The 71584-nt window shown below is 44.0% G+C and overlaps 3 protein-coding genes across 4 annotated transcripts; all 3 read right to left on the bottom strand.

Annotated features, from left to right (window-relative positions):
• Positions 1-2600: 2600 nt before the first annotated feature.
• Positions 2601-7676, bottom strand: LOC127336275 (probable protein phosphatase 2C 44). The gene is made up of 5 exons (XM_051363067.2): positions 7414-7676; positions 4099-4350; positions 3690-3972; positions 3403-3557; positions 2601-3063 (listed from the first exon to the last, which is right to left on the bottom strand). Exons 1-5 carry the CDS (start codon positions 7540-7542, stop codon positions 2923-2925), a joined length of 960 nt encoding a protein of 319 aa, XP_051219027.1. The 5' UTR covers positions 7543-7676; the 3' UTR covers positions 2601-2922.
• Positions 7677-18199: 10523 nt separating this feature from the next.
• Positions 18200-21840, bottom strand: LOC127336274 (organic cation/carnitine transporter 7). Of its 2 annotated transcripts, XM_051363065.2 has the most exons (6): positions 21460-21840; positions 20674-20949; positions 20022-20255; positions 19088-19643; positions 18787-18989; positions 18200-18647 (listed from the first exon to the last, which is right to left on the bottom strand). In XM_051363065.2, the coding sequence occupies exons 1-6, from the start codon at positions 21505-21507 to the stop codon at positions 18423-18425; spliced, it is 1542 nt and encodes a 513-aa protein (XP_051219025.1). In that variant the 5' UTR covers positions 21508-21840; the 3' UTR covers positions 18200-18422. The 2 variants fall into 2 exon arrangements, with proteins under 2 accessions (XP_051219025.1, XP_051219026.1); XM_051363066.2 differs by lacking the exon at positions 21460-21840 and having other exon boundaries at positions 20022-20259; positions 20674-20825.
• Positions 21841-22747: 907 nt separating this feature from the next.
• LOC127336273 (protein FORGETTER 1) lies at positions 22748-40896 on the bottom strand. The gene is made up of 32 exons (XM_051363063.2): positions 40243-40896; positions 39892-39957; positions 39588-39761; positions 39368-39498; positions 39117-39193; positions 37287-37468; positions 37057-37134; positions 36178-36310; positions 35411-35471; positions 35132-35213; positions 34703-34831; positions 34332-34475; positions 34143-34245; positions 33465-33593; positions 31596-31669; positions 30955-31124; positions 30776-30869; positions 29919-30016; positions 29706-29841; positions 29509-29615; positions 28438-28533; positions 28273-28360; positions 28064-28181; positions 27520-27631; positions 27326-27449; positions 27174-27251; positions 26902-27020; positions 25391-25444; positions 25142-25244; positions 24379-24507; positions 23549-23660; positions 22748-23354 (listed from the first exon to the last, which is right to left on the bottom strand). The coding sequence occupies exons 1-32, from the start codon at positions 40738-40740 to the stop codon at positions 23323-23325; spliced, it is 3831 nt and encodes a 1276-aa protein (XP_051219023.1). The 5' UTR covers positions 40741-40896; the 3' UTR covers positions 22748-23322.
• Between the last annotated feature and the right edge of the window lie 30688 nt (positions 40897-71584).

Here is a 71584-nt window from a genome sequence, read left to right on the forward strand (position 1 = left end):
TCCTTGAGTTTCAGAGGACACGAGTTCTACTACCGCTTCCACATGCTGTTGATGCACAGGTCAGCAGCCAGATAGCTTCTAAATAATGTCGTCTCGAGAAAACATGTTGGCAGAGTGGATGAGTTAATCAGCTCTAGCTGTCTGTAGCGAAAACTAACGCATCGCGATATCCCGGTAGACAAACCGCACACACGAACACAGATCACCATGGTTTCGATGTGTTCTTTGAAATTTATTAGGCCTAAAAAGTGATAACTGGATAATTCTAGCTCTGCTTTTCACATCATATTTGAGCAAACACAAAGCAATCGTGCAAGTCTAACACGCGGCGTGATTATATTGTGGGTCAGTTTCCAAGCATCGCAGCTATACAGGCACACGCACCAGTTTCTTCATGTAATTGCAAAGATCAGCCAACTAGATGCCAATACTCCTCTTTAGATCAGTAAATGCCCTGTCTATGCCACTATCATAGATACTACAGATTGTAGTTGTGGGTATAAGGGAAATACAAAGGAGCTCTCCGGTGCCACACACCCCATACTTGGAAAAATAAAAAAATATTAAAAAAAGTTTTAAAAAAATCAATTTTTTTTTGAAAATCAAAGATGATCAGGTATTGTACTTGAAACAAAATATTTTCCTACGAAATTACTTTTTATTGTATCCTAGGTAAAAAAACAAACTCGAAATGCTCCATGACCAGGTACTATTCACTTTATATTGGTCATAATTTTGTCTTTTTTGCTCTGGAGTCCATGGGAATCATTTCGTGTCCAAACATATTTTTACGAGTACAAACTTGATCATCCTTTGTTTTCAGGAAGATTCAAAAAAATTAACTTTTTTAAATTACTACATTTTTTTGATCTATGGGGTGCTTGCACCCGAGAGCCACAAGTCCATTTCATGAGTATAATGTCTACTGCTCATACTTGAATAAATTAACATTGTATCATTGTTGTATCTTTTAACTAGCAGAAATGAATAACGTTTACGATAGATGCAGATATTTTTACAATTTGTCAACTTCACCATCTGTTAAGAAATCCAGTCTTATAAATTTTTTTAGCATGAATTATACATGATGTCAAGTTGTCCGCACAAAGAGTGTTAGCTATGTACCTATGATAATCATTACAGCAAGGAGGGGTTGTCCAGTGGCCTGCTACTGTTCCACCACCTACATATCCGATGAAGAAAAATCATTACAGCAAGGAGGGGTTGTCCAGTAGCCCGCGACAATTCCACCACCGACATATCCGATGAAGACGACATGTTTCCATCCATCATCGAAATGCTCTAGCTAGGGATATTTAGTTTCTTATTCGTTTTTGTTCCACTGAATTGTTTGCGATGGTATAAATTTGGAGAGGAGAAAAAATACGAGCAGACTATGTGTGTTGGTGGAGCGAGATGATATGCAAAAGGAGGAAGATAGAAGAAAATCCTGATTTGTGCTATATTATTCAGCTGATTTAACCTATTGCAATGCACGAGCGGGAAGACGACCTGAAAGGTGTGGACGATGGGCTGCGCGTAGCGGGGTCAACTATCACAAAATTTTGCGCCAAGAATTTGCAGGAAGAACCAATATTGTTTATTAAGCTGCTCATCATATGCTCGAATCTAGGATGTTGACAAGGTTGAAGCATATGAACCTTGGAAGTATACCAGAAGTTCCATGTCTATGAATTGAATTAAAATGTTAAGCTAATCGTTAATTCTGGAGTTGTACCCATTGCACTCACATGGTCTGTTTATTTTGTAGCTTTGCTACTTTAGTACGAGATGAATGATTTGTTATACTATTTGTAATTTTGCCGGTTCAACCACTACCAATATCTGACATTTTGGTATGATAAATGAGTTTATATACTTTTGATAGAAATGCATGTTTTTTATTGGAAAACTAAATTACATGTTTTATAATTAGATGTACTACTTTTCCGACGTTGTTTATATTGGTACAATTATTTAGAACACTACACAGTAGCTTGTGTAACATGAGATATATTACAAACTAATAAGAATAGGAATAGTTAGTTTTGAATCGTATCCCAAAAGTTGATGTTTTTTTATCCCGATGCAACGCACGGGCATTTTTACTAGTTATTCCTAGATAAATAAACGCGTGTGTATCCAACTATTCTTACGTGCCATAAAATTACTTTTGTACACGTGCAATATTATACGTAACACTTTTCGTTTTTTAATCTTAGACGTTCAGATTAATATCATTGGCTTATATTTTTTAAGCATATGTGGATTAACGTAGTGCCTCGAAAAATACCCTTATTTTGCTTTTAATATATAATAGATAGTGATCCTTTTGCAGGCATCCAACCAATTGAGTAGTAGCTTAAGCGAACTACTTCCTTTCTTATCTGATTAGTATGTCTTATGTTAACTGGGTGGAAATTGAGGACACCGCAACGCATCATTCAGTCCAAGCGTGCCCAAACGGATCTGACAACCTGGAAATTGGCCAACATGCAGACCTTTTGGTTTTTTAGACAATATTTTTTACAAAAAATAAATGCACAGCCTTATGATCACTTGTCCATTACCAATCGCAACCGGTCAAATACACGACGAGATGTTCCACAGATTGGCGGGGATCTTATGCCGGTGTATTTATGCACAGATGAATGAACCACCCTGCACATACTACTAGCCACTAACTACTAGCCCCAAGCCCCATCTCTACAATCGTCCCTTGCAAAGTTCTAATTAATCTTTTCGAGCTTGTTCGATGAAGCCTACAATAAGTACAAACAACAACAGCCACTACAGAAACTCAGTCGGAACAGCAAGAAACATATCACAGACGCGGAATACTCGATTTAAGACATCATTGATCGAGAAATTGAAATGATCGGAGATCTATGCATGCGGTGCGTCTTGGAGAATGGAATCGATTCAGCAGCGGAAACGGATGACGATGCAGGAGATGTCATCCTTGCTCTTCCTCGCGAGCGCTTCGGTCGTCAGCCTCTTCGCTGCTGCCTGGGGGTCCTTTGTTGACTTCACGAGATCCACGGCTTCCTGGTTCTTCATCACCTGAATTAATTCAGCAAAAGGTAAAGGCTTAGAGACTGTTTGTGAACATAACAAGTCAATAGAAGCAGATCATGCACTTGTTACTATAAGATAGATGGTGAACAAGAAACTAGAAGATGCAGAACTCAAACAAATGATGATTTTTTTTTTTTTTTGAGAAACAGGGTGAAAAGAAAGAATACAAGGACTGGCAGAACAAACTGAAAATGGGAGGTAACATTCATGAGGTAGATGTGCAGATTAACATCTTTCAGGATTCTTATCAACTGCGATTTGAAGCATGATGAAGAGGAACGAGATTAATGCAGGAAAAGGTTGATAAACAGTTGCAGTACAAACCTTCCATAATCCATCGCTGGCAAGTATGACAAACTCTATACTTGAGTTTATAGGTACATGCCTAACATCAGGTTCAGAACTCAAGTGCGTCTTGAGGCTATGGTCACCGAAGGCTCTTGCGACAGCGAGTTGACCATTTACCCGAGGGACATCACCTGTTAGCAAGCCATGGAAGACAATTATGCAATGGCGCACATAAAAATTATACGTTTTTTTTTTGCGAATGAAAAATTATGCGTTGTTTGACTAAGAACAATGAGGAGACAGTTGCAGAATAAGAATCATACCAGGAAATGTCGTCACAAAGCCACCCTGCTGTTCAATCCTCTGCCTTTCATTAGTTGTGTGGGGTTCATGGTCCACGGTGATCTGATTAGCAGCACCTCGTTCACACAAAACAGCCCTCGAGTCACCTACATTTGCTATCCACATATCTTTGCCATCAACTACAATAGCAGTAACTGCCGTTGAACCGCCTGGTCCAAGTTGTTTGGCATTCTCTAGAATATATTTGTTTGTAGAGTCATATGCATTTTTAATTGCTTCATGAGGGTTACTCCAGAAGAGAGGCTGCACCAATCACAAAAGTGGAGATGGTAAGGAAAAAATGCATTCATAAGGTGGAACGAGAAGGATTGAACATTGGTATGAAAGCAATGTTCATGCATAACAGATACACAAAGTTAAGAGCATTACCTCTTTCAGTATGTTGCAGAAAAGGTTAGCTCTCAAGTAACTCGGCACACGATCACCCAAATGGCCATCGAAAATGGCGAAGAGGCCAAGCTCGTGGTTCTTTTCACACTTGTACTCTGCTACATGGTAATCCTCCATATCATGGCCAGATTTCCCTTCAACCAAGTGGAATCCATGTGTCACTTTGTTGCTCGACAGCTTACTCCGCCCCTTGCCAGTATCAGTAGATGATGAATGAAGACATGTTGCACTCTGTGAAGTCATACAAACATCAGAAAAATGATAACACAACATAGCGTGCAGAAATCGAGAAAGGGCATGAGAAAAATTCTGCCATATAGACAAGGTTGTACTGGTAGTAGCATAGCAGGTCAGAGTATCTCATATAGACAACTTTCGTTTTCCGAATAGCATCAAGAAACTGTATGTATAGATTTGATCAGTCAATATTAGGCTGAACTCTGAAGTGGTCTTGACATAAGAACATCTCCACCGGCGGCCCCGATAGCTTTTGGGGGGCCGGGGGCGAAAATGGGCTCGCACCGGCGCGCCCCAAACGGCGCCGGCCAATTTTTGAGCCCAATAGAATCGCCGGCAACCCCGTGCCGGTCCCTTGCCCAAGGGCGCGAATCGGGCGCCCCGGCGCCTCGCGGAACGGCGGTTTCCGCGGGTGGGGGCGCCTTGTCAGCGACAGGATGCGGCGGTTCGCATCAGCCGCGACGCGGGAAGGTTGGTCGTCGGCGTTTAACGGTCCGTCGCGCGCAAACCGAAGCGGCCACGAGGGCAGCGACTGGCCACGCGGCGTCCAGTCGCGTACGTCACCGTTAATGCGGGCAGCTGTGGCCGCTATATAGTACGCACGCTGTCCATCACCGCGGTGCTATCCTCTCATCTCCACCACCGCCGCCGGCGCCATTCTCTCCACCTCAAAATGTCGCGCCGTCTGAAGAGGACGTACTCAATGCTGGGCCTCAACGGCCGTGCGCTGCCACCACCACCACCACCGCAGCCGGAGCCCGACACGGACAACAGCTCCGACGACGACGTAGACCCAAGGTTCGCGGTGTGGCGTGAGGCCTTCTACGCCGACGCGGAAGCTAAGGCACCCCCGACCCGGAGGAGGCTGCGATCCTGACATCGTTGAACGCGGAGCGGTTCCGGAGGTTGAAGGAGGAGCAGAGGGAGTTCATCAACGACGCTAATCTCGAGCACGCCCTCGAGATCTCGTGCCAGCGAGCGGCCACGGAGGAGGCGGGACGCCTACTGATGGAGGCGGAGCGATAGAAGCTCGCCTCCCTCAACGCCCATCGCCAGTACGACGCGTTCGCCCGCGAGCAAGCGAGGCGCGCCGACAACGAGCAAAGGCGGGAAGCACGGGGACGGCACCGCCGGCAAGCTCCTGCGACGCCAGCCGCCATGCTCCACCGCCAGATGCACGAAGGAAGGGCTAAGAGGCGGGCACGGATGCAGGCGGCAAAGGCGAAGAACGACGACGAGGCAGACCCGTCGCGCGCCCCGTAGTAGATTGATTAAGTTTACGTTTTTTAATTCGGTTTTAAATGTCGTTTGAATTTCGTTTTGTATCAATTCGACGTACTTTTGTATAAATTTCGTATGAATTTCGTTTAAATTCGGTGTTTAAATTTCAATTTAAATTTAAAATTCTATCGGGGCCGCCTGTTTGGGGGCACCGGTGTGGGAGCAGCGTCTCCAAATAGAGTATGCAGCGCCGGCGCCCCCAAACGGAGGTGCCGGCGCCCCTGCCGGCGCTTATTTGGGGGCTACCGGTGGAGATGCTCTAACAGAGCAGTGACAAGAATGCTGCAGGCTTCTTGGTGAAGAGAAAGCTTCACAGACCCCACACCGTAAGCAACCAGAGAACAATCTCACGCTGAAAATTTTGAAATGCTTAACTAGTTGAGAACCGCACTAATCTAACAAATTCACCATTTTCAGAGTTCAGAAGTTACACCTCGTTCTGCAGTAACATTTAACAATTTTGAAATTGAAGAAGAAAAGACTAATACCTCTGTCCATAAAATAGTGTCTAGATACATCCAATTTTGGACAAATATAAGACATTTTTTTATGGACAGAGGAAGTAGATTACCGAGACTTCCTAGGTCCAGAACAAAACCAAAAGTATTATTACTGAACTCTCAAGTGGTCTTGACAGAACAGAGCAGTGAGAAGAATGCTGCAGGCTTCTTGGTGAACAGAACGCTTCACAGACCCAAACCGTAAGCAACCAGAGATCTGGCCCTTGGCTAACTCACACTGAAAATTTTGAAATGCTTAACCAAGCTCCATGTTCAGGATGTAAATGGCAATAGCTGAGAACCGCAGTAATCTAACAAATTCACCATTTTCAGAGTTCAGAAGTTACACCTTGTTCAGATACAAATTTGAAATTGAAGAAGAAACATTTAACACAAATGGACGAAACAAATTAACACAAATCGACGAAACAAATTTGAAATTGAAGAAGAAAAGACTACTACCTCTGTCCACAAAATAGTGTTTAGATAGATCCAATTTTAGATAAATCTAAGACATTCTTTTATGGACGGAGTAAGTAGATTACCGAGACTTCCTAGGTCCAGAATAAAACCAAAAGTATTATTACTGCTTGATTGCTTATGGCTGGTGCAGGTTGCTTACAGCTACTGGGTACCACTACTAGACTACTAGCAGTAGACGCAGCAGTGCAAGGGTCCAAAAGGCAGAGGTTGCTTACGGCTGGCATGACTTGCTTGCCGCCGGATGCGTGCCAAGTCAAAAAAGAGGAAGTGATGCTGCCAAAGTCCAACTTCCCTTGGAAAGTTGCGAACCCAAACAAAGCTTTGAAGTCCTGTGACTTGAAGCTGCAAGTTGCACCCATAGCCTTTATCCATTTATTATTCTTTGTTTCGAATCTACTACTCCACAGAATTGCTTCTTTTTATCAAATCTAGTTTAAGAAATTAATGCTTTTTATAGTGGCAGTAATAAATACGTAGTAAAAATATAACAAAATTCCCTTTTTTGTGTGTGTATATGTTTCACTAATCAATCGATCGAACTCTCGTCGCACCACTTGAGAATGATTTTTGGATAGTGAAATCAGACGAATTTTTATCCACGCGCAGAATAACACAAGCGCTCCTTCTAACCAACCAACCAAACCGTATGTATTCAATCAAAACGGTGACGATGTATATATGCGCATAAAAGAAGAAACTTTAGCTTGTCAATAATCGGAAAATAGAGAGAGGGGAGAAGCTCTCCGTGCACAGCCACGGAGGCGATTAAGCGCGGGAGAAGTGGGTTAATTACCCGGATCATGTTGAGTATGTCGGGCCGCTTCCTGCCGCCGCATGCGGAGGAGGACGAAGAGGAGGCGGCGGAGGGGGAGCATGACGCCGAGGACGTGGACACGGTCTGCCGCTCCATCCGGCCGACCATGCCACGGAGCGCAACCGCCGAGAGAGAGAGAGAGAGAAGAGGCTTGCTGGAGAAGACGGGACAGCGGGTAGGCACACGGGGATGTGAGTGGGAGAGATCCTTTTGGGTTTTATCGTGGACTCGGCCGGGCTGGTGATCCGGACACTTGTGGTGAGAGAAGGAGAAGACCCAGGAAAAAGTTGGGGCAGACAGCGGAGTCGTTGGTTGCTGTTTCCATCGATGATTGTGGTCCGTGGTGGAAGTGGCTACCTGCGGGTCCCGCTACAAGAGGACTAGAGCAGGAGAAAATGAAAATTGGGAGAGCCGATGCGAATGCAATGCAAACCCGGCGTGTGCATTGTGAGTGTTACATGTACACCCCGGTTGTATGATTTTCAATTTTCAATTTCGGGAGTTATGATTGAATTTCTCTGATAAATAGGATGTAGTTGTAGGCATTACACCACAAATATAGAATGCAACATTAAAGTCTACAAACATCGACGAGAACATCACCTCCCTACTGAAGAATAATCCTGCTCGGCCAGACTGAGATATGATGTTTTGCTAACTAGTGGTTTATCGGTGCAACCATCCTCATTAGCCATACGACATATAATTGATACATCCGTGTCATTGCTTTTACTTATGATTTTTTCTATAATTTTTTTTTGCATGGAAGGTGGATAAAGTGGTGCACTTTGGTGCACTCTCCCGACAAGATATCAAATCTCGCGATCTGGTTGGCTACATCTATCGACCGTGAAGATTATGACCGAACTCAATGTCATACAAGTTTCTTAGATATTTAATTTCCATTTAGTACACATATTTATGTATATCCATTCCAAATGTCGTTACGGCTCTCTTTATGAAGAATCGACAAATGATACAAGGATATCTGAATGGCAGTATCCGGCGTTGACAATATTTGATATATCTGATCTCGTATGTGTTTGTACGTATTCAATGTGTGTGCGATACATTTGGTTTGTTTCTATTCGATAACGAGTATGTATATTTATGAGTTGTCGTGTGGTTTTGTCGGTTATTTTATTGCGACATGATGGCATATTGGCTCTAAAAAGAATCTATTTATTTAGTTGGTTGGGCTTCTTATGCTTGGAAAATGAAATGAGAAGTGAGTAATTAAATTTACTGCAGTGACAATATTTATGCCACTCTGAACATACTCTCTTCATACAAACAAATAATGCTATTAAAGTGGTAGCTATTGCAAATTAACCTGGAAAATAATTTTTACGTGGAAAATAGTAGCTAGAACTCAAGAAATTTACGCTTGAGTTACTTCAAAGTGATGAAAACGATAAGTTAGGCAGCTAAAATTACGGATTGGCCTGCTACATTTTTTCATTTCATTTTCGTCTTATTTTCACACTCTTGTGCTGATTCTCCAGCCATTTATTGCAGGGAGGTTTCCGGGAAGTTTCCTCCCTCACCCCCCTAGTTGCCACAATGCTATGTGCACACAGCTGTCACATCAAAGTAGTGTTCTGCTCTAACTTTTCATTTGTTTTTATACGTTGTTTTCGACCGAATTGAGAAGGCTAGCTAGCATGATTTCCATATGTCTTTTCTTAGCCGTGTTATCACGTTGCTTCTAAAAACAATACAAAAGGGCTTTCTGTTAGATAAGCATGTTGGACTCTTCTCTAAAAGACCCAGTAGGTGTGCAAAGTCATCTGTTTCCCAACAAATACAATAAAGAACTATGCTCTGTTTTCTCTCTAGGGCATACCTTCTCCAATCATCAAATCAACAAAGTGTCTTTTTTTCACTTGAAGAATATGTCATGACTCATGACATACTACTGTTCAACGTGTATGCTACACGATAGCCGTTTAACTTCTTAGACCCTAGCTATTGAAAAGAAGAAATTAATCAGGCTGAAGAAGTCAATTTTTTAAACTACTTCCTAATAGCGACAATTGTTTCTGTTCATTGCAATGTTATAGCTTTTTCTAGCAAACACAAGGAAAGAATAGTTTTTTCATTATCTTTCAAACACACTTTGTTACACTTGTTAGGCCTGCCGCACGAGCGTCTCAGCCCATCAATATAGCTCAACCAACATCAACACGAACTTACATCTCATGGGTGGAGCCATCATTTGTAATTTGTATGTACAAACCTTCAATTTTTTTCAACAACCTTGTCGCAAAAAAGGAAAAAATCCAACGATCAACATTTTAATGCCTCCCGGTCGTTGGTTGTGGCCTCTGCCATCTCTCACTTGGAGCCACGATGTGACAATTGTCGAGCTGTTGTGCCCACCGCCTGTCGGCCCGCTAGCGTCTCACCTCGCTTGGAACGACCACATTATCTAGGTCACCTCGCTTGGAACGACCAATCGATTGGAAAACTACTAATTGATGATGAGCAGACGAAAGGGTTTTATAGGCTTTACCTTATTGGACCGAATGGCAGCTCTTCTAGCCTTCTTGAATAAAAGAAAACCTCAATTTTATAATAGTTTTAGCTACCGACGTACAACTTTTACCAGGTACATGTATTTGGCAAAAATAATGGGTGTACATATGTACACCCATGTACTCATCTAGCTCCACCTATGTTACATCTGGCCTGAAGCCCTATCTTCCTAAAAGACTAGCCTAATAGTGGGAAACCGTTGGTCTTATAAGTCGCTCCAAGTCTCCTCCCACAACTAATGTAGGACTAAATCCAAAAAAAAAAGTATTCCTAGACCTACGAAGGGTGGGTTATGGAAATGCCTACGGACGTACGTGTGACATGCTGGTTGGTTGAATTTTTGTTGATTGCTTAAAATGCGGGAACGGTTGTGGGTTCACTCCTGCCTGATAAGGCTCCGCGTGAGTCCGTAAGCAAATTTTTGTAAGATCTATCCGTAGGTGTAGCATTACTGTTCAACAAATCACGTCCTCGTGCAAAAAAAGAGCACCTATTAATCAACAGTCAACTTCTTGGTACCATCGATATACAAATTTTGTTTTTCTTATATAGTGCACAAACAAATATACTTATAAGTGATTGTTTAGGTAGTGTAAAATTCGTGCTAATGTATATGTAGAATATTTTGTCTAAAAGGATCCATGATGCATAGGGCGTGTTTTGTAGCCTGGGTCAGATTCCTGCATGACTGCGCCAGGGAGAAGAACCCCCTGCGCGTTGCAGACGGACCACCAGCTAGATTTGGCATGTTGTTTGGTCACCTAGGTCGACCATTTCTGCACCGGTGGGGAAGCGAGACCCCATTGTTTGGTTGCCTGCTAGCCTAACTTGGACGCACGAAAACACGAATCCGCTGTTTGGTTGCACAAATCACAGTTCCATATCCTTACCACATTTAAAATAGGTTGAGTATACCATGCCATAGCATGTTACATACGATCACACACCATTCAGAAGAACAAGATCCTCACGATCACGACGATGAGGAAGACGATGATGTAATATGTGACCCGACTCTAACATACCTCAGGTGCTCCTTGTAGAGCATGCACTGCCTCCGGCGGTAGATGTGCTAATGGCACAGACTGATCGATGGCCTCAACTGCCATGGCCTCATGATCCAGGAAACTGTGGTACTCTTGTTGTGCATCCTCCAATGTTTCATACCCTCTGTAGCTATTGTTGGAGTAGCCACCAAAATGGTCTTGACAGATCCTCCATGATCTGTAGATTCCTGGAACCCGTCCGCGGAACACCACATACCACTAGCACGGCATAAGAAGAACAAATAATCGATCACAACCATGAACCAATTCATAACAAAGCAATAGAACTACACAAATATTGACAGAAACTCATAAACTAGAAGAGGCATGCATGATCATTCTAAAAGTGGATCACAAGTTCATCCCACACTACTATGGTGTCATCCTACCACCACAACAAAAGTGGGTGTCATCCTAACACTGCATGTTCACCATCACCTGAGGGGTTAGTATATACCACCTCATTATAGTTACAAAAGGGGGGCCATCAAATGTCTTTCAACCCTAGCTACTGCCAAAATGTACATCATCATCAAGTTCATCACCTCCATGCATGCATCCCCTACACCCCCTCAAGGGCACCACTACAGCTTGTAGTGGTACTTGGCAAGGTAGTTCCTTAGCCAGAGGACGCGGTGTGGCTCGATCATGCCCAAAAAGCTGCAACCATGGGCCTTGCGGTCGACGATGTCGCTCAGCGCACCGCCATGAGATCCTCCTCGGTGAAGCCAAGCATGTCCATGAACGCATTGTACAGGTCAGGGTGCATATATGTGGGCTTGTTGTCCCAGATGGCCTGTGCGATGTCCTTCATAACAACAGCCATATTTGTGAAGGCCGACAGCTCGTCATCGGTGAAGGAACCTCTCTTCCTCTTGCCGGTGGTCGCCTTTTCAGGCGCGTCGGCAGCCTTCTTAGGCGCCCCATCGAGGATGACCGTGTCGGAGTCCTGGGTTTCAGCATCCTCAGGTGAAGGAGTAGCTGCAGCCGTGCACAGGGGCTCACTAGATTCCATGGCGTACTTGTCGGTGGTGAGGCCAAAAGATAAGATAGCATGCATCTCGTCGTAATTCGCAATGGGCACATTTAGGAACTCTGCGTCCTTTGGGTGATCCTACGATATGAAGGGACAATGATTTTAGTTATGCACGTCGGTGATGAAAACAGTTAGTGAGGTGGACAGAGCGTTCTCACCGCGACGTGCCCGCAGTAGTGCTCACCCTCAAGGATGATGCATTTGGTATCGTTGCACCACTGAGCCCCTCTTAGATCGCGGAGCCTGGTAATGGTGGGCCACCTGATGTGGGCATTACCCTTCGGGTACCCGACATTGGTCTACCTCCTTTGGCCCAACAAGGGGTCCATGATGGTTGTCATGACCTAAGGTGGGCCCATATATGCGTCGGTTGCAATGACGAAGACTTACAAGAAGACATATTCTTGATGAACAAGTCAAGGAGACGTCGATAAAGGAAAGGATAGATTAGATCTTGATATAACCTAGTCGAGTTTGGACAGGACTCTCGGGACCTGGCCTCCTATATAAAGGCCAGGAGGGGGCCTGCCGAACAACACACTTACGTAACCAACACAACCTAGGAAACCAACCCTAGAAACCTTGCCTCCCGGCGAGTTCACCACAACGCAGTCTATCGGCTGTCCCATTGTAACCTCTTTTATTCGATAAATCAAGATTAGACAAGCGGGAGTAAGGGTTTTACCTCATCGAGGGCCCCGAACCTGGGTAAATCTCACTCCCTGTTCGTTTGGTATCCGATGTCTCGTGTTAAACTGCAGGATTCTGTCAACCCTAAGCCCCTCATGGTGGGTATTGCCGAGGAGCTCCCTCGTCACCACCTCTGCCGACACTTCCTCAGGTGGTTGTACACCTGAGTGGAGCTAACGTCTATACCACAGTGTTCAAACAGGGCCTTCGCCATAGCAATCAGATGGACTTCCTTCGGTCTCGATCAAGGCGCACATCTTCTCCAACATGAAGCTGGACATGAACGGAAGCCATTTCATTGTCTCATTCCCCTTCTGTGAGGCCTTCAAGGCCTTGGCCGCGTTACTGTGGTTCTTGTTCTTCTTTGTGGAGGCCAACCTTGCTGCCACCTCTGCCGCTACCTGAGCCACCAGGTCAGTCACAGGCCCATTGACGGCTGTCACAGGGGTGGCCGCCACCTTGGACTCATAGAGGGGCTGTGAATCGACAACTTGCGAAGAGATCTGAGAGTCCCCAACGCAGACAAGCGTCTAGCTAAAGTCATCACAGAAGGAGTCCTACACACATCGTAGTAGATATAACGTGAATCTACTTGGGAACAAAGACATGGCTAAAGTAGACAACACAAACCATACCAACATCATGCTAAATCAGACAAGCAATACATTGCAACAGTGGACATCACAAACCCTAGCAAGATCATGGTAGCTCAACACATTTGGGACAAACAAGGAACCGGAAATGTGGCACCCTAGCAAGATCTTGATAACCTAGCACAATCGGGACTAACCCCTGCAATAAGATCAAACCCTAGCCAAGATCTGACAACTCCTAACCTAGATCTAAACATAACCGAGGAATCGGGTGAGGGAATTGTTGTGGGTATACTTCATGGGTGTACCATCGACAGTGCCTAGATCCGGCAAGCCCGGGTGGCCCACAGACGGTGATGAGGCATGTGGCCCATCGGGCGGCCCAGTTGCTGTTGATCATGAAGGAAGAAGTCCAGCCCAGGATCAGCAGGCCGGATCTAAGCCGACCTAGGAGTGACCCGGATCCAGGGAGGCCCATGAGGAACCCGGATCCAGTACGACATGTATGGAAGGCGGATCCGTGACGTGCACGGCAAGATATTGTACCGTAGCTAGGCTATCTGTAATCCGGCTAGGACTCTCCGTGTAAACCCTAGATCCGTGCGCCTTTATAAGCCGGATCCCGGGAGCCCTAGAGGCACAACCACAACTCATTGTAACAACGCGAAAGGGCCCAGATAATTCCAGACAAGCAGCAGTAGGCCCTGTCATCGTGCAGGTGTTCCGAAGCTGGGTAACTCGCGTACCACCGTCCCGTGTGCACTCCGCCCTATGGCCCCTACTTCTTCTCCCCCTCGTGAGGATCCCTCCTCCGAGGTACCGTCGATTAGGCAACGACAGGAATCCTTACAATCATCGTCGGAGGTGAAGACGTGCTACACCAGGAAGAAGATGAAGCCTCCCAGATGCAGTTGCCGCCACCGCTGCCACCGTCGCCGATCGGAGATGTGTGCGCCTTTTACCTGCTTGCCGACTAGAAGAGGAGCTCAAAATTTGGGGGAAGAGTGGAGGAGGGGTAGAACGGCGGGAGGTGACGGAATCCTTCCTGCCCCCTTTTCGCTTTTCGCCAATGCGCGCTGCAGCTCCCGCCTCATCTCGCGCGTGATTCTCTTTTGCATGAGCTTCATGCGAGATTTGGGTGGCTCACTAGAAACGGCTGTTCCGAGCGTTGCTCTAGGGCCTGGCCCGGCGATGTTTTAATATCCGGTTCGTGTAACAACGTGAACAAGACCAGGCAACCAAATGTACGAAAATTGCTGAACCAATACGAGGCAAGGCGAGACCGGACTACCAAACCCGACCATTCTGTATACCATGGCGCTCGGGTAGAATGCGACTATACACACCTTGTGCAATGAATAAAGTACAGTGCTACTTTTTGCTTGTGTAGGGAAGCAGCATTTGGTTTGGTGCGCGTGGCAGTATATGGGGGCAGTTGGCGCTGTTGCTCGTTGACCTGCCCAGGGCAGAGTCGTAGGGCTCGTCGGCTACCGCCCCGGGCGGGCCAGGGCGGCGGTGGACGGTAGCCTGCCGGTCATCGGCCAGCAGTAGAGGGGCGGCCTGGTCGGCCGGCCACCATCTCCGGCGGGCCCATACCAGGATGGATGATTCGTCAGGCAGCCCCCTCTCTGTTGGCGGACGTGCTCGCGACGCCGCCCGTGCTCCTGCTGGCTGACCTGTCAGCCGTCACGCGCGCCGAGCTCTGCTGGGTCGGCTTGGCTTGGATCGGACGTCTGTGAACAGCGGAGGAAAATGGTCCGCCGGAAGACATGGTTTCAGACATGCTAGGGTCAGCGACGTCGATACAGCCAACTGTGCCTGGTTCAGACCTCGGACACTGTGCGTACTGCAGCAGACTTCGGCTCTCACCGAGAGAAATTTGAAATCAAAAACATCTCACTCACATCAGGGGCGGGGCTCCTGGAAAGTCAAAGGGCCTCCTTACATTCAATTTTGGCGAAACCAATCGGTTGCACGTGTTATTTCTAAATACTGGTACGTCATTAGAAACAGAACTCCCTGTGAAAAACTTATGCTTGTTTTAAGTTTTAACGAAATACCGCACATAACTGATTCCCAGCCAAAAACATGGGCTAGTCTAGTTGGAAACAAATTCTTTCGCGCTTCGCAATAGCTAACTCTCAATCTAACAAACCTGTCTCTGAACAATATGCTAGGTGCGGTATTTAAGAGGACTTGAGGGTTTTTTGGCTAGCTTACAAGCAATTATAGTTATGCATGGATTATGTTCTGTATTTTTTTATTGATATAAAAAAAAATTACTAGTTTATTCACTGTATTTGGCTAAGGATGTGAGAACATGTTTGCTCAATTCGAGAAGTGAGGCATGAGAGGTTCTCTTAAAAGATGTCACCTTGCTCAAAAAATAACATCACAATCCTAAGTACCAAAGAAGTGGTAACAAAACGGGGAAATCAAGAAAAGCGGGAACACACCGGATTTGTGTTGATTACTTTTTCAGTGTGGACATCTTCTATGTTGCTATAGACTCTATTACCACTGATTTTGACCATCACCTTAGTCAACTATCTTCAAAGTTGCTTGAGATTTTTGTCTTGGCTCATGAGGCTCATTGTTTAGGTTTAGTGTGAATAGCTTGGTAGTCTTACATAGATTTATCATGAGATTTCCTCCAATTATGAGCATATAAAGATAACCTTGAGCTATTTTTATCATTTATATAAGGATAATTGAAGATTTTAGAGATTTTCATAATATTTGAAAGGCAAGGGATATTCATTTTTCTGGCTTGATGAATTTAGGGAAGATGTTCAAGAAATGATAGAGCTTTGACATTGCCTAAGGCTTAAAGCTTCACTATTTGTATGCTTTTAGGTTCTACTATTTATATTTAAATATGTTAGATCTTATATATAGTACTAATATCTTGGAAATGTTTTTTTACTTTTGCGTTATTATTTTTACAGTTTGCTCTACCGTAAATTATTTCCATCCTTCGCCACTAACATCGAGATAAAAGTCGTAGAAAAAAGTACCGCCTCCATTCCGTAACTAGTACTATGGTTTAGTTCAAATTTTAAATTAAACCACAACAAAAATTATAGAACAGAAACAAAAAAAAAAAGCAAGTAAATTGGTGACTTCCCCCAATGCATTGCCATGGAACTGATTGCAAGTCGATCCGGTGATGATTATCTTGGGAGATCATGCAGAATAATAACACCTGGTGGTCACGGATAAGTTTAGCTTTGCCTCGAGGATAAAACTCAATCCGTCCAAACACAGGGAAACGAACAAACCACTCGATCGACAAGCTAGTGCTCCCGACGCACGCCCACAACATAACATTGACCCGGGCAGTAATGGCGTCGCCACCATGGCACCAAGGACACGTACGCGCGCCATCGGTGACCTGGTGCGCTGTATCATTGCTCTCTCGCTCGGGTAAGTGGAGCCGGTAGCCAGTAGTACGTCAAATCTGTCGCCTGACACGTCGTCACCTGGGGAAAGGAATCGCACGGCTGGATAAACAACCAAGTTGCTAGCAGGCGACTCCGATCGAGCTTTGTTTGTTTAATTCACTAGACAAACTGAGGTCATACTAGCCGCGTTAGGCACCAAGTTTGATTAATGGTGTGACGCATCATGAGCTGCGCCCACGAACTCTGACTGTGTTTAATTGGAGTAAGACTTCAACAACAAGGTTTCCTCGGCGAGCTCCATCCTGAGAAGGGTGGGCGATGACCTTGCGCTCTGGTAGTGGCGCCTCAACACCGCTGACCGGGGGCCATCGACGCTACCCCTCTTCATCCTCGGAAATAAAGACTTCTATGAGCAAGTTAATCGAGATAACCTTACCAAGTATACTACTCTCGCCTATTCATATTAATTGAATCAAGTTTGTCTAGATACATATTATCTAGTCGACAAACACAACTAGATACTACCTCTGGATTTATTTAATCGACACGAGTCTGTGCATGCGATACTTTAGCTTTAGCTCCCCTCCGGTCGGATGCGGAGGGAGTACATCTGCATTTAGCTAAAGTTGAGTCAATTAATTTGATTCTGAAGGAGTAGTACTAGTAGTAAGAATTCTAAAAAAAAGAAAAAAAGAAATGAGAAACTTGTAGCAGAAAGATCTATGCAGGCTAGCTAGTGTGTTGAACTGAACTTTGATTTTTGTATGGAGACCTTATCATCCAAGTATACTATTAAGCACCAACTATAATGATGCTTAATTTATTTTCTGAATCTACAATGATGCTTCATTTTTTTCTGAATCTATAATGATGCTTAATTAGAAGAGTCAGTCGGTCAAGAGACCAACAACTCCGCAATGACTTGACTCTGGACTTTCAGGGTCACCAGATGGAATCTTTTACAAACTAGCTAACATTTCCCATACAGAAGATAGGTCCATAGCTCCCAATATTATGTTGCTTGCCTTCCTCACCCAGCTATCAGTAATAGGTCAGCGTAGAGTCATGAGCGCCATTGCACACTTGTAACAGCCAGAGCACACCCCAGTTGCAACCCAGCTGTTCAAGAAAAGTATTCAACCACGAAATGATCCACGGGAAATTAATCAGTTCAACATCAACTCGGTGAGAAAACAGAAAATTGCAACCCCAACGTCTTGTCCTGAGGCCTGAGCTATCGTAGCTGAAAGCGGCTCCGCAGAAGCTTGAATCTAACACAAGAAAACGTGTTGGCTGATGTGATCTGTTTGCTTGTCTGGTTCCCAGCAATGGACGCCTGGTTCTGAAATATTCAGCTTGCAGACTTGATTGGCGAAGATCGGAAAACAGTGCAGAATGCTACTGTTACAGATATTTCTTTCATATTTCTGCGGCTGCTTTTCAAAGTAGATTATGAAATAAAGACGAGAACAAGTTATCAGAGTAAACATTCCTGCAAATTCCTCATACCCCAGGCCACAGGTCGATGTGAAGCGTTTTCAGGGGGTGAAAAGTTCCCGGTGGCTAAGATATAACACTAACTGATATTGGTATCGGTGTCAAAAAAGAATGTTCAGTAATATGCCATCACAGCTCTCAAGTCACACAAAAATGGGTGCTACAATACAACCACCGCATCAATTCAGATCCCCTCGGTGTCGTTAAGCCTAGAGCCTTTCGTCTCGAAAGGGAAGAACATGACAGCCATACCCGAGAGGAAGACTACAAGCTCGAAGAGGAGGATCGCGGCCGTCTGCTGGCAGTTGTGCACCAGAGCGACAGCGACGAGAGGGCACAGGATGCCCCCAATCCTGCCTACCGAGCTGGCGACGCCGATCCCTGTTGTCCTCACCGAGGTTGGATAGATCTGGAAAGGATGAAGCAAAGATGTGGTTAGTTCAGCATCAACACCTTGCAAATAAGTTCAGCTTCTGTTACTCCTTGAAATAGGCTTTTGCCCCACTATATTAATATAGCAACCACCCAGTACAACAAACAGAACTAACCTCGGGAGCATATATGTATAGAATGGACAAGCTCGCAGATATGCAGAGCCTGGCACCAAATAATGAGATTCCTGTTAGTATGTCTGCCTGGGAAAACACTAGCGGGAACAGAAAGACACAGGCAGTGAAGAGCATCGACGCCATTGAAAGCTTTCGGCCAACTCTATCCACCATCAAAGCTGAAGCAACTGACCCTGGAATCTCTGTTTCAAGGAAAACATGTAAGCATCGGACCTCAACATAAATATTGTATGCACTGGAATGATATAACCATACAATGTTATGAATACTAAGAACAAACCTGCAAAGCTAGAGATAAAAACGTTTTTGTATAGGCTCGACTCGTTCGAGTGTACGGATTCAACCTCCTCTTTTGCACATATCCTGTTTCCATTACTTAACTCTGATGTCAACAGAACAATCCCGTAATAGGAAAACGCATTTCCAAAGAAAGCCAACCACAGAAGTACAGTTGCTCTGAACAATTTTGGCGACAGCAGCTTTGAGACAGACTTGATACCTCCAAAATTGGAACCTTCATCTTCCTTAATGTTGTCATTTTCTTCTTCTTCTTTACCACCACCATCACTTCCAGCAGCAACAGAAGCCAGGAGTGTTGCCGACTCGGAAACTTCATCTAGCTCAATGTTTTTGTCAGAAACAAGCCTACCAGAAGGCATAGGTACATTGTTTAATCTTGCCATTTTCTCCAACACATCCACAGCCTCCGGTATTCTGCCTTTCATGCAAAGGTACCTTGGTGACTCTGGTGTGATAACATAAAACAAAAGCAGGACGAAAGATGGGACAGATGACAATGCTAGCAACCACCTCCAGCCAAACCTGGGCATAACTGCCTGCCATTACCATGATGAAAAACATTTTAGACGCAAGACCAACATGTTGAAATAATTCAAGTATAACACATGTCTGTTCTCTATATGAGAATATATGCCTTTTTTAACTAAGAGCTGAATACATAAAACATGGTACGTTGTTAAATTACAGAAATGTTCGCATCCAAGTAACCAAGTACATATATATCTGTGAGTATAGTTTCAAATACTATTTCAAGGGATCGATGATGATAAGAAAGTTTAAAATACTGTGGGAAAGTTTTGATCTTATGCCCTTATGATATAAGTTTCTTTCCAAGTTGATATCATGCATAGTGTTTACTGCTGATGTACTTGTCAGAATACCAGTTTCAGAATGTCGAGGGATAAAAAAAATACCCATGCAAGAGAAGCCTCGAAGATAGTCCCGACAGTCCAAAATGTTGAAAATATCACCATCCATCTACCTCTACTTGGAGCAGGAACAAATTCCAAGAACCAAGAGCTGAGAACAGGTCCTCCTCCAAGGCCAATACCCACTAAGAACCTTAGAGCCATTAACGATGCATAGTTGGGAGCAAAGGCACTAAGGAGTCCAGCTCCGCTCATCACAATGGCAGTAAAGAGAAACCCCTTCCTACAAAATCCAAATGCAGCACAAAATAAGAGCTTGTAGGCGATAAACAGTAACAATAGAAATCAGTTAGGGTTTGCATAAAATTTAAATAGGCATATACTCTACTTCCCACATCTCTGTAATGATTTAAGTATCTCAAATGGAAACAGAGCCCTTGGGGATCATCATTTCGTGAAACAAACTTTTTCATAAAATTTGGAGTTTTTTTCTATAAATAACACAGAAATGCCAAACTTGGCTATTAATCATGCTGTTTTGCCAGAATGAGTTACTGTTAGTAACCAGCTACAATCAGTAATACGTCGTAGCTGCCAATGCAAAAAAGAAGGTTGGTCTGTAATATGCTAGAAATCGCCAAGGGAGGAATATATGGTCATGTGCAAGAAAAGTACATGAAAGATTTAATGAATAGACCTGCCTCCTTCCATAGTGGTCCGAGATGACGCCCCAAGAGTAAGCTCCAATCAGCTCTCCGACAAAAACAACACTTGTAATCATGCTCTCCTGATGAGCAGTAAGGTTCCATTCCAGCTGAACCGATGGACCAACAAAGGATAGCAGCATCATCTCCATCGCTTCCGAAATCAAGGCGACCCCGGCATAGGTGAGGATCAATACTTGGTACCTCCCGAAACCTGAAGACAGAAGCGCGTCGTCCACGGTGTATGTGGCCGATTGCTCGTCCTCCATCTGGAAAATAGAGATCATACATGTTATTCATGTAGCGGTTAGGGGTGGCAAAGGATGTAACTGGAGTAGCCCAAGGCTGGCTGAAGTGAAATGGAAAATCGGTGCATCTCCTTTTGGTTTTCCGTCATGCAGGGTCATGTAACATTAACTTCTTTGCTTAACTTGATCTACTATATGTAAAATCGTCCTAAAACTAGGAAAAATCATCAGAAATGGACAGATAAAGCAAAAGAAGGGCGAAAACTTGAGTACACCGGATATACTAGATATTCCATAACTGTCCAAGCAGCAGCTTGAGCGTTGATACGACAAGGATATCCACTATTCCTCCACCGACTGCCAAAAGAGCGAGCACTAATACTTGCGGCGCCGAGAAAAACATCCACATGACCACATTCATGCTCACTCTTGTATTTAACGCGCTTTCCGCATTCCTAAAGCAAACGGTCAACTCACGACCGACACCGGGCTGAATCTGAAGAAATGAAGCTCAGGGAATGAAATCCTCACCATTTCGACCGGGAGCCGTCCGCCCGGAGGAGAGTCTGGCTTATTCATGCTATCTCGCAGCGATCCTCAGCGAGCTGGGAGCATCAAGCTGGACCCACGAGACGATCCTCCGGGCCGCCTGACGGATTTGCTCGGGTCAAACCGGGGGATCTGCGCCGTGGCGCGCGTGATCCGGCGAGGCGAGCAATCGGGGACGGAAATGGAAATGGACGAGCGATCCGAATCCAATTTGTGTTCCTGCCTCTCTCCGATGTTCCGGGACGACGAGTCTGGCCTGGTCCGCGTCGTAGGTTGGAAGCGGTGGTGGCCTGGTGGGTGGGGAAGGAGACGCGAAAATGCGAGGAGTTTGACGCGGGGAGTTTGGAGATGGTCGCAGTCAACCATCGGGTACAGCGGCTGCGGGCGGCACATGAGCGCATCATCCCGTATCTGGATCAGCCACACAGATCCTTGTTTTATCAGGCACGGCCGCACGGGCGTGTACGGCTCCATGCGCTACACTTGACTCTGCCCGGCCAGGAAGATCAAAATTGACTTCCTACCATAGTTTTCTTTTCTTTTTACGGCTTGTTTGGTATTAGAGTGTTTATGAGGATTAACGAGATAATACTTTAGAATATTGGGTGAACCTCTAGTGTCATCTAATTTTCACAAAACTTCATCCCCAATCTACTAGGAGGGAGACACCATGATAACTTCATCGATCATCAAAATATGGTCTATGATAAAATCAAAAAATAAAATTTGGCGGATCGTCCATCCATCTAAACTTAAATAGGGTCTCTCTGCCTTAGAAGCTAGATTATGAGACACCCTATCACCACTTGTGTTTATTTTAGGTTTTCAAAACATTTTATATTGTAACACGGAGTGATGTGTGCAAATTTGCAATCACCAACCAAGGTGAACATGCAAGCTGTTCATCGATGAGCTTCAGAGCATCTTTACATTAGCTACTATTTTCTCTTTTGGTGAGACAACATCGCTGCTTCCTTTCATTTATGCATGAGAAATGTCTTGTGTAGCCAGCAATATTGCTGTGCTATCTGGTTAATGGAATTTTCATTTCCCACAACCTATATTTTACAATAAAAGTAGTGTATTCCAACCACAATATATCTGTTTTCAAAAACCTTTTTCGCACCATTCACTGATTTTTTAGCTGTTTGGGAATCTCATGTTTCCAACATGAACATTTGGATGGCTCCCATGTATGGAAGTTAAACTATGATTCGTGTGTTTTTTTTTTAAATGCAAGCATTACTCATGTAGAGTGCAGAACACAAAATATAAATTGGAAAGATGGAAAATACTTTCAACTTGGCCCCGACCACAAAATCAAATAAATTTGTTGCCTAAGCGTAAAAAGGGCCAAAGCAGATCGACCACATAAAATTATCATGATCTACCCAAACAAAATGCAAGGTAAATCAAAACATATTAGACAAACTAAATCATAGATCAACCGCTTGGCTTATTCCAGCCTCCAACCTTTGTAGACAATGTGGTGCACAAAGCTCGAACAACTTATCATGAGCTGTCAGGACACCATGTCACCATCTTGATGAGGTGCCTTTTCTTTTCCTTTCGAGATAGCTGAGCTTTTGGTTGCTTTACATAGCAATATAATACATATAAACCAAGCGGTGAACAGGAGAAGACGCTCATGTACACGGTATATATTACATACAAAAGTTGCTAGTATTTACTAGCTGCTAAGAACTCCAATAAATTAGACAAATTAGCTTGGCAACTCCCTACAAACAAAATTAAATGTGACAAGCCTCTGATAGCTGCTGCGCCTAACATCAAGTAAGTGATCAACACCGCCAATATGAATGTCAGCAATCAAGTATTTCCATGTCAATCTTTAACATCTTGGACCCATTGTAAGCCTGCAGAAGAGTAATACTTACAGGTCACTGCTTTGAATTGAACAGAGACGGATGTGAATGACTAAGAGTGCATATGTAGAGCTTTCAACATCTAACAGAACATTGAGTGGAGATGCCGTATTACAGAAAAACGCTCAAATTCCTCTTTGCCCCATTGAATTACATGACAAAAAATTTGGGAAATAATAACAAACCTGTTAATACTGACTCCACTGCTGCATTCGGAATGAATAGTCCAACAATTCGCTGATTGTCATTTGTTGTCTCTAAACGGACAACACGCACCCTTTTGTGATTTTGATAAACCTGTTCAATTTCAGCAACAAAATATAGGTGCATTAAGCAAACACTTCAATGGCCCAGCTATCCAGTTCAAGCATAAAATTACACCGGCAGCAAAATCAATCTGCAAATTCATTTTGTAGGGACACTCCAGGTTTCTACTATTACCGCTAGACAAGACATATGGTTGAACTCTTGAGGGCCAACGATTGACATCCATCCATAAACAGAAAACTAGAAAAGACATTTCTATCTTTTCGGATTAAAAAAATCCAATGCTATCCATATATGGCTCCCTAATGTTGTTTACCACTCAGATAAACCTGTCACGTTAGGAAAGATATCTTCATGTGTCATCTCAACTCTAAATAAGGCTCCTGACATTAGTTAACATGGAACTTGCCCCTTTAACCTGCCAGATTTCACGTGGCTTCATTAAAGTGCTTGGTGTAGCCCTGCTGCTATTGTTTCTCTTCATCATAACTGCACTTATACTGTTTGCCTCCTTATAAGGCAAAAAATCTACTTAGCTTTGTTCTTTCAACACCATCATGTTCTTTTCTTAGTATATGCATTCACTGGGTCAATACAAATATTCTATGTCAACTAGAAAATAATAGGACAAGACAGCTAAGTAGGCTAAGCAAGATTCCAAGGACCACCAATCACGTAATCATGAATAGTCCATTCAACTCCGAAAAATAACTAGCAACACTACGACTTGCAAGTGCCAGAGCCAAACCTGTTTAGCTAGGGCCTTTTCTATTGTACCCCACACTGGGAGTATAAGACCACCCAAAATGTTGAACTCTTGCAGCCTTCTTCCTACAGTACAATAGCTCCCAACTTTGCATTTGGATCCATGCATACACTGAAATGAGGCAGAAAGGCGCTGGATAAGTAATGCATATAAAAGAGGGTAATAGTACAGAATCGTATCCACCGTAGGTAGGGTGAACATGGAAAATAAACTGAAACCAAAATGAAATGAACGCAACACGGTGGATCACTATACACAGCGGCACCAGGGATTTGCATGCGGGTCAGTCATGGAGCTTGAATATCTTTTAAAGGGTTTTGCTCCATACATAAATAATTAAATAAAAAAACATGCCCAAGCACAACAGCCCCGTGCGACTGTTCCCATATTAGGATGGTTAAACTTTTCCATTTTGCTGATGTGAATACCTTTCCACAAAATATTTCCAGAAATATTTATGTCAACGTTAATTGTATGCTCATTTATTAGCCAAATTATATATCTCAAGACTCTTGCCAGCTTGTATTTCTCTCTGATTTCTGCAAGCCAAAATTTCCCTATTTCAATGAAATGAGTGAACACACGAAATTACACTCGGTCATGGATGGGTGCCAGGTAGTGACGTGCAGGGCTGCATGAGTGTGAGATCCTAAGTCCAATCCTCATTCACCCAGGAATTTTCTAGATAAATTTCATCATGTTTAACTGTCATCACAAAAAAGTTCTTTTTTTGTTTCCACATTACCTGTTTTGATGAAGCATCATATTCATCCTGCCAGCCTTTGCTAACTTTGTCTATTGATGACACCTTCCTGTACTTGCTTTTCAGTTCAGTTAAAGGCATCTCCCTGCAAAAGTAGAGGGTCAATAACAAAATACACATGAGACACTATCTGCTAGGTAGCCATCCAGTAGCTAGAGATAGTGATCAAGAAGCTTTTTGCATTTAAAACAAATGGTATAAAGGTTTGTGCCAAAAATGAACAGAAAATACCTTAACGCTTCACCAATAGCAGGTCGAACTATCTTGTATGTTCCTTCAGTTGAGCTGGTATGTGAACAATCAGAACATAAACTTGTATAACATAAAAAAAATCGCAAGCAAGGAAAACTACTAAATATTGTATATATATTTAAATAAACCACTCATATATGCATGTCGCTAAAAATCTCATCCCAGTCCCACATTGTTGCCATTGTGATTGCATCTCCTCTCTTGAAAAGTAAATTATGAAATATTACCTTTCTTGTGAAACTACCAAATACAACATTAAGAACTTAAATCACAAAAAGTATTTTCAAGGATTGCAATATAACTTGAATCAGCCCAACAAACGATACATCTTTTCCTGCCGCTGTTGTGATGGCGAGGATTGGGTTGCCAGTGTGATTGCCTATGGACAGGTCAGGCACGCTGGATGCCACACTTGTTAAACATCACGAGAAGGAGCCACTTCATAGCCTTGTGATGCCACCGGGACAGCTTGTCCAATGAGATCATGCAAGCACTCAGGTAATCATTTGTTGCTCATCATGGCATCTCAATCCAGCAAAGCAAAATGTGAGCGCCAGGGGTGGGAGGAGGGGGTAAGTGTGTCCATGTAGTGGGTACACATCGTCACACTCAAGGGAATAGATAGAAGTGTGGTTGTTTGTGTTCCAGGCGCCACCACAGGCCCATCCAGGTCCAACCACATAGCAACACAATTACCCTCTCCCCCTAAAAGAATAGACTGAGAGGAAGGGCCACCCTCACACCCTTGCAAGTCGTGCTCTGCCTCCTACCACAACCGATGTGGGACTAAACCCAACATTTTGCAACGTTTTACAGACAAACTTTGGGTTTGGTACTAGTTCTTAAAAGTGTAGTTCTCTCATAGTTTGAGGAGAATAAGTGACTTTTGACAACTTTTAAAATAAAAAAATTAGTTACTATTTCCAACCAAACAATACGGCCTCGGTCTTTTTATTACTGCCTCCGATCCATATTACTTGATGCTAAAATGGATGTATCTACAAATAAAATGTGTCTAGATATATCTATATTGGAATGAAGTAATATGAATCGGAGGGAGTATATTTTTCTATGCAATATGCCAAACTAGCATGGTACAATTTTCCCTGCAGGATCCTGAAACCCAACAAGTAATAAAAGGATCATAATTCATTTTAATCTTTCCACTCAATATCCTAAAAGGGCGTACCCAATGTTGAAAGCTCACACATATTGTGGGGTCTGTGGAAGAGAATTTCTAGGCAGCCGTTCCGTTGAATATTCTACATCGACAATATTGCTTAGTACAATCGTTGCAACATACGTATGGCCTCCAGGCCTACAAGTCTTCACGGGTGATGGTATTATCAGATTTATACCTCTTTGAAACGGTTCCAACTTTTATGATTCCCTCTCCCCATTGATGGAAGGGGGATTTACTTAATAATGCCAACTTATATCTCACATAAATAGCCAAACAATAAATATCTTGATCATTCAACACAACATACCCTTCGAGTGCTAGAGTGAAGTGTCTTCGCCCCATCCATTCCCTTTTGGACTCATAAAACCCATCATTAGAAGAGCCAGCACTATCATTCTCTCTCCCATCAAGCATTGCCTTTGCGGACTTCACGCGTTAACATGTTCATGAAAGAAATCACGCACATATGATAAATATAGCAGTGTACGGTAAGTGTTTATTGCGCTCAAATAGAACTACCAATCATGTCCACATGGTTATCAACAAAAAAAATTGTTGTCTCCAAATGTGTCTTCTTACCTCCCAAGTAACTCCCCTATCAATGATGAAAGTAAACAGTACTGTTGAAGCGCCAGACAAGCTATCAATATGAACGGTCTGCACCAAGACTTGGATATTAATTTAGAATTGACAGTAGAACCTCCCAAAAAATGATCAGCAAGAAGCATTACCTTAGGTGGTTCTTTCATTTCAACATTCTTAGCTTTGATATCAACAATTCCAGAATCCAACTGTCCTTCTCTTCGAGCATTGTGAAGGACAACATCAAGTATACTAGTAAAAAGATCAAACAACCTGCTCACAAAATGTGTTAGCATGACCAAACAATTATGCATAAATACAAATATCGTGCATTATGCCTCACCTATTCTGGATGTCCGGAGCTAATCCCAGAAGGCGGTTAAGGAAACGAGCAACATCATGCATATCCGAATCAACAATACGACCAGAAAGCTTCCCTGCATCTTTCCCATTGCCTGTAAATAAATTTAGTGAGCTTTTTTCTCCATTAGGCACAAGATAGGACACATAAATTTGAGATAATACTGTCAGGTGCAACTTCAGTTTATGATCATTCTGAAGCTGGATGAGTTACTATGGTTCAATGTAGGAATACTGCATGACGTCAATGAAATGGTAATGCAAGTTTACCAAATACTAACTTTGAACTCAGATAATTATGCAAGATTACCAAATATTCCAAGCTCGCTAAACAAGAGCTGGAGACCAACCTTGTATGAACAACTTATGCCCTCAAAATATTATCAGATGAAAGATAGAAAATATCAGACTGATGTTTACATGACTAATGCAGGTGAGCTTAAGAAATGCAGACATATACAAATGCCATTCATTTAGCGTACAAATCATAGAAACAAAATAGGGACCGAGTCTTTAGATAAACTTACATACTATGGAATCCCTTATAATTCCAACTGATACTAGAGCAATCTTTGCCTTAGTAATGAATTCTTGGATGCTAGCCTGGTTGTCAGAACAACTTGGAGGAACAACTGGAAAAGAATCCTGGTCACCTTGAAACCAACTCTTAGAATGGTACAAGGCAAAAAAAAAAGGAAAAATCGTAGAAAAATAAAATAACTGTAATGATACAAACCTGCTCCATTATTCCCTTATACACCATGGTTAGTGCCTTCTTTCCGTAATTGCTATCGTAGTTAAAAGCACTCAGAGAGGGTCCAGCCCTGCAGAAGTTAAATCTAGGATCAGAATTGTTGATGTTCATTACAAAGTTGGTTGAGAGTTGAGACCAGCAAAAAACCTGCGATCTCCTTGTGTTAAAGCTCCAAGAGACTCTAGCCTTTTTGCCACAATTGATGCAAATCGCTTTTCACCACCAAGATTGGTGAAAAGAAGCCTACAATTGGCATTCCAAATTAGTTATTAAGATATGTAACTCATTTATCTACCTAAGTACCATCTAGATCACACATATAATGAAAAAATAATTCAACATAACAAGAACTGAGCCAGAATGACCATCATTAGCAGAGGGCATCCCACACCCACTGAACCAACAGTTGCTTGTTTACCTCAGCATATGAGAGTTGGATGATCGTGCATAGCACTAATTACTAACTCTGAAACTAACCAGTCTAGATAAATTGGTGTTGACTAGATTTCTCTACAACGAGTCCACAATCACTTCAAAACATTAGAAGACCTTTTAGATAGCTGGCAGGAAATATGGCATGTAATGCAGTAACTATAACCTGCCTAATTTTAACAATTACAAGACCTAGTCCTTAACCTGCCTAAGCATTTTGGAAAACACATATACCCTTATAAATTTGCAACTTGGAACATACTTCGTACAAAACAAGCTCATATTTATTCCTATACTTATTTTAAAAATAGATAAAGTAATCCTGTTCCTATACATATGCTAGCAAGCCAGTAAGTGTTCCAGGTTCCAGGCCATCAGCAGATATACATTGCCATACATATGTGTTTATTTCATATACATTGCCAAGTCAATAATTGTTCTACCTATGCTTCACATGTACATGTGTTTATTTCACTAAATGAAAGAACTTCAGTCTGGATCTAAATGAAAAAACTTCACATGTGTTTATTTCACTAAATCCTGTTCCTATACATATACATTGCCAAGTCAATAATTGTTCTACCTATGCTTCACATGTGTTTATTTCACTAAATGAAAGAACTTCAGTCTGGATCTAACTCTTCATGCAGAAGCAGACAATAGCATAAAATAATCTTCATTTTGGTCATAGTTTGCACTAAATAGCAGACTACAACTTCAGAGAAAAACAGTGCAAATTCAAAAGCTACATCTACAAGAAAGCCCCAAGCTGGACAGATAGAAGACCTATATTGCGGTGCGGAAGTTTGGTTAGACCGATGGGTTCTCCCAAACTGCTGTATTGCACGGTCTGCACTCCAAGGGAGTTCAAGTGTTACGTGTACTCTTCTTCTCTGCAAAGTATGTTCAAGCATTTTTTAGCAGCATTCCAAATGGATAATTGGTGTAGATGCAACAGATGGAAAAATGGAGGTACAACAAACCTGGTTTTTTGCCCTTCTGTCAGCATGTAGAGAAACACCAGCTGATCCCGCTTCAGATATAATTGCGATTAGTTTTTTGTCATCCATGAACTGCTGCTTTTCATGCATATTGATCATCTCCATTGAGACTTCTTTCCTGCAGGCAATAAACATACGCATATGGGATAACTGAACCAGAAAATGCAAGACAATACCATAAGTAAGCTATCTCACGCGTTCCGGGCCTGATAAACAACGCCTTTCCCATCTGAAGCTCTTATTAGCATACCACGTCGTCCAGTTATTTCTGCGACCTTGTCAGGCCCCCCTAGCTACAAAAATCCAAATAAAATGGCTTAATATGTTACTGCCTAAAGCCAAGAACAAGCTTAATTAAAATCTACAGAAGTTATCCGTATCATATTAATCTCAGGTTCTAGACATAAGATTTCATCTTCAGCCAAAAACAGATGCCACCAAAGAAGCTCTTCCAGCAATGCTTACTCAAGCGCGAATGGTTTTGCACCTCCAACATCTCTTTCTTCTGCTCTGAAATGCACTATTGTCCATTACCCTAGCGCCCACCACTCATAATAATCATATACCAAGACAACCAAAAAGCAAGAGACAAAATGAAGATTCGTCATAATATTCTATGAGTTCATACTAGAGGATACCTAGGTAGGTCTAAGAGAATATTGCAGTGCGCCAAGGGCTAAAATATCTACAGCTCAGTCCCCTACATGACATGGGCTTACAATTGTGTAGCAGCCTGTTAAGACTTTGGATATTCAACCTCACTTCATCCAATAGAGTGAATCCAGAAATGCTATGCTTGGATCCACAAGCATTATGTGGGACAAAGCATATCATTACTACATTTGGGCCACACTGGCCACCACTAACTGGGTGGGGAATGACAATCTTCGTGAAGAGTAGTTGATTATAACTTAAACACATTCATCCCTTTTCATGTCAGTCAGTATGCTTACAAGTTCCAATAGAATCTTAGAAATTCAAGACGGCTATTAGGCATAAATAAGCTGAAACTACCGAATCAATGACTACATCTAAAAAATAGTTTAAACTACCTGATCAATGATATCATCCAGAGGATTATTAGGGAGATCCAAAGAACGTATCACATCCAAAATCTTTAACTTTCTCTCTACTGCGGTATCGTACCTGACAATAAGACAAACAAGTATTTACAAACTGTGCAGATGACCATAAACTGATGAGGACCCTGATTCATCAAATGCACATATACCTCTTTGAAAAATCAGCTACATTAGCATCATGTTCCTGTTCCTGGCCTTCAGCCTTCTTACATGAGTAGCATGACCAATCATCAGTCAGCATGCCAGTCCAAGGTGGTGTCAAGCAGCTAGGGTGAACACGTAGAGAGCAACCAGAGCAATTGAGCAACAGGCTCTTCTCCTGAAAATAAAAAATAATATCTATATAAAAAGCTTAACAATGCAAAACTCAACTGAATGTACTCTTTGACACACCGTAGGGGAAGCCCCTACGGTTTCATAGTCAAAAAAAAAGTACTATTTGACAGACATGATATTCTCCTGCAAACATTCTACAGTGGCAATCAACTTTTGCAATTGTTACCGATGACCATAGACGTTTTACTCATTACAATATTAAATACTCCCTATGTTCCATATTAGTTGTCACTGATTCAGATGTATCTAGCAAATAGTACTGAACCAGTGTAAAAGAAAATTACAAACACAGCCAGGGCCACGAGGTAAGTTAACAAACGGCGTGACATCCTATATAATTTAAACAGATCAATAAGGACAAAAAAAAAGTGATAGATTTAATAATAATGGTGTCCAATAATACAGATCTGTATGTTTAACACGAAAGTAGCAAATAGCAACTGATAAAAGTCACCTCCTCTGAGTTGCAGATTTGACACATGTGGAACTCTTCATCTGATGATGATGATTCATGATCTGACGACTCAGCTGAAACATTGTAAGTAGATTAACAATCAATCAAGAGATCATAAATTAACAAGCTCAGCATGTTAGCAATGGTTTGTGTTTTAAAACATCATGCTATAGTGTAGCATTTGTTGTGACTGCTAAAAGCAGCTGTCTCAGCAAGTATAGTTGCAACCTGCAGAACTATTGCAGCACAAAGTTAGTGTGGCATGCAGTGGGCATGTAAGAGATACTTTGCTATATTGGGTAGTTATGTGTTGCGTATTTAAGTTCAGACTGGAGCCTTCTGCACATTCATTACACATCTTATTGCTAAATATGACAGGGGATACTTTGTAGTCCTTTTCCTGTTATCTAGGGAACTCATTCTCATCTAATCATATTGATTGTTCCATGTCTGCCTGTAAAGCACTAATTGGTCTACCTAATCAGTGATAAAGAGATCACAAAGGCAGAGGGCAAGAGATAACACTTCTATACCTCACTGTTAATCTTTTTATCCAATCTCCCACTGTTATATTCATATCATGTCACACAGATCTTCCATTCATTACTTTCCTATTTAAAAAATTTAACTGAAGTTGCTATATTTTAAATTTCTGGAAACATGCCTGAGCATATTAAGCGCACTACATCACAGTTTACAGTTTACAACTTTATTTGGCGTGGCTTTGATATCTACACGTTTTTAGACACTAAAACATATTAAGAAGATCCCCTTACATTAACTTGTCATCATCCCACCTACCCCATCGTCTTCTCCCTGGGATCCCTCAATCCGCAGTTCCAGACCCCACCCTCTGGACCCCATTGCACAACCTCTCGTCCATCACCGGCAGTTGTGCACAGTTGTGCAAGACCAAATTCTAAGCTCCGCAGTGCCATTGCTTTGCACCTTCCACCACCAATCGCCTCCAACCCCAATATCACAGTGTACCGTCATTCTTTGTGACCCACCTTCGCTGCCTTCTCTGTGGCACCAACAATATCCACTCATTTGCACCTCAAGGTCCACATAGAGACGGACACCAGCTGAGGCATATAGTGTACACACAGCTGCATATGAATGCACGTGGCACAGAGGCAGTCGAGTAAAAGGGCGCTGCACGTGAAGGTCCTGGTGTAACTGGTAGCAACAGTAGGCAGCAACCCTGGTAGTCACTCATGGCAACAAGGGGACACACTTGGTGCTTCTATTCTCAAAATGTAGCATTCTTGTGCTTGGATCCATCCTTTTTATTAAGTGCGTTCAATTTTTCACAAATGGTATTTTTCTATTGGAATTGCAGGATATTGCATTTTGATATTTTCACACTATTGGGGAGTCAATGAGTACACTTTATATTTAGGATGTTATATTTTCATTGTGTCTGCATTCTAGGTGTTTTACTTTCCAGCAGCAGATTGCATTTTCAAAAAAAAAAAGGCTGCACTTTGAAAAGAGTGCTATAAAATTGCTTGTAGCAATCTTACATGTGTAATTTTGTATGTATCATAGCCATCACTCCCGATATTTGAAAAAGATATGCATAACTTGAGGACTGAGTAAGCATTCATACATTGCTTCCAATGATAGGAGTGTCTGACCCAGTAACCCTCCCCCACAGAAGATATCTTATGTTGGTCACTTACTTTCTTTTGTTGCTCAGCTCAAATAACTTAATCTTGAATACAGCCAACACAAGAGCAAATATAGATTATAGATGAAGGTATAAGAAGCAAAGATTAATAGTCGCTCAACTAGTCTATGAGTGATAATGGTTTACTAAGTGGTTGGCAACTGAAACTATAATCAAGAGACTCCCAAAAAACTTACATGGAGAATAGTCGCCGCTATCATCATCGCTCACATCTTCCATTTTTGCTACTTTCCTAAATCGCCCTTTAAAAGATATGTCTGGTGCAGAATGCCGCTTACGCTGGATCTCCGCAAGTTTTTCTTCACCTACAACAAATTAATTACATCAGATAGCATAGAAGCAGACACCTAGAAGAACAAAAATACCTGAAACAAGATGACGAACAAAATGAAAAAATTCAGGAAGGATGCAAAATGAAATATGAAATACACCTAACGGGATGCTGGCCCATTTCCCTAGATGGAAACGGTCACATTCTAAAATATTAGCATGTTTATGTGACTATGAGTGATAATGGATAAAAAATTGAAATGTATAGTTGAACAGGAAAAGGAAAGATCACTAGCATGAAATATGAAATACCCTTAAATGGGACGCTGGCCGAATTCCCTAGATGGAAAAGGGTTACATTCGAACATATTAGCTTGTTTGTGTGAATATGCGTGACAATGGAAATAAATTTTGAAATGTATAGTTGAACAAGAAATGAAAGACCGCTAGGCTGAATACTAATTTATCGGTAACAGTATTTCATGCATTACACATACAATTTTGCATGCAACAAGGAAAAAGATGTCGTAGTTGGTAAAACATGGCTAAGATTAATGCTGAAACAATGAACAACAAGCACAAACCTTGCTGAAAAGAATCAGGTTTGGGGGGTAAAGGGTAATTTTCTTCTACCAGCTTAAGAAGAAGCTCCCGAGGACCAGAAACAAAGTCTTCCATTTCAACACCCTGATTCAAAGTTGAAATAATCAATTTGCAAGGAGCAACGTTGAGAGAGAGAGGGGGGGGGAGTTCAGCAGGAGACATTAACGCACGTATTTTGTGACAGCTTCCTCTGTTCGAGCCTCTCCGGTGCTCTGGAGACCAATCACCACACATTTATTCTCAGCCAAGGCCTCCTTAGCCAACTTCACAACAGCAGGCACCTTCGCAGACATGCACATATGCCTGAAGAAACGCTGCAAAATATAAGGCATCAATTTTACATGAATAACATGTATAGCTACTTTTTCGAAGGCATCCTTATCTACCAATGCTCCTTATGCTATATTGTAAGCTATGCTGAAAAGAAGGGCAATATGATGTTCGAAAACAATGCAGCCATGGAACTGTAAAGGATGCAGAATTGGAGAAGGCAATAAAATTTGAGAAGTTAGTTTCTAGAAAAGATGCAAGGAAGCAACACCTGATGGCTGGCCCAGTATAACCGCCATATTTGATTTGAAGTGCCTTTCTCCTCTCCAGATAATTCACCTGCTGATAGGAGCTCAAGCCGCAACTCAGCCCAGAATTCGGCTGCCTTTCCATACATATTCTGCATTGCCAATACAAGATGGTGTAACTTTATCATGAGGTAACAGTAATTTTTGTGAAGACACGGATAGAAAGGCTGCGCAAAATCAATTGACTGTAACACATAAATAGCACCAGTAAACATTTTTTTTCTCAAACACAAATAAACAAACAATAAATTAGGATACAAACTACAAAGAGTATCACTTTAATGAATAAGGAAACATCGAGTGTGAAAAAAACATAAAGTGCGAAGTAACCATGCCACCAAAAATTAAGCTACTAGAAGGGAAAAAAATAGGCCAACATTTTGTGATTTTACCATCATTCTTTCTTCAAGAGGAGCCTCCACAATATCAAAATCAGCACCTTTATAGCTTAGTGTACGACAAACATACATACCCCTGCAGGACATTTAATGAAAGGAGCACTCAATATATCACTCTGTAAAGAGCAAGCATCAGACAATACTTCAAACAGAAAAGGTCAGATGAATTGTAGTCAATTTCCAATTCATACAACACAAAGGCACATGGTAATTGGTACACATTCAGCTGGACTCTTCATGTCATTGTACATGAGATCTGCAAAGAACACTAACCTAGCTTTCATGTCCATAGCAACAAGTTCAAGAGCACCCACACCACCTTTCTCAAGAGCGCCTGCAAATGTTTCCATAAAGTATGAACGACTACAAACATTTGGTTGATTCTACTGGAATTTACAGCAGTTGCTTCCAATAAAGCATAGAGAAGTAATATATGGCATGCAATTGCAAAGCTTCACTAACAAGACTCATAGAACCCCAAAAAAACACAGTAACTGCTGAACATAACACAAAACACAAATACTCAGTGTCTTGCACAAAAACTAAACATCCGGCACCAGGCGCACTCCAGAAACGATAGTTTAAATTAACTAAAGGTGCAGCTTGAATACTCGGAGCAGCAATAAACCATAGGCAGTCTTCTACCACTATATTAGCAGTCTGTTTCCATAAACTTCTGCTGATTCCTTACGAGATGTGTCTGGTACCAACGAAGTCATCCTTTCCACAGTAAAGTCAGATGATCCGACTGATGCAATCTCAACTGTCCCACAACTATATTAGCAGTCTGTTTCCATAAACTTCCAGTGATCCTTATGAGATGTATGTGGTTCCAACCAATTCATTATTTGCACAAATGACCCTACTGTTGCAATCTAAACATATTTAAGGACAGCTCGCATTTGCAACATTGTATTGTGTTGCACGCTCAAATCTATCTAGTTAGGAGAACATTTACTTATTCTGTTATAAAGCTTAAAACATCTGTTTTCAACTAACTATTACATGAAAGATTAAAGTAAAAGGATAAATCATTGAACCTAAAAATTGAGGAAAATCCTGAAATGATGTTCCATCGCCCCAGAGTCCAAGTCGAACCATATAGCCCAAATTTCTTGGTTCCGATGCACCAGTTGCTGAGCAGTACACAACACGAGCCTCGGGTAATTTTTCCTGTGATGTCATATTGGTGATATCATAGTATTAATTTAACATGTATATATCAAATATATATTATTTCAAACATGACGAAGCAATATCAAATATTACCATAATTTATGTGCACCATTGAAGCAAATATCATGGTAGAACTGAGCTAAAGGTTAAAATGTTGAGATAGTATCAAAATCTGATTAATGCCTTCAGCATTATATCTGTCTTTGGAATTTGTTTATCGCTACAAATTTTAAGTTATTAAAATAAAACAAGAATAACACACAGTAATCTTGTTTTCTAGTTCTAAAATACCTTACTCTAGAAAAATGTTTAGCAAGATCTGCAATGCGGGCGCAAACTTACCAATAAAATGTTGTTGTCTAATTCTGAAGTACCTTACAATATAAAATGCATAGCATGATATGCGTTTCAGGTGCACACTTGAAAACTGTATATCATATTGTTTTTTCATACTGCAAAAGTCCAAACTTGGCATGCAGCAACAAATTAATGTAAGTTACACACTCTTATATTGACAACCCATCAGATCATGGTAGTAGGAGGAATATTTGTCTGTTGTTGAACGTAAATGGACCCTAATTTTCTTTAAGAAATACTTTGAACTAAAACCCCGACACTTATTATGGATCGGAGGGAGTACCAAAGATACACTATGTACAGATTAGATTAATGCACGGTTGCAAACACAGTGAACAATAAATACTTATTTTCTGGTTAAATTATGATTCCAGCTGTATACACACCTGGATCTCAAGAACTGCTTTACCAGTGCGAGTGGGCTGGCTCCCTGCATCAGGAATCAGATTCTTGGCCTTGTGGCACTGCAAGGAAAATATGATGTAAGCACAGTACACTCAGGTATACAAAAATGGCAACAAAACAAACATTATGCAATAGCAAAAATAGACAGAAAGTTCAGCTCTGTTTGTTCTTTCTTCTCGCTGCAAATCCAAATCTTTAAATCATACATTACCTCATCAAACACTAGAAGGCCATCAAACTCATGTCCACACCATTGGACTAGTTGCTGCAAACGAGAACGGCCTCGCTCAGATGATGCTATTAAGCTGCTGTATGTTACAAAAATTACCCCATTCTTGATCCCAATTGCCTTTGAGTCTAGCTTAGAATATGGTAGCTTATTCAAAGGATGCACTGCATGAATATGAAATATAGAGTTGGAAATATCAACCATAAATATGAAATGCAAACTGAGTACACAAAACAATCTACCTAGCAGTTGGAAGAAAACAACTTCTATTTTGTGGAGAATTTCTCTCGAACGGTGTAAAGCGTGAGAACCAGAAGTCTCATGGAACTCCTAAATAAAGTCATGTGAGTACAGTGCCGGTCGATACCCTTGGTATTCAATCATTTAATTATCTAAATAGGACAGCACCAATATTCTGGTACAAGTCAACTTAAAGGTTATGCATCCTCTTTCATCTGAGGTTCTCATTATCCTAATACTTAGCATATGATCAATGATCCTACTGGACATTTCTGTGATCACAAGATATCCCAACCCTAATTGTATGTTTGTGAACAAAATATTATGTTTAGATAGTGCACTGTGTAAGAAAACAAACATGTACGGAACACATGCACTTCTATTGTCGCTACACCCATTACAGTTTATTGTTTAAACTTTTCTCGTGGTTTTTCAATGTGCCACAGATACCATTCGTAATTTCATACTGTGGCGTCGTATTTTAGATTTATACCATAATATTTCAAATTTAGAATGTAATAAGCTCATATACATACCAAATCCATACACATATAGGGTTAGTTTGGTTCTATGCCAAAGCTGGCCCTGCCAAAAGAACTTGGCACGCCCGTGACTCTTCGGCTCGTTTGGATGGACACCAATTGGCTAACCGCCTAACCCAGCCTAGTCTCTGCCCCGGGATAGTGTATTTCTCGCCAATTCGCAGGCAAACAGCGGGCAGACAGTTCCTTCGCCAAAAAAGTTGGTCACGCCAAGATTGTTAGGGCTTGCCGGTGCTAAAACCAAACGAGCCCATAAACATTTTAAACATACACATAACCACCCCACCCAGCCAACGGAAAAAAGGGCACTGTATTACTTGTCTGGCTTGCCACTTGATGCATCTAGAAGTCTTGAATGCCATGGCCGGCATCCAGATACACAGTGACACTAAACGCCGTCAAGAGAGAGGAAAGATTGTGGATGCAGTGCGACAGGGCTGCAACTTGTTTTGCCATGGCGGTATTCGAGCCATGAGTGTGCTGTTCGTGTACTGTGGGTATTGACCAATTCCTAGGCTTGTAATTATGCTCTTTATTGCATCTTTTAGAGAGAAAAGTACACAAATGATTTGCAGATCGTTGAGTCAAGTCACCATAGGACCAAATTGCTGGATATCAGTAACTAGTCATAGCTAGGCAGCAGACATAGAATGGGTGGACTGGACTACAATGCTACTGCTATAGTTACAGGAAATAGAAAGAAGACTCACAAGAGTTACAAAGCTAGGTTCCCAGTTCCTGCCAACTACTTGCAACAGAGTACACAAATTTACTATATCATGTTTGGTTAACTTCATTAATAATTTAGAGCAAAGAATAGTAAATATACGGCATATTACGATGCATTTATTGCTAGATTGAAATAGTCTATGATTTACGAACTATTGCAATCTATAAATAAAGAGAAACATTCACACTTGATCACTCCCTGCTAGCATTTCTTGATAAGCATTGTGTTGTTACATCCATGTGTCATGAAGAGGCATTGACTTGATATTAAAAGACCGCTCAATTTTAATAGGTTTCATACCTTGCACACATTTTGCACCAACGTCGTCTAAATCTCTTCGTGCATCATACTTCAAGTCAGAACCAACAGATACCCACCTGGAAATCGTGAGTACAAATTTAGCTAATGGTAAGTAATGAAGAATACAGAATGCCCTACAATTATACAAATTTAGCTAACGGTAAGTAATGAATAATACAGAATGGCTACAATTATATTTCAAAACTTTAGCAAAGCAGCAACTGGCTGGGAGTCCTTGCCAGAAGTCTTACACTGCCTTATGCCTTCCCTGCTGCCAATTTTCCCAGATTAATCCAGCAATTGTTCGGCCCTTGCCAACACCGGCACCATCACCAACAAAAAAACCTGCCCTATCACCAGTAGGGAGATGATGAAGGTGCCTCTGTCATACAACATCATCAGGATTCACAGGAGGTTCCATAAGTAAGACAGATAAACATGAATAGACCGAATCATTGAATGCCAACTGACCTGACAAGCATAAACTAATGTCTCGATTTGCAAGCAAGATAACGTCTTAGTCTTGTCCAATTCATCCATGATGTTCAACTCGTAAGTCGGTTCAGGAGGTTGTACGGCTGACAGCGAAGAAGTTTCCACTACTGGATCTGGATGAGGCAGACCAAGAGATAGCTTGGGAGGCCTCTGGAGAAGTGGAAATGTGTGCAGATACGGAAAATTATAAAGCAATTGGATGAAGAGATAATAATAATAACTGTAAGAAGTAGTAGAAAGCATTTACGGACGCAGCGGTTAAAGTAAATGGAGCTCTTACGTAATCAGTGAAAGTTTCTCCGACGGTGCCACCTTCATCTTCTTCGCGCTCAACATCAACAGCAACCTGCGTTTGGAAAAATTTAAACACAGTAAGGGCATGGCTGCGAGCCCAATTTTAGAGCAATGAAGCGGACATCGAGACGTAATGCTCAAGTAAGATAGTACACCAGAGCAGCTGGCTGTTTATGAGAAATGTGACAATCAATCCACACAAACTATTTAGCAGCCTCGCTATTTGAAGAGTGGATAATGATACATGAATCAGTATATACAGCAAATGCTAGAAGCATCAGTCTGAAACTGTTTGGCACATAATGGAATGCCATACCCCCCAACCTAAAAGCATTACCTCATTGATCTCCTCGGGCACTTCCGCGGTGGGCAACACGGGAGCAGGAATAGACGATGGAGGCGTGGCCCCCGAGGCCGGGGGCGCGCCGTTGGTGGTGGCGGTAAGGAAGTTGTGGAGGTTGGAGACGTCGACGGCAAGGTCGACGCCGCACTGCGGGCAGCGGAAGTTGGCCAGGCCGTGGGGCACGTTGAGTACGGCCTGGCAGCGCACGCAGGTGAGCTGGATCTTCGTGGGGTCCACCCCCTGCGCCTGCGACGTCTGCGACGCCCGCCTCCGGGGCTGCGGCGGCGCGGGGAGTGCGGGCGCGGAGGAAGTGGGCGGGGAGGAGGAGGGGGGCTTGGGCATGAGCTGCGGGGGCAGGCGCTGCGCCATCTGGCACTTGGGGCAGATGAACTCGGTCATGCCGGGGGCGACGGCGAGGACGCCGCGGCAGCCCGCGCAGCGCACCTGTAAGGGCGCGGGGGGCGGCGAGGGGGAGGAGGAGCCGCCGGCCATCGGCGCCGGCGGTGAGGGTTTGGAGGGGACAGGAGGGAACGGGTGTTGTGCCTGATTTCGGTCCTCCTTCCTTCGTTGGGTAAGAGGAAGAGGAAGAGGAGCCGAGGAGGGAGGGGGGAGAAACCGAAGCGGCAGCAGAGTGGGTTGGTCGGTCTGGCTCTGCGACTCTGTGCCTACTGGCCTAGGCTATAGAACATTCGAAGCGTCGGGTTTGAATTTTGTTTTCGTCTTTGTTTTGGATTGTGCGTCGAATTTGCGATGGTTTTGTAGATTGGGGTGATGTACTTGTGAAGTTTTAGTTTGGATAGGTAAATTCTCGAGTAATCTATAGCAACACCTCATATTGAGTGTCTAATGCGCCACTAAAGGTAAAAGATGAGTTGAGTTTGAGCAATATAGACTAAACTTGGCTTTTGGCTCCTATTATACTTGTGCATTTACGATGGTTTTCTAGATCGGAATGATGTAATTGTGAACTTTGAGCGGAAGGTTTTCGACCAATGTTTCTAATCTATTAAGATGCCTAGTGTCAAAAGTTTAGAGGCGTTAGCTAAAGGTATTTTAACTTATATCCATTCAGCTCATATTATAGCAAGCTCAGTTTGACTCAACCTAGATAAGTATTAGCTAAACAGTTGACCCGTATTTGGCTTGCAAAGATCTTAAGTCTACCTCGGCCCTGGAACCATTTTCGAGGTGAAAAATCAATTTCTTCTATGACCCATTTATTGCACATTGTAAAGGTTATTATGACCCATGTATAGCTTATTCGGAGTACCAGCTAGGACATAGTGACAGAACAAACATATAAGAAAACACAACTATACAAGAAGGGACATTTTAGAATTGCAGTATGATAAAATGAACTTAAATATTAATAGCATTTTTCGCGAGAAAGTACTAATGCTATCTTGACTTGTTTGTCCGTAGATAAATCCTTTGAAGGAAAGAAAGAATGGCATGGTTTCATAACATCTAACAAACCAAAGCGTGACAAAATAAATATCGGACAAAGATAATATGTGAATTTATTGAAGCGGAAGTTACGGACGAGATTCTTTTAGCTTGGGACGTGTAAAGTCAATTTGAGCAAAGCTAGCCCACCTTGTAGGCCCAATTATGCTCCTCATTGTATTTTCCTACTTTGATCTCACACCTGAACTTTCAACTCTACTTATAAGCATTTTAGATAAGGAGATATTTTAGAATCCTATACTTCCATCTTGAGAAATTATAAACCATAGGTAGGGCTTAGATTATACTAAATGCTAGCACGGAAATTCAAGAAGAGATCGAGTCTATATGTTTTAAATAAAGATTAATTTCCTAGAGAGTGGATCAGTTGACATTGAAGACCAAATATATGTTGATTAGGGGTGTAGAGGAGAGGAGAACAAGCAACACAAGGAAGGTACAATGAAGGTTTGTCAAGAGAGAATTTGTCTTTGTTAGCATTAGTGAGGTAGCCGAGCGACGTGTGCGAGGTAGTAGCCATGCACAATGGGCATCAAAAGGAAGGAGAGCGGATGTGAACGACGAGAGAAGTGTTATGAGTGGTATCTTAACAAGATTGTCCTTGTTCATGAGATCTATTGCATGTAGGTTGATCTACATTGTTGTTTTCATGAGATATGATATATTCAATCTGAAGGAAACAAAAGGAGACATTTGTAACTCAAATGTCAAATAGTCTATAGAAAATGCATCATAGTTTGAGATGCGGCGAGGTTTATAAACCAAACAAATTTAATGATTCTAGTTGATATGTAGAATTGACATGGTTGTACATGTAGCTGTAAAATGACTAGTGCATAAGATCATGTTCCACTTCACAACCAACCGATCCATGGTATAACTACAAGCCAACAAGGAATAATTGATATATGCACTCTTAAGTTGCCACTAAAAATTTACTCGACATGTGATTGAAGGGAATATTATTTGTATCGAGATGTGTACATAGTGAGAGTCACCACAATACTGGAAGATGTATGGTTTCAACCCTCTCCCTCCCCACCTACCTCCAACACGCACTCCCAATTACTTCTTTTAATTTTCATTGTTTAGTGACTCTTGTCACCTTGAGCCACAGGGAGATTGTACTACTATGACGAGAGGTTCAACAAAATATACTAGTAAACATGTGTTACGCTTTGTTCACCGAAATGTGTCCTAATTTACTCATATCATAAGGTCCAGAGTAAGTACATTTCAATGATGTAGTATGTCTATAAGGATTAGAATAATATATTTTTGCTGAGTTGGAGGAGGAAGTAGAGGAGAGAGATGAGAACTAGGCTCTCATGCAAGAGGGCAGCACATGCTTCTAGGAACTTCATGAGAGTGAGAGGTGGGACATATGTCAAATTTTAGTACATCGATATAGCTAGCTATTATACATGTTGGATGTAAGAGTTGACTCTACTTTTAATTATTCTCTCAAAGGAAATCTAGAGTGGATCCAAAAAATAATGACTATTGTCAAGGATGCCCAAGATCTTAATTTAGAAATTTAGAGTGAACTTTGGAGGATTTAGATTTTAATTTCTTGCCATATTCTCCTTTGTACAACTTGGAGCTTTCCCAAATTTGTATGTGAGCTCTAGGTATCTGGACTTGCCATAAAACCCCAACTGTCATATTTTCAACACTACTAGGAATACGGCTATAGATGGACGGTTTACCCATGGCAAATCATTTTTTGTTTCACCGCTAATACTGTTTGTGACGCATCAAGGAAAAGGTGGGGCACTAGTATATGCCCTTACTTGTGACCCAATAAATAAGCCCATGGGCCACAAGTACCCCCCTGATCGCCTTTTCAATCTTGAAAAAAAATGTTAAAAATTTCAAATTTAAAAATACTTTGAGATGTAGTTATGCTACATAATATAGTTGATAAGAAAAATAACAAACATAAATTTTGAAATATTTTGTAAAAAGATGCTATGTTTTGGTAAAGCGGCTCTAGATTTTGCATACGACATCGGATTGAGAAGGCTTTTTATATGAAACTGCATCTGCAAAAAAATTTACATCCAAATTTGACGGCCTACGGCCGTTACTTTTTTTAGAATCCTCAAATTCAAAGGAAAAATAGAGTTTTGAGACGTTTTAGATTTCGCTGCAAAAAAATATTTGAAATGGTCTCACTTACCTCTGGCGCACCATTGGTTGAGGCGGCATCCACACTCCCATCCTCTCTCTCTCTTGGTCTTCCTCATCCTCTCTCTCACCCACATCTCTTCTTCCTTCCTCCATCTCTCTCTCTCACCCGAGCTCACACGAACTCCTCCGTCCCCGAGCTCATCCACCGTGCATGGAGCTCCGCAACCCCCGAACGCCATGACTGACCTACCCTGCAACACCGCCAGCGAGAGCCTGATTCGGGCGGTTGATATCTACGCACGCTTCTATTCCTGTAGACAGTGTTGGGCCTCCAAGAGCAGAGGTTTGTAGAACAGCAGCAAGTTTCCCTTAAGTGGATCACCCAAGGTTTATCGAACTCAGGGAGGAAGAGGTCAAAGATATCTCTCTCAAGCAACCCTGCAATCACGATAGAAGAAGTCTCTTGTGTCCCCAACACACCTAATACACTTGTCAGATGTATAGGTGCACTAGTTCGGCGAAGAGATAGTGAAATACAAGTAGTATGGATGTATATGAGTGGTAATAGCAATCTGAATAAAATATGGCAGCGAGTAAACATGCAAATGTAACAGATAAATAAACGGAGATTCGATGTTTGGAAACAAGGCCTAGGGATCATACTTTCACTAGTGGACACTCTCAACATTGATCACATAATAAAACCACTCTACACTCTCTTGTTGGATGACAAACACCATTAATTGTGTAGGGCTACAAGAGCACCTCAATGCCGGAGTTAACAAGCTCCACAACATTCGATGTTCATATTTAAATAACCTTAGAGTGCATGATAGATCATTGCAATTATACCAAGTACTAACATAGCATGCACACTGTCACCATCACACTATGAAGGAGGAATAGATCACATCAATACTATCATAGTAATAGTTAACTCCATAATCTACAAGAGATTACAATCATAACCTACGCCAAGAACTACATGATGCACACACTGTCACCATTACATCATGAAGGAGGAATAGAGTACTTTAATAACATCACTAGAGTAACACATAGATGAATAGTGATACAAAACTCATATGAATCTCAATCATGTAAGGCAGCTCATGAGATCATTGTATTGAAGTACATAGGAGAGGGATTAACCACATAGCTACCGGTACATCCCTTAGCCTCGAGGGAGAACTACTCCCTCCTCATGGGAGACAGCAGCGGTGATGAAGATGGCGGTGGTGTCGATGGAGAAGCCTTCCGGGGGCACTTCCCCGTCCTGGCGGCGTGCCGGAACAGAGACTCCTGTCCCCCAGATCTTGGCTTCGCGATGGCTGATACGTCTCCGACGTATCAATAATTTCTTATGTTCCATGCCACATTATTGATGATATCTACATGTTTTATGCATACTTTATGTCATTATTATGCGTTTTCCGGAACTAACCTATTGACGAGATGCCGAAGTGCCAGTTGCTGTTTTCTGCTGTTTTTGGTTTCAGAAATCCTAGTAAGGAAATATTCTCGGAATTGGACGAAATCAACGCCCAGGGTCCTATTTTTCCACGAAGCTTCCAGAAGTCCGAAGGGGAAACGAAGTGGGGCCACGAGGTGGGGACACAGTAGGGCGGCGCGGCCCAAGCCCTGGCCGCGCCGGCCTAGTGTGTGGCCCCGCCAGGACTCCACCGACCTTGCCCTTCCGCCTACTTAAAGTCTCCGTCGCGAAAACCCTACCACGTTCGACGAAACCAGAGAAAACCTTCCAGAGCCGCCACCATCGTGAAGCCAAGATCTGGGGGACAGGAGTCTCTGTTCCGGCACGCCGCCGGGACGGGGAAGTGCCCCCGGAAGGCTTCTCCATCGACACCACCGCCATCTTCATCAACGCTGCTGTCTCCCATGAGGAGGGAGTAGTTCTCCATCAAGGCTCGGGGCTGTACCGGTAGCTATGTGGTTCATCTCTCTCCTATGTACTTCAATACAATAATCTCATGAGCTGCCTTACATGATTGAGATTCATATGATGATGCTTGTAATCTGGATGTCATTATGCTAGTCAAGTGGATTTTACTTATGTGATCTCCGAAGACTCCTTGTCCCACGTGTGTAAAGGTGACAGTGTGTGCACCGTGTGGGTCTCTTAGGCTATATTTCACAGAATACTTATTCACTGAGTTATGATTTGAGTTGGATGTCTCTATGAAATTGTGGTGTGTTAGTACCTCCTGTGAATGCTCAAAGTGACAGCGTGGGGTGTTCATTAGTACTTGGGAATGCATCTTTAAGGTTTGCCTACATGATGAATTAGTGTTCGTTATCTTGCCAGAGAGTAATTCAGAGTAGCATAGTGAAGTGCTTATTTATATCTCTTTATGATTGCAATGTGTTTTGTATCACAATATATCTGTGTGCTACTCCAGTGATGTTATTAAAGTAGTTTATTCCTCCTGCACGGTGTAATGGTGACAGTGTGTGCATCGTGTAGTACTTGGCGTAGGCTATGATTGTGATCTCTTGTAGATTATGAAGTTAACTATTGCTATGATAGTATTGATGTGATCTATTCCTCCTTTCGTAGTGTGAAGGTGACAGTGTGCATGCTATGTTAGTACTTGGTTTGGTTATGTTGATCTATCATGCACTCTAAGGTTATTTAAATATGAACATTGAATATTGTGGAGCTTGTTAACTCCGGTATTGAGGGTTCGTGTAATCCTACACAGTTAGTGGTGTTCATCATCCAACAAGAGGGTGTAGAGTATAGCATCTATCTATTTATTCTGTTATGTGATCAATGTTGAGAGTGTCCACTAGTGAAAGTATGATCCCTAGGCCTTGTTCCTAAATATCGCTATCATTGCTTGTTTATCGTTCTGCTGCATGTATCTGCTGCAATATTACTACCATCAACTGCATGCCGGCAAGCACTTTTACGCGCCGTACTATCGCTTATATTCATTCATACCACTTGTATTTCACTATCTCTTCGCCGAACTAGTGCACCTATTAGGTGTGTTGGGGACACAAGAGACTTCTTGCTTTGTGGTTGCAGGGTTGCATGAGAGGGATATCTTTGACCTCTTCCTCCCTGAGTTCGATAAACCTTGGGTGATCCACTTAAGGGAAACTTGCTGCTGTTCTACAAACCTCTGCTCTTGGAGGCCCAACACTGTCTACAAGAATAGAAGCACCCGTAGACATCAAGCATATTTTCTGGCGCCGTTGCCGGGGAGGAAAGGTAAAAGGCATTCGTACTTCGGTCCCAGGTAACTAAGTACTTTTTTGTTGCCGTTGTGTGTGTGCTCGAAGCTATTTCCTTTAGATCCTGCAATTGCATCTTTTTGTTTCTTGTTTACACTAGTTAGGCATAATGGACAACAATGAGCTTCTTATTCTATTTCCTGATTTAAGACATGGATGGTTTGATGCGAAAATTAAAAAACCTATGGAACATATTAGTATGAACGCTTTGAACACCATTGTTGCTAATGATATGGAAAATTCTAAGCTTGGGGAAGCTGGCTTTGATGAGCATGATATTTTTAGTCCCCCAAGCATTGAGGAGAAAATTTACTTTGATGATACTTTGCCTCCTATTTATGATGATTATAATGATATTGGTCTTTTAGTACACTTTGTTATGGAGGATAAATTTGATTATGATTACAATATGCCTCCTATATTTGATGATGAGAATAATAATGATAGCTACTTTGTTGAATTTGCTCCCACTATTACTAATAAAATTGATTATGCTTATGTGGAGAGTAATGATACTTTTATGCATGTGAATAAGAATGCTTTATGTGATACTTATATTGTTGAGTTTGTTCATGATGCCTCTGAAAATTATTATGAGGGAGGAAAATATGGTTGTAGAAATTTTCATGTTACTAAAACACCTCTCTATATGCTGAAATTTTTGAAGTTACACTGGTTTTATCTTCCTATGCTTGTTACTTTGCTCTTCATGAACTTGTTTATTTACAAGATTCGTATGCATAGGAAACATGTTTGACTTAAATGTGTTTTGAATTTGCTTTTTGATGCTCTCTTTTGCTTCAACTCTATTTCTTGCGAGTGCATCATTAAAACTGCTGAGCCCATCTTAATGGCTATAAAGAAAGAACTTCTTGGGAGATAACCCATGTGTTTATTTTGTTACAGTACTTTTATTTTATATTTGTGTCTTGGAAGTTGTTACTACTGTAGCAACCTCTCCTTATCTTAATTTTGTTGCATTGTTGTGCCAAGTAAAGTCTTTGATAGCAAGGTTGATACTAGATTTGGATTACTGCGCAGAAACAGATTTCTGTCTGTCACGAATCTGGGCAGAATTCTCTGTAGGTAACTCAGAAAAATCTGCCAATTTACGTGCGTGATCCTCAGATATGTACGCAACTTTCATTCAATTTGGGCATTTTCATCTGAGCAAGTCTGGTGCCATTTTAAAATTCGTCTTTACGGACTGTTCTGTTTTGACAGATTCTGCCTTTTATTTCGCATTGCCTCTTTTGCTGTGTTGGATGGATTTCTTTGTTCCATTGACTTCCAGTAGCTTTGTGCAATGTCCAGAAGTATTAAGAATGATTGTGTCACCTCTGAACATGTGAAATTTTGATTATGCACTAACCCTCTAATGAGTTTGTTTCGAGTTTGGTGTGGAGGAAGTTTTCAAGGGTCAAGAGAGGAGGACGATATACTATGATCAAGAAGAGTGAAGAGTCTAAGCTTGGGGATGCCCAGGTGGTTCATCCATGCATATTTCAAGAAGAATCAAGCATCTAAGCTTGGGGATGCCCAAGGCATCCCCTTCTTCATCGACAAATTTATCAGGTTCCTCCCTTGAAACTATATTTTTATTCGGTCACATCTTATGTACTTTACTTGGAGCGTCTGTTTGTTTTTGTTTTTGTTTTTGTTTGAATAAATGCTTGTGTGGGAGAGAGACACGCTCCGCTGGTTCATATGAACACATGTGTTCTTAGCTTTTAATGTTCATGGCGAAGGTTGAAACGCCGTTAATTGTTATATGGTTGGAAACGGGAAATGCTACATGTAGTAATTGGTAAAATGTCTTGGATAATTTGATACTTGGCAATTGTTGTGCTCATGTTTAAGCTCTTGCATCATATACTTTGCACCTATTAATGAAGAAATACATAGAGCTTGCTAAAATTTGGTTTGCATAATTGGTCTCTCTAAGGTCTAGATAATTTCTAGTAAAGAGTTTGAACAACAAGGAAGACGGTGTGGAGTCTTATAATGTTTACAATATGTCTTTTATGTGAGTTTTGCTGCACCGGTTCATCCTTGTGTTTGTTTCAAATAATCTTGCTAGCCTAAACCTTGTATCGAGAGGGAATACTTCTCATTCATCCAAAATCCTTGAGCCAACCACTATGCCATTTGTGTCCACCATACCTACCTACTACATGGTATTTCTCCGCCATTCCAAAGTAAATTGCTTGAGTGCTACCTTTAAATAATTCAAAATTTATCACCTCTGATTTGTGTCAATGTTTTATAGCTGATGAGAAAGTATGTGGTGTTTATCTTTCATTCTTGTTGGGCAACTTTCACCAATGGACTAGTGGCTTCATCCGCTTATCCAATAATTTTGCAAAAAGAGCTGGCGCGGGGTTCCCAGCCCCCAATTAATCAACCTTCATTAATAATTCTCTTCACATGTTTTGCTCTGATTCATCAGTAAGCAACTTAATTTTGCAAATAGACACTCCTTCATGGTATGTGAATGTTGGAAGGCACCCGAGGATTCGGTTAGCCATGGCTTGTGTAAGCAAAAGGTTGGGAGGAGTGTCATCCATAAATAAAACTAAAATACATGTGTAAACAAAAGAGAAGAGGGATGATCTACCTTCTTTGGTAGAGATAACGTCCTTCATGGGAGCCGCTCTTTGAAGGTTTGTCTGGCAAGGGGGTTAGAGTGCCCACTACCATTCGTTGACAACAACAAACACCTCTCAAAATTTTACTTTTATGCTCTCTTTATGTTTTCAAAACTAAAGCTCTAGCACAAATATAGCAATCAATGCTTCCCTCTGCGAAGGGCCATTCTTTTACCTTTTATGTTGAGTCAGTTCACCTATTTCTCTCCATCTCAAGAAGCAAACACTTGTGTGAACTGTGCATTGATTCCTACATACTTGCATATTGCACTTGTTATATTACTTTGCATTGACAACTATCCATGAGATATACATGTTATAAGTTGAAAGCAACCGCTGAAACTTAATCTTCCTTTGTGTTGCTTCAACACCTTTACTTTGATTTATTGCTTTATGAGTTAACTCTTATGCAAGACTTATTGATGCTTGTCTTGAAAGTACTATTCATGAAAAGTCTTTGCTTTATGATTCAGTTGTTTACTCATATAATTACCATTGTTTTGATCGCTGCATTCATTACATATGCTTACAATAGTATGATCAAGGTTATGATGGCATGTCACTCCAGAAATTATCTTTGTTATCGTTTACCTGCTCGGGACGAGCAGGAACTAAGCTTGGGGATGCTGATACGTCTCCGACGTATCGATAATTTCTTATGTTCCATGCCACATTATTGATGATATCTACATGTTTTATGCATACTTTATGTCATTATTATGCGTTTTCCGGAACTAACCTATTGACGAGATGCCGAAGTGCCAGTTGCTGTTTTCTGTTGTTTTTGGTTTCAGAAATCCTAGTAAGGAAATATTCTCGGAATTGGACGAAATCAACGCCCAGGGTCCTATTTTTCCACGAAGCTTCCAGAAGTCCGAAGGGGAAACGAAGTGGGGCCACGAGGTGGGGACACAGTAGGGTGGCGCGGCCCAAGCCCTGGCCGCCCCGGCCTAGTGTGTGGCCCCACCAGGACTCCACCGACCTTGCCCTTCCGCCTACTTAAAGTCTCCATCGCGAAAACCCTACCACGTTCGACGAAACCAGAGAAAACCTTCCAGAGCCGCCGCCATCGTGAAGCCAAGATGCGGGGACAGGAGTCTCTGTTCCGGCACGCCGCCGGGACGGGGAAGTGCCCGGAAGGCTTCTCCATCGACACCACCGCCATCTTCATCAACGCTGCTGTCTCCCATGAGGAGGAGTAGTTCTCCATCAAGGCTCGGGGCTGTCAGAGGTAGCTATGTGGTTCATCTCTCTCCTATGTACTTCAATACAATAATCTCATGAGCTGCCTTACATGATTGAGATTCATATGATGATGCTTGTAATCTAGATGTCATTATGCTAGTCAAGTGGATTTTACTTATGTGATCTCCGGAGACTCCTTGTCCCACGTGTGTAAAGGTGACAGTGTGTGCACCGTGTGGGTCTCTTAGGCTATATTTCACAGAATACTTATTCACTGAGTTATGATTTGAGTTGGATGTCTCTATGAAATTGTGGTGTGTTAGTACCTCCTGTGAATGCTCAAAGTGACAGCGTGGGGTGTTCATTAGTACTTGGGAATGCATCTTTAAGGTTTGCCTACATGATGAATTAGTGTTCGTTATCTTGCCAGAGAGTAATTCATAGTAGCATAGTGAAGTGCTTATTTATATCTCTTTATGATTGCAATGTGTTTTGTATCACAATATATCTGTGTGCTACTCTAGTGATGTTATTAAAGTAGTTTATTCCTCCTGCACGGTGTAATGGTGACAGTGTGTGCATCGTGTAGTACTTGACGTATGCTATGATTGTGATCTCTTGTATATTATGAAGTTAACTATTGCTATGATAGTATTGATGTGATCTATTCCTCCTTTCGTAGTGTGAAGGTGACAGTGTGCATGCTATGTTAGTACTTGGTTTGGTTATGTTGATCTGTCATGCACTCTAAGGTTATTTAAATATGAACATTGAATATTGTGGAGCTTGTTAACTCCGGCATTGAGGGTTCGTGTAATCCTACACAGTTAGTGGTGTTCATCATCCAACAAGAGGGTGTAGAGTCTAGCATCTATCTATTTATTCTGTTATGTGATCAATGTTGAGAGTGTCCACTAGTGGAAGTATGATCCCTAGGCCTTGTTCCTAAATACTGCTATCGCTGCTTGTTTACTGTTCTGCTGCATGTATACTGCCTGCAATATTACTACCATCAACTGCACGCCAGCAAGCACTTTTCTGGCGCCGTACTTGTCGTTGCCTAATCGACGGTACCCCGGAGGAGGGATCCTCACGAGGGGGAGAAGAAGTAGGGGCCATAGGGCGGAGTGCTCTCGGGACGGTGGTACGCGAGTTACCCAGCTTTGGAACACCTGCACGATGACAGGGCCTACTGCTGCTTGTCTGGAATTATCTGGGCGCTTTCGCGTTGTTACAATGAGTTGTGGTTGTGCCTCTAGGGCTCCCGGGATCCGGCTTATATAGACGCTCGGATCTAGGGTTTACACGGAGAGTCCTAGCCGGAATACAAGTTGCCTAACTACGGTACAAAGCATTGCCGTGTACGTCAAGGATCCGCCTTCCTTCTAGGTCACACTGGATCCGGATACTTCATGGGCCTTCACGGATCCGGCCTCCTTCGTAGGTCGGTTAGGATCCGGCTCCTCGTTCCTGGGCTGGACTTCATCCTTCACGATCTACGACAATCGGGGCCGCCCGATGGGCCACATGCCTCACCACCAACTATGGGCCACCCGGGCTTGCCGGATCTAGGCCACGCCGTTGATATACCCATAAAGTATACCCACAACAGTAGCCCCCGAAGTTCTCCGAGATTCATCATTCCTCCGACTTCATTCAGCTCGGAAACGAAGAGAATCTTGAAGAGCTTCAAAACTTCTTACTTGATTCCGGGTTCACTTCGCCGGAAATTCTCCATCTTCAGATCATGCCAACAACGGAAAGTCCACTCTTCCCGCGCACAACTTCCTCATTTCCCGCGCTAAATTTTCGCAGATGCAAATCTTTAGCCGGAATTTCCGGGAGTGCGTGGTTAAGTTACCTTTGCGTCATTTTACCGCGCTTGACCTAAAACACGTGTCATCCATCCAACGGTGCGACCGTTCCGTTTCCACCATCGGATCTGGATCCCGAATCTCCGCGTGCGGTCTATAAATACCCCGCGGTTCGGTAAAATCTCATTCTTTCACCCCTTTTCACCACCTCGTCTTCCTCCTCGCGACGCGCCGCCCGCCGGATCTCGACTCTGGCGAGCTTTTGCCACGGTGAACTCCGCGCGCCGCCAAACCAAGGCTCCCCTCGCGCCAAGATTCCCGCGGTTGAACGAGAATTTCGCTCCGCCGCCGATTCATGGTCACGCAGGACGATTTCCTTCAAGTTCGGCGACCTCGTCATCGCCGGAGCTCCGTCGAGCCACCGCGCCATTAGCGGTAAGTGCGCCGGTCTTGTAGAAGATAACCTAGTGTAGAAGATAGACTTAGTGATCCGGGTACTCAAATACTTTGTATGGGCGCAGCCGGAAGCATGCCACTCGAAACGTCGCATTGTACTGGTAGCTCTCCGAGTAGCCCTGATCCCAATCAAATGGAACCCATATGCCCGGATCCCATATCATTCCTGCCACCATATGTTTTCGACATTAGACTAGCTCAACCTTTTTCCGCATCTTCCAGCACCACTCCAAGCCGGATCCCTTCCCTTCAAGAGCTCCAAGAAGAACTCGAGGGACAAGCTCGGATGGCAGCAAAAGTGCAGGAGGCGGAAAACAAGAGGGCGTCCAAAGCCCGGATCCGCGAAGGAGAGCGGGGTCAGTGGTGGCCTTGCGCAACTACCGATGTGGAGCTTAGAGAGCTCCAGAACGAGGGCATGATCTCCACACATTGGAGTTTCACGCGCGACTCCGACGTCCCCAAGCCTGAAGCCGGAGAAATTGTCATGACCAAAGCTTGGGTGGAACGCGGACTTTCACTTCCCTGTTCGGAATTCTTCCTCTCCGTCCTCAACACATATGGGCTCCAGCCCCACAACATCTGCCCAAACTCTTACCTTCTCCTGTCCAACTTCGTGACTCTCTGCGAAGGACACCTTGGGATCCGGCCAGACGTCAAGTTATGGCAGTTCTTTTTCCGGGTGAAGAAAGAAACCAAGGACAAAGCAATGGTGAACTGCGGAAGCATGACATTTATGCTCCGCCCTAGTCGCATGTATCCTCCCCATGACTCGCACGAATCTGTCCGGTACTGGAACGCCGGATGGTTCTATGAGAAAAACGCCTCAGTTCCGGATGTCCACGATGGCCTGCCCCAGTTTATCAACGAACCTCCGGAAGAGCTTGCAAGCTGGAGCTTCGTCCCTTCGCTCGCCCAGACCCCGATCTTGGAAAAGGCTGCGCGGAGAATCTCCTGGTTAGTCCACGACGGGCTGACCGGAGCCCAGCTCACACTTAGCTGGTTCTCCCGGAGAATCCAGCCTCTACGCTACAACGCGCGCTTGATGTGCGCTTATACCGGGGCGGATGATCTTCTTCGGGTTACCCGCCACGATCTTCCGGCCGACTCTCTGAAGAGGAGGTTCAAGACGCTGGTGAAGATTCCGAGGGGCCAACAGGTCCCGGAACTGATCAAGGATATATACACGAACGACCAATGTCCTCCGGTAAGCTTTGTTCTTTTCGTTGATTCAAATTTCGCAAGTTTTTTGATGTTATCTCTAATTCTTGTTTATTTCTTCCAGCTCAACACTTTGGCGGAGGAAAACTTCCGCACCATTCTTCGTGTTCCCGTTAGCGGCGACGCGGCGGAGGAGGCTCCGGACGACGACGAGGAGGAAGAGGAGCAAGCACCCCGCAAGGCGGCCCCTCGACCTACAAAGCGTCCCCGCGCCAAGGTTTCCGGCACTGAAGCCGGGACTAGCGGCGAGGCCTCCGCCAAGAAGCCCAAGACGTCAAAACCACCTCCGCTGGACTCAAGGAAAGCGGAGCGTGCGCGCCTAAGGATGCTCTCAACAGCTGGCCAGCGCACGCGGCCCATCATCCCCGGCGCCCCGTAAGTTTCCGAACATGATGCAACTTTAACTTGGCGAAATTATCTCTTGTCTGAACCCTTTCACTTGTTTGCAGGAATCCGAATGTCACTGCCACGCGGACCACCAGCCAGGAGCCCATCACGAAATATATGAAGAAATCTCCGGCTGTTGGTCCCTCTACCCCAGTTCCACCAAGTGCCTCCCACCCAACTCCTCAACCGTCGCCCCCTCAGGCTGATCCATCTCCCCCTCCTGCCGCAAACACTCCACCGGAAATAATTCCGGTTAGAAGCGAGAAGGTGGGCGGAGACGATCCTAAGGCCAAAGGCCCTGCCCAAGAAGACACGGAAGTACAAGGCCAAGGAGAAGTTGAAGTCACTTCTTCCGAGAAGGCTGGAGACGGCGCTGGCGACATCGTCGTTTTTCCGAAGAACTTTGGAGATCCGGCTGACACCACTTCCACCCCCAAGGCATATGCTACCAAGTTTTTCAACAAGTTAACTGAGGCGGAGAAGTGGGAGCTTGAACAAGACCTGCTCAACGCCATCTTGAACAACGCACAGGGGAAACACGATCTTTGCGACATCGGAGATCCAGATTTTAAGAAGGATGTCGGCCAGTTCTTCGACAAGCTCATCTGCAAGCAAAAGGTACTCCCCAGTAGCCCCCAAGCATGTAGGCGGAAACTCAAATAATAGTTAGCGCTTAGATGCTTAGAGAAAGATTACTTCCAGGAAAGTTTTTTTTAAAAAAAAATTGGACCAGTAGCCCCCAAGCATTATGGCAGAAAGGTTCCGGCAATGATGCTTTGAAAGAAACCACTGTTACAGGCGGAATTTTTACTCCTGCCCTGTTTAAATTTTACAGGAACAGCAGGCGCTGCACTACGAGCTGCACAAGAACATTGCCCTGCAGCGCCGCGTTACTCTGAGCCAAGCGGAAAATATCCGAACTCTGAAGGATGAGAATGCGGAGCTGACCAAACAGCTGGCGGACGCCCAAGGTTGGTTTCCGCCTTCTTCGTCATTAGCCATATTCCGACTTAGAACGTTGTTGCTAACTTATGTTATTTATAGGCGCATCCTCTTCCCTTGCTACAGCCTCATCTGAACTTGAGAACCTGCGCTCCTCGTACCAAGATTTGGAAACGAAACTAAAGGAGGCGGAACTAAAGAGGGAGCAGGCCGAGAAGCAGCTGGCGGAGAAAAACTCCGAACACATCAGGGAAAAGGGCGAGATGTTGCTGAAGAAAAATGCTGACAGCGAGACCATCAAGAGGCAGCAAAAAGAGCTCAATGGACTCCGGAAATATATGGAGACCGCGGAGCATCACTGGGACTTGCTCAACAAGAACATTTTGGGTAGGATACTGAAACCTTGCCCAGATGTTTGCTCCGACTTTTTACTTTGTGCTCAAATTGCATGCTTATATCCTGATTATCTTTATGCAGAGCCACTTGGTTATCCGGAGCAGCGCCGGAATTTGTTCCCCCGGGATGACCTTCTTCAACTCGCAGGCGATGATTGCAAAGATCTCATCTCCGCCTCCCGCAAGATATGCTATAACTTATCCATCAAGAGGAGTCGCACATGCAACGTTCGCAAGCTTGTTGGGAAGATGGATGTTCTGCCGGAGCTGGTGACGGATCTGCAAGCATCATCAGCCCGAGGCGCAGCTGCAATGGCCTTGACCATGTGCCTAGCACATAATCCGGGTCTTGATCTTGATCAAGTGACCACGGCGTTCCTCGGATGCGGATGTCGGCGCGGCTGCTGGATGCGATGAGCGGCTACGACACCCGTATCGCGCGCAGATCCGGCATGATGAATTCTATGACAAGGTCGTTCTTCCCGCCGACGAGCCCTTGGAAGAGGAACTTCGAAGGAGCTCGCCGCGAAGGCGCGACTGCGGAATCCGGAACCCAATACACCTGGACCAGCTCCAAGGACGCTCCCAAGAGGAACCCAAGACCAGTGACTGCCGCTTACGAAGAAGGAGAAAGTGATGAAGACGTGTCTTCTCCGGCCGAAGACCCCGAGAAGAAAGACTCAGAGGGCATGACTTCTCCGGCCTAGGGGGAGTGAGAACTTTTATTCCTGCGGGAGAAACAATGCATCATTTTGGCCCCAGCGAGGGTTTGTAATATAACTTTAAATTCTTAAGTATCTAGGGACGAAACAATTATGCATGGGCGGAAAACTTATCCTGCTATCCTTTTGAATTATTTGCATGTTTCATTTTATGTCGGAAAGCAAGTGCTGACTTCATTGTTTTCCGGCGTACTCGCTTGACCTTCCGCGAGCCGGAAAACCTTAACCGGAAATGCTCGCCAGCGGCGACGAAGCCCAATGGCAGTCCGTCCATAACCGCGGAAACAAGCCCCCAGGCATAGGTGCCGGAAATCGCTACTAGGAATCCAAGAGTTCGCAACAGATAACAACTTAATCAGAAAACTTAAGCTTACGTCTTAAAAGACGGTTTTGGAAATCACAACTTTCATACACGCCTAGGCGGAAATATCCAGCTCTGCGGTTTTAGTCGGAAAAAACATACACGATCTAAAATGAACAAGTAAAGGAGGTAAAAGACTCAAAGAGTGAACCATAAGCTTTATTTCATTGATCATGTATTAGTATTACAGAGTTTATAACTCGGAAAACATATGCTAAGTGTAGAAAGGACGTAGCTGTGCGATGTTCCAAGGGCGATCTGTTTCATCGTAGATGTCATCCGGATCCTCACGCTTGCGTTTCCGGTGCCAGTTAGCAGGTCTATCCCTCAGCTCGCGGAAATCAACAAGGTAGTACGACCCGTTATGGAGCACTTTGCTAACGACGAAGGGTCCTTCCCATGGAGTTTGCAGCTTATGGTCTTTCACCTGTCGAAGGCGGAGGACCAGGTCTCCTGCCATGAAGGAGCGATTCGAACTCGACGATCGTGATAGCGTCGGAGCTTCTGCTGGTAGATGGCGGAGCGCTGATCAGCTAGGTTCCGAGCTTCCTCAATCAGGTCCACAGATAGCTGTCTGGCCTCATCAGCTGTTTCTTCATTGTAGGCGGAAAATCGCGGTGAATCGTGGATGATGTCGGAGGGTAGCACGGCTTCGGATCCGTATACCAGGAAAAAGGGTAAACCTGTTGATACGTTAGGGGTAGTTCGTAAACTCCAAAAAACATCTTCCAAATCGTCTGCCCAAGCTCCACTGCTCGCCGCAGTGGTTCTTCAAGGCGCGGCTTAATTCCTGATAATATTAGACCGTTAGCCCTTTCAACCTTGACCGTTAGATTGTGGATGAGCCACGGATGCAAGGTCCGATCGAATCCCCATTGTGTCACAATAATCCCTCAACTCTCCTTGGGCGAAGTTTGTGCCATTATCTGTGATTATCCGTGTGGGATGCCGAATCTCATCACGAGGCTACGTACGAATTTTAGTGTCGTAGCACCATCGGCTTTTCTCACCGGCTTTGCCTCGATCCACTTGCTGAATTTGTCAACAGCGACAGAAGGTATTCAAAACCGCCAGAGATGATCTTTTAACTTACCAACCATATCGAGCCCCTGCACCGCAAATGGCCAGGTGATAGGTATGGTCTTCAGCTCTTGGGCTGGAGCGTTTGGTTGAGTAGCGTAGTGCGACAACCTCGGCAGGTTTTTACCAGCTTGTCAAGATCTTCTTTAGGCGTGAGCAGTAGAATCCTAGCCGGAAAGCTTTGGCAACGAGGGATCTGGGAGCGGCGTGATGCCCGCAGTCCCCTGCGTGGATCTCTCTGAGGATTTCAATGCCATCTTGATTAGAGACGCATTTGAGAAACACCCCTGCTGCACTTCGTTTGTAGAGCTGTCCATCAACAATTGTGTAGGTTCTCGCTCGTCGACGATGCGTCGTGCGAGGACCTCGTCCTCTGGCAACTTCTGATCGATGAGGTAGTCCAGGAAAGGCTGTGTCCAAGCCGGAATGATAGCCATCACCTCCCTAGCCGGAGATACTGCCACCTCTGGATTTTCCGGGTTAGCGCCCTTAACCGAGGGTATCCGGAGATGCTCCAGGAAAATGCCGGGCGGAATTTGCTTCCTGCCGGATCCGAGCTTGGATAGCATGTCTGCCGCTGTGTTATCGTCTCTCCTGACGTACTTGACTTCGTATCCGAGGAAGCACTTGGCGATCTCATCAACTTCGTCTCTGTAGGCCGCCATGACGGAGTTTTTGGCGTTCCAGGTTCCGGCTACTTGTTGTGCCACCAGGTCGGAATCTCCACATCATATGATGTGCTTGATCCCAATTTCCTTAGCGATGCGTAGACCGTGTAGTAGAGCCTCGTATTCCGCCATGTTATTTGTAGCTTCGAAGTGGATCTGCAGAACGTACTGCAGTTCTTCTCCGGTAGGGGATTTCAGGGTGACTCCGGCTCCCGAGCCTTGATGCTGCTTGGATCCATCGAAGTGCATGACCCATGTTTACGGTTCCGGCTCGATTTGCATCCGGAGCTTCGTCCAATCTGCGACGAAATACGCAAGACTTGGGATTTAACCGCAGTCCTGGGCTTGTAAGCGATGTCGAAGGCGGATAGTTCAATGCCCCATTTAGCCGTACGTCCTGTTGCGTCAGCGTTGTTGAGAATTGTTGATAGCGGAGCCTTGCTCACGACTGTTACTGGATGCTCTTGGAAGTAATGCCTCAGCTTCCGGCTGCCCAGGAACACTCCATAGGCTAGCTTCTGAAAGTGAGGGTATCTTTGTTTTGATTCCGTCAGCACCTCGCTAATGTAGTAGACAGGTCTTTGGACGTCATATTCATGACCTTCTTCCTTTCGCTCCACCACGATGACGAGGCTGATGACTTTGTTGGTAGCTGCCAGATAAAGGAGCATTGGCTCTGACTCTGCTGGAGCTGCCAAGATAGGTGGGGAGGTGAGTATTTCCTTCAACCCTCGAAGAGCTGCGTCGATGCGTCGTCCCGCACGAATTTGTCTGTTTTCTTCAGCAGCTTGTACAGAGGTAGCGCCTTCTCGCCAAGACGGCTAACAAACCTACTGATTGCTGCGACGCAACCAGTTAGTCGTTGCACATCTTTGAGACAAGTTGGCCGTTTGATGCACAGGATTGCCTTGATCTTTTCCGGGTTAACCTCAATGCCTGCGTGAGAGACTATGAAGCCAAGGAGTTTTCCGGCACGCCAAAAACGCACTTTAGCGGATTCAACATCATCTTGTACCTGCGGAGGTTGTCGAAGGTTTCTGTGAGGTCGCTGATCAAGTCGGATCCTTTCCGGGTCATGACCGCGATGTCGTCGACGTAAGCGTGCACGTTCCGGCCGATTTGGTCCTTCAGGCACCGCTGCATCGTTCGTTGGTAGGTGGCACCTGCATTTTTCAAACCGAAAGGCATGGTGACATAGCAGTAAGTGCCAAACGGGGTAATGAATGAAGTCGCCTTTTGGTCGGATTCCTTCATCCGGATCTGATGATACCCAGAATACGCATCAAGAAAACACAGAAGTTCCGCCCCCGCCGTCGAATCAATGACCTGGTCAATGCGCGGCAAGGGGAACGGATCCTTCGGGCAATGCTTGTTCAAGCCAGAGTAATCGATGCACATTCTTAGTATTTCAGTGTCTTTTTTGGGTACAAGGACGGGATTCGCGACCCAATCGGTGTGGATAACTTCTATTACAAAACCTGCTTCTAGTAACTTTGCTAGTTCCATTCCTATGGCGCGGCGCTTCTTGTCTCCAAAGCGTCGCATAGCTTGCTTCACCGGTTTGGCCCCGGATTTATGTTGAGGTAGTGCTCGGCGAGTTCCCTAGGTACTCCGGACATGTCAGAAGGTTGCCATGCGAAGATATCCATGTTAGCGCGGAGGAACTCGACGAGCGCGTCTTCCTATTTGGGGTCCATGTTGGCTCCGACCGAAACCTGCTTGGAAGAGTCGCCTGGGATGAGGTCGTGCTTCTTGGTTTCTATCGCGGCCTTGAAGGAGGTTTTCTGCTCGGAGATCTGCTTCTTGGTGGTCTGCATCTCAGTCGGATCCACCGCGGCTCTGTAGCCTTTCAGCTCTTCTCCAGATATCACAGACTCTGCGAAGGCGGCTTCGCCTAACTCGCACTCATGAGCCTTTTTGTAGTCTCCGGATACGGTAATCATACCTTTAGGACCCGGAATCTTGAGCTTGTTGTAGATGTAGCACGCTCTTGCGTGGAACTTGTGGTAGGTGGGCCTGCCGAAGATGACGTGATAGGAGCTCTTGAAGGGCACAACTTCAAACGTGATCTTCTCTTGGCGGAAGTTATGAACATCGCCAAAAGCCACGGGAAGTGTTATGCTGCCGAGGGAATTCGCCTTCTTACCCGGAACCACGCCATGAAACTCAGTGTTGCTGTGTTTGAGCTGTTCCTTGGTGAGGTTCATCCGCTCTAGAGTCTCCAGGTACATGATGTTCAGACTGGCCCCACCATCCATGAGGCACTTGGAGAAGTCATACCCGTCTATGCGGGGACTTACAACCAAGGCGTAGCATTCTTTTGGCACAACGGCAGGGTGATCCTCCCTGTCAAATGTGCACGGGACTTCCGACCACCTGACATACTGCGGCACAGCCGGAACTGTGGCGTTCAGGATCCGGGTAGCTGACTTGGTAGCGCGGACTGTTGGGGTTCTGAGGAAAGTGTGGTAAGCCCCCACGCTCTTTTTATCGAATGGGTTGGATTTTCCTGCGGATCCTGCCTTGGGATCCGGCGAGTTATCATCCTCGTCCATCGCCTCGGAACTATCATCTTCTTTGTCTTTGTTCTTGCCCTTGCCACCTTTGCCGCGTGGGCGGTGCTTCCGGGCGCGCTTGTATCATGCCTCCGGGTCGTTCTTTAGATCATTGACCCACTTGCAGTTGCGGTTGGTGTGAGTGGACTTCCCCGTAGCCGGATCCAGATGGGCCAGGCAGGGCATGTCTCTGTATTCCTCATAGGTTTGCGGGGCGCGGGATCCGCCAGCTGTGACCTCGGAGTTATGCTGCTGACCCCTGCCGGCTCCGCCTCCGCGTCCTCTGCCGCCTCCTGAACCTCCGCGTTGAAACGCCATGGCGATCATCTCGGATCCGCCACTCTTCTGGTCATCAGGGTTCTTGCACTTATGGCTGCTGCTGCTACTGTTGTCACGGTTCTTCTTTTGCTGATGCAGGGGGATTGCTGTGGCTGCGAGATCACCGCCTGCGTCGTCATCGGCGGCAGTGTGATCGCTGGCGATGGTGATCATGTCGTCCAATGTCAGTTGATTTGCATTGACCATGCAAGTTAGCTTGTGCCGTAGCAATCCTCCTCGCTGCAAGCCCCCAATGAAGGCGTGCATTGCTGTGCGGTTGTCGACGTTCTCGCACTCATTTCTGCATGCCAACCATCAGGTGAGGAAATTCCTCGATGTTTCGCCCTTCTTCTGGATGCATGCCTGTAGGTCGCTTGTTGTGGCAGGTCTCTTGTAGGTGCCCCTGAAGTGTTTCTCGAAAGCGTTCTTCAGGTCGAACCAGCAAAAGATGGAATTCTTCTCGAGGTCGCTGAGCCAGATCCGGGCTGGACCTACAAGGTACAACTGAAGCATGCGGCAGGCGATGTTAGGGGTTCCTCCGGCGAAGGTTACAACATTGTAGTAATCCTCAATCCAGGTATCCGGCCTTTCGGTGCCATCATAATGCTTCAGATTTCCGGGTAGCTTGAGGTTCATCCTTGGCTTTGGTTCCTCTCGAATCATCCTGCCAAAGCACTTCGGACCAATGTAGTCGGTTCTGTACTCGTTAAGGCGATCCCGTGCGTCGCGCGAGCCGTGGTGAGGAGACTTTGAGCGAGAGCGAGATCTCCGACCATTGCCTCCGCCTCCACCTCCGCCGCCACCGCTAGGTGGTGGTGAGGGAGACCTGCGAGGTGGGCGGTCCGACTTCTTGCTTCCGCCATCTGAATCTCCTCGGCCTTCCTGGTGCTGGCTCCGGCTCCTGTGGCTGCCTTCGCCCTGGCGTTGGCTGCCCTGGTCGTTCCGGTGCGGCTCCGGGTCACGGCTCCGGCGAGGCTCTGGGTCATGGCTCCGACGAGGCTCTGGATCGCGGTTCCGGCGAGGTTCTGGACCGCGGTCCTCATTCCGACTCCTCCTGGGCTCGGGCTCATGAACATTGTTCTGGTTCCGGCGAGGTTCCGGCGAGCGCTCCCTGTTTCTGTTTCTTGGCAGCACGTTGTCGCGGATAACAATCCCACCATGCCCTGGGGGCCTGGTGTTTCCGGCTGGACTACGGCGGCGAGGGGGTCGCGGGTAACCGTTGGGCGGAGGAGAGGGGTTGCGGTATTTGTCTCGTCCAGAGTACATCGCATCCTTTCCCTTTCTTGGATCTGACGAAGGCGTCTTTGACGGAACGGGGATCGGATTTGGGTGTTCCCTAGTCCTTCTTCTGCGCTCCGAGGATCCGGTGTGTGATTCGTCATCGGGTCGCCGATCAGCGCGGGCGTCCATCTGCGCGGTAGATACACAGTTATCCGGATTGGATTCCAACCTGCGCGAAGTATCCGCCTTGCTTTGATGCTGCATTGCTGAAGCGACAAGTGTGCGGAGATAGTTGATATCAACCTCTTCGTCCTTCTTCTTCAGCAATTCCGCAGCTTTTTGCATGTTGTCCTTTGGGGTTTCCAGCGGCTGGTGCTCTGCGGGCGTGTTGAAGGGTATCCTGCGAGGCGGAATTGCTTCTCTAACAATTCGATCGGCCTCCGCCTGCGCATAGATCATCTTTACTTCCCACTCAGCCCTCATGCTCTTGACTTGCTCGAGTGTGGCAGCGATCTCGCGGTCCTGTCTGTCGAAGTTTTCCGCCAATCCTGCAGCTTCTGCCCTCTCTTCCCTTAACGCGGCTTCGGTATCGGCGAGCTTCTTGGCTGTGGCCAGCATTTCCTTTCTAGTAGCCTCTAGGGCCTCCAGATCTGCGGCGTCGCCCGGGGTTATAGGTGTGTTAAGGACTGCTCGCGCGACCATCTCTTCTGCTGACAGGATTTCCTCCGAGGAAGGATCCCTGTGGGGTCGCACCCGAGACATTGGAGATCCTTGTTGGGATGGTTGGGGGTCGGATTGGCTGGTTGGCTCTTCAGATCCAGTTTGTCCCAGCGCTGCTACCGTTGCGAGAACCTGCTTAGGCTGGGCGGAGTCGACTTCAGGCTGGTCGCCGAAACCGTACTCCCCTAGCTTGCGGACGAAGTCATCAGACTCCATGGAGGGGGTATCTCCGGAAATTGGGCTCAGATTGCCCAAAATCGACTCTTCAACCGGAGCTTCGCTTTCTCCGACAAGCTCAGCCTGATCCGGATCCGCGTTGTGTTCCGGTGCTTCTACCTGCTCAGGACCAGCTCCGTCTTCTTGAGGGGCGGTTCCGGCGGTATGGGCCAAGAAGTGTACGAAGTGGCACCTCTGCTTCTCTAACACCTGGGAGACCCAGGCGGATCTGCATTGGTCTTCCACCGTTGTTTCCTGCTTAGGGGCGGATTGGGTGGGCTTTGAAATTTCCAGATCTAAGGCGGAGTCTTCCTTGGGAAGCTCCTGCATCTCAGATCGGATCTTCGCGACAGCGTCCAGCTCTGCGGCGGTCGCGTCTGCGTTACTTACCAGTGGGTTTCCGTCGGAATCGACGGTTTCCCCGATGAAGATGTGTATGCCGCCAATTGGGACGATGGAGAGCTTGACGGGGTTTGTCCTAGCCGGAATCCAGCACTCATCCGGAGGGACGATCGGCAGATTCCCGGCGTAAAGGACGCGCCCCACAGCGATGGTGTCGTCGTAGCTTCCCATGGCGGAACCCTCCCGGTTCCGGCCTCCGACGCCACAGCCCCACGGTGGGCGCCAACTGTCGTTGCCTAATCGACGGTACCCCGGAGGAGGGATCCTCACGAGGGGGAGAAGAAGTAGGGGCCATAGGGCGGAGTGCTCTCGGGACGGTGGTACGCGAGTTACCCAGCTTCGGAACACCTGCACGATGACAGGGCCTACTGCTGCTTGTCTGGAATTATCTGGGCGCTTTCGCGTTGTTACAATGAGTTGTGGTTGTGCCTCTAGGGCTCCCGGGATCCGGCTTATATAGACGCTCGGATCTAGGGTTTACACGGAGAGTCCTAGCCGGAATACAAGTTGCCTAACTACGGTACAAAGCATTGCCGTGTACGTCAAGGATCCGCCTTCCTTCTAGGTCACACTGGATCCGGATACTTCATGGGCCTTCACGGATCCGGCCTCCTTCGTAGGTCGGTTAGGATCCGGCTCCTCGTTCCTGGGCTGGACTTCATCCTTCACGATCTACAAAGAATCGGGCCGCCCGATGGGCCACATGCCTCACCACCAACTATGGGCCACCCGGGCTTGCCGGATCTAGGCCACGCCGTTGATATACCCATAAAGTATACCCACAACAGTACTACTGCTCATATTCATTCATACCACTTGTATTTCACTATCTCTTCGCCGAACTAGTGCACCTATTAGGTGTGTTGGGGACACAAGAGACTTCTTGCTTTGTGGTTGCAGGGTTGCATGAGAGGGATATCTTTGACCTCTTCCTCCCTGAGTTCGATAAACCTTGGGTGATCCACTTAAGGGAAACTTGCTGCTGTTCTACAAACCTCTGCTCTTGGAGGCCCAACACCGTCTACAAGAATAGAAGCACCCGTAGACATCAATGGTGGCGGCTGTGGAAGGTTTCTCATACCGTGGCTTTTCCGTCTCGATGTTTTAGGTCAGGGAGCTTTAAATAGGCGAAGAGGCGGAGTCGGAGGGGTTACGGAGCTGCCACACAATAGGGGGGCGCCCCCCCTGGGCCGCGTCGGCCACATGTGTGGCCCCCCCAGGGCTCCCCTCTGGTGCCTCTCCGGTGTTCTGGAAGCTTCGTGGAATTATAAGATGCTGGGCGTTGATTTCGTCCAATTCCGAGAATATTTCCTTACTAGGATTTCTGAAACCAAAAACAGCAGAAAACAGGAACTGGCACTTCGGCATCTCGTCAATAGGTTAGTTCCGGAAAACGCATAATAATGATATAAACTGTGTATAAAACATGTGTGTATCATCATAAAAGTAGCATGGAACATAAGAAATTATAGATACGTTTGAGACGTGTCAGCGGTAGGGCACTCAACGCCAGCCTCGGCCTCAGGTGCTCAACAGCGGTCACGTCCTCCCCTACAACTCCGATGGCTGGAAGATTGATTCATGGCGGTGGGCGCTCAACGCCGGCCTCGGCCTCCCCTGCTATGTCGCTGATGGGGCGTTCTACGCGGCCTGGATGGACGGCAACACTGCTACGGAGTTTACCGGCGCCTCGTTCTGCAGCCCCTGCCTCCTCGAGCTGATCGAGGCGGTATCTTTTTTTATCTTTTCCTAGGTTATCCATGCTGCTCACACATGGTGCGCTATTCGTATTTGTACATACTCGTGGCGCACACTCATGGTGCGCCACGGTAAGCTACTACAAATGGCGTGATCGCATTGGCGCACAGTGCGCCACGGTAGCACACGCAGGTGCACCATGGGTAAGGGTTTTCCTACTAGTGCAAAAGTGGATCTATATAGACCCCTTCTTCCCCGAATGGATAGAGAGACTTTTGAGGGCTCTCGCAACTCCTCTATTTTTTTGAGCTATGGCTTCTATTCTTTGTGCCAAGCACAAATCTGGCGAGGCGAAGTAAGATTTGGGACTGGATCCAAGATTCAACCAAGAAAAACTTTGATCCCCTTCAAGCTCTTCATCATGATGGTTGCTCTTGGAGTTGTGGGGACTCATGGAATTTTTAGACTCTTGATACGTCTCCAACGTATCTATAATTTCTTATGTTCCATGCTAGTTTTATGACAATACCTACATGTTTTATCCATACTTTATATCGTTTTGATGCATTTTCCGGAACTAACCTATTAACAAGATGCCGAAGTGCCAGTTCCTGTTTTCTGCTGTTTTTGGTTTCAGAAATCCTACAAAGGAAATATTCTCGGAATCGGACGAAATCAACGCCCAATATCTTATTTTTCCCGGAAGCTTCCAGAGCACCGAAGAGGGGCCAGAGGGGAGCCAGGGGGCCCCACCCCACAAGGCGGCACGGCCAAGGGGGGGGCGCGCCCCCTATGGTGTGGCCCCACCAGGACTCCTCCGAGGCTGCCCTTCCGCCTACTTAAAGCCTCCGTCGCGAAAACCCTAAGAGAATAAGCCACGATACGAGAAAAGTTCCAGAGCCGCCGCCATCGCGAAGCCAAGATTCGGGGACGAAGTCTGTTCCGGCACGCCGCCGGGACGGGGAATTGCCCCCGGAAGGCATCTCCATCGACACCACCGCCATCTTCATCGCCGCTGCTGTCTCCCATGATGAGGAGGGAGTAGTTCTCCATCGAGGCTAAGGGCTCTACCGGTAGCTATGTGGTTAATCTCTCTCTCATGTACCCCAATACAATGATCTCATGAATTGCCTTGCATAATTGAGATCCATATGATGAGCTTTGTATCACTATTAATCTATGTGCTACTCTAGTGATGTTATTAAAGTAGTCTATTCCTCCTTCATGATGTAAAGGTGATGGTGTGTGCATCATGTAGTTCTTGGCGTAGGTTATGATTGTAATCTCTTGTAGATTATGGAGTTAACTATTACTATGATAGTATTGATGTGATCTATTCCCCCTTTCATAGCTATTGGTGACAGTGTGTATGCTATGTTAGTTCTCGGTCTAAATTGCAATGATATATTATGCTCTAGAGGTTACTTAAATATGAACACCGAATATTGTGGCGCTTGTTAACTCCGGCTTGAGGGAGCTCTTGTAGCCCTACACAATGAATGGTGTTTGTTATCAAACAAAGTATATGTAGCACAAGTGAGGATAAGTTATTTATTTATTTATTATGTGATCAATGTTGAGAGTGTCGACTAGTGAAAGTATGATCCCTAGGCCTTGTTTCCAAATACTGCAAATATCGCTTGTTTACTGTTTTACTGCATCTTTACTTCCTGCAATATTACCACTCATATTCATCTATACCACCTGTGTTTTACTATCTCTTCGCCGAACTAGTGCACCTATACATCTGACAAGTGTATTAGGTGTGTTGGGGACACAAGAGACTTCTTGCATCGTAATTGCAGGGTTGCTTGAGAGGAATATCTTTGACCTCTACCTCCCTGAGTTCGATAAACCTTGGGTGATTCACTTAAGGGAAACTAGCTGTTGTTCTACAAACCTCTGCTCTTGGAGGCCCAACACTGTCTACAGGAATAGAAACGTGCGTAGACATCAAGCTATTTTCTGGCGCCGTTGCCGGGGAGGTAAGGTAAAAGGTATTCACATCCTCCGACTACTAAGCTATTTCCTAGCACTGTTGCCGGTGTGTGAGTGCTCGAAGGTATTTCCTTTAGATCCTGCAATTATATCTTTTTGTTTCTTGTTTTCACTAGTTAGGCTTAATGGAAAACAACAACAAAATGAGAGATCTTTATGAACTTTATCTTGAATTAGGACATGATGTGTTTGAAGAGAGAATTAAAAAACCCATGGAACTTTATATGCATGCTAATGGGAATGTTATTAGTATGAATGCTTTGAACACCATTGTTGCTAATGCTATGGAAAATTCTAAGCTTGGGGAAGCTGGTTTTGATGAGCATGATATTTTTAGTCCCCCAAGTTTTGAGGAGAAAATTTTCTTTGATGATACTTTACCTCCTATTTATGATGATTATAATGATAGTGGTATTTTGGTGCCACCTACTATGGAGGATAAAGGTTATTATGATTATATCATGCCTGCAATTTATGATGATTACAATGATGGTTATGCTAGTTTTACTCCCACTATTACTAATAAAATTGATTATGCTTATGTGGAGAGTAATAATTTTATGCATGTAGCTCATGATAAGAATGTTTCATGTGATAGTTATATTGTTGAGTTTGTTCATGATGCTACTGAAAGTTATTATGAGAGAGGGAAACATGGTTATATGCATCTTAATAATATTAAGTTTCCCCTCTTTGTGTTGAGAATCTTGAAGTTACTCTTGTTTTATCTTCCTATGCTTGTCACTTTGTTCTTCATGAATTTATTTGTGTACAAGATTCCTTTTCATAGGAAGTGAGTTTGACTTAAATGTGTTTTGAATTTGCTTCTTGATGCTCTCTTTTGCTTCAACTCTTATTTCTTACGCGAGCATCATTAAAATTACTGAGCCCATCTTAATGGCTATAAATAAAGCACTTCTTGGGAGATAACCCATGTTTTTATTTAGCTACTGTTTTGTTGTGTATTGGAAGTTGTTACTACTGTAGCAACCTCTCCTTATCTTTATTTTATTGCATTGTTGTGCCAAGTAAAGTCTTTGATATTAGGGTTGATACTAGATCTGGATTACTGCGCAGAAACAGATTTCTTGCTGTCACGAATTTGAGTAGAATTCTCTGTAGGTAACTCAGAAAAATCTGCCAATTTACGTGCGTGATCCTCAGATATGTACGCAACTTTCATTCAATTTGAGCTTTTTCATCTGAGCAAGTTAAGTGCCCCAGACAAATTCGTCTTTGCGAACTGTTCTGTTTTGACAGATTCTGCCTTTTATTTCGCATTGCCTGTTTTGCTATGTTTGATGGATTTATTTGTTCCATTAACTTTCAGTAGCTTTGTGTAATGTCCAGAAGTGTTAAGAATGATTATGTCACCTATGAATATATGAATTTTTAATTATGCACTAACCCTCTAATGAGTTTGTTTCAAGTTTGGTGTGGAGGAAGTTTTCAAGGGTCAAGAGAGGACGATGATATACTATGATCAAGAAGAGTGAAAAGTCTAAGCTTGGGGATGCCTGTAATATCCCAGGTAATGGGGTTACAAAAATAGAGGAAACAGATGTGTGCATTGCATTCATGCATAGAAAATCTGGGGAATTTTCGCGCTTTAAAGTAAAACAGTCACAGTAACTGAAGTTTCACTTGACCTTGGTGGAATTGAAGTAGCTCATCAAGTCAAGCGCTATAAACCTCAATGTGACTTTACTAAAACCTTGTTTTGAGTAGAGATGATTTGATCTAAGGGGTTAGATCAAATGGAATTAAAATCAACACAAGAACTTATTAATCAAGGAGCAACTACTTGATCTTATAACAGATCATAATAAGGTAATACTTGCCATAGCATATGAACACCAATTCAATTGCAAACCAAGTAACAATAATTGGAGAAACTATTCTTCACTTAACTTCTCCATGTCTTAAACTAATCCATGCACTTATCATAAACCCTATGATATCCATTCTACTTTAACTTTGGAAACAAGACAAGGAGATTCAACTTAAGAAATATATATTCTTCCCTATTCCAAATAGTTTTACATCAAACCTAGAGAGGTGAGAGTTCTATTATAATTATTAAAGAAGCAATAACAAACCTTGAGTTAAACCTTGGATATACATCCAAGTATTCAAATCATCATCTTCAAGACAACCCTAGAGAGAGATAACCACTAATGTTAAACATAGATCTTGATGATCACATCAACCTCTATGGAGCCTAATATTAGGTTAGCATTGAAGTCCTTCCCAAATGAGAGAGACCATCCATACTAATCCTAGTTCTATCTATTCAAATATCCAAATGGTTAAACCATCAGTTCTTGAGGGAACTTTAAGTAAATATCTCAGGCATTTTCCTTGGATATAAAACTATTGAGACAACCATGACCATGACCATCTTAGAAAGAGAAATAGTAGTGATATATCCTAGTTGATCAAGACAATACTTGATCTTCGAAATGAGAAACCATAATTCAGGAGAGATACTTTAGGAAGCCAAACCTTGATCATTATAAACTGAGTGATGATCATAAACCCTAAGAACTTGAGGTAAAGATATCAAGAACAAGTGGATCATGTCTAACCATGATCATTGCTCTTGAAGTATGTGAGGATAAGTTAAACCCTACTAGAATAAGTAGATTTCATTCCCACATGAAATTATAGAAAGTTAACTAGTAAGCAACCCTAGGTTTATATCTTATCTTTTACTTGTGAACCATTTGGTGATCATAAGTAGAATCCTACCATACCTATATTTCATAAAACAAAGAACCTAAGAAAACCTTAGAGTAAAACTCCATATTTAATATGGTGAGAAACCATTCATCCATAAGACCAAAGTTAACTATAAAAAGAACTATAACCAATGTAGTTAACTTAATGATAAATTAAGGATAATAATTGTAGTTAATTGGTAGAAGATAAAACCAATTCTCAAATCCTTAGTAATTAAATGAGCACAGAAGCAATTAAGAAAGTAACCATATTATCTTGGTTAGGGGAGATTAACCCTAGCACATGCAATATGGTGTCATCCCATCTCACAACCAATAATTAAACCTCAACCCTAGTTTATGTATCACTATGGTGATCATAATACAAACCAGGCCATAGATGAGATTCAAACCAATTGCCATTAGGTGAATCTCATTAGAACCTTAGAAATTGCTCACAAACTATATCTTGGTTTCAATTATGAACCAAAGATTAACCTTGTGCTATATTTAATAATTAAAACCATAAGTGGTAATCAACCACTTATCATTAGAATCAAAACCAAACCATGATGAGAGTAATACCTACTCTAAGTAATTCAAGGTGTTATTAAATATAATCCTAGTGCCACCTTTGAAATATGGATATTTAATTCTAAGTCAAATAGTAACTAAAAGACCAATATTTCAATGCCCATATTAAAGTCTATATTACACAACAATAATTTTTACAGAATCTTGGGTGAATTGCGCA

This window comes from Lolium perenne, chromosome 2, assembly GCF_019359855.2.
Source record: "Lolium perenne isolate Kyuss_39 chromosome 2, Kyuss_2.0, whole genome shotgun sequence".
NCBI classification, from domain to species: domain Eukaryota; kingdom Viridiplantae; phylum Streptophyta; class Magnoliopsida; order Poales; family Poaceae; genus Lolium; species Lolium perenne.

What these genes read in the sequence shown, in the direction of transcription:
- LOC127336275 (XM_051363067.2), bottom strand. Translation starts at nt 7,542, where the DNA reads ATGGTCGGCCGGATGGAGCGGCAGACCGTGTCCACGTCCTCGGCGTCA. An exon ending in ACATACTCAACATGATCCGG is followed by an intron (nt 4,351 to 7,413) that starts GTAATTAACCCA and finishes ATGACTTCACAG; the next exon opens with AGTGCAACATGTCTTCATTC. An exon ending in CCAGCGATGGATTATGGAAG is followed by an intron (nt 3,064 to 3,402) that starts GTTTGTACTGCA and finishes GAATTAATTCAG; the next exon opens with GTGATGAAGAACCAGGAAGC.
- LOC127336274 (XM_051363065.2), bottom strand. Translation starts at nt 21,507, where the DNA reads ATGAATAAGCCAGACTCTCCTCCGGGCGGACGGCTCCCGGTCGAAATG. An exon ending in ACCACTATGGAAGGAGGCAG is followed by an intron (nt 20,256 to 20,673) that starts GTCTATTCATTA and finishes TTTTGTAGGAAG; the next exon opens with GGGTTTCTCTTTACTGCCAT. An exon ending in TTTTATCTCTAGCTTTGCAG is followed by an intron (nt 18,990 to 19,087) that starts GTTTGTTCTTAG and finishes TCCTTGAAACAG; the next exon opens with AGATTCCAGGGTCAGTTGCT.
- LOC127336273 (XM_051363063.2), bottom strand. Translation starts at nt 40,740, where the DNA reads ATGGCCGGCGGCTCCTCCTCCCCCTCGCCGCCCCCCGCGCCCTTACAG. An exon ending in GGATTTTCCTCAATTTTTAG is followed by an intron (nt 35,472 to 36,177) that starts GTTCAATGATTT and finishes AAACATTTGCAG; the next exon opens with GCGCTCTTGAGAAAGGTGGT. An exon ending in AGGAAGCTGTCACAAAATAC is followed by an intron (nt 34,246 to 34,331) that starts GTGCGTTAATGT and finishes ACTTTGAATCAG; the next exon opens with GGTGTTGAAATGGAAGACTT.